This window comes from Saccopteryx bilineata, chromosome 3 (genome assembly GCF_036850765.1).
Source record: "Saccopteryx bilineata isolate mSacBil1 chromosome 3, mSacBil1_pri_phased_curated, whole genome shotgun sequence".
NCBI classification, from domain to species: Eukaryota; Metazoa; Chordata; class Mammalia; order Chiroptera; family Emballonuridae; genus Saccopteryx; species Saccopteryx bilineata.
The window spans coordinates 41,483,199-41,555,287 of NC_089492.1; the positions used below are offsets into that span (position 1 = coordinate 41,483,199).

General features: G+C 38.3%; 1 protein-coding gene and 1 non-coding gene across 3 annotated transcripts; both read left to right on the forward strand.

Annotated features, from left to right (window-relative positions):
- Positions 1–23,255: 23,255 nt before the first annotated feature.
- Positions 23,256–49,647, forward strand: CFAP418 (cilia and flagella associated protein 418). Of its 2 annotated transcripts, XM_066266013.1 has the most exons (6): positions 23,599–24,060; positions 28,190–28,277; positions 33,873–33,937; positions 34,487–34,552; positions 43,533–43,628; positions 47,921–49,647. In XM_066266013.1, exons 1-6 carry the CDS (start codon positions 23,906–23,908, stop codon positions 48,072–48,074), a joined length of 624 nt encoding a protein of 207 aa, XP_066122110.1. In that variant the 5' UTR covers positions 23,599–23,905; the 3' UTR covers positions 48,075–49,647. The 2 variants fall into 2 exon arrangements, with proteins under 2 accessions (XP_066122111.1, XP_066122110.1); XM_066266014.1 differs by lacking the exon at positions 43,533–43,628 and having other exon boundaries at positions 23,256–24,060.
- TRNAS-AGA (transfer RNA serine (anticodon AGA)) lies at positions 23,329–23,410 on the forward strand. The gene has a single exon. It is a non-coding gene; the product is annotated as a tRNA-Ser (tRNA).
- Positions 49,648–72,089: the final 22,442 nt, after the last annotated feature.

A 72,089-nucleotide genomic window follows, 5' to 3' on the forward strand; every position in this document is an offset into this window, starting at 1 on the left:
AGCTTCAGAAAAATGAAAAATAAATAAATAAATAAATAATAAAATAAAATAAAATAAATCAATAAATAGTTTTTTTTTTAATCTGGTCTTTCAGGCTAATAATAATACTTAACTTTTATTAAACACTTTTTTTCATCATGTACTTTTAAAACTTTTTAAAAATAATTTACATACAGAAAACTTTATAATTCACAAGTATACAGTTTGGTGATTTTATACAAACTGAATATATTTACAAAAAGAAACACACTTCCAGCACTTTGGAAGCACTTCTTGTGCTACGTTCTAGTCATTCTCCCCAACTAGGTAATTATTCAATTTTCTGGTTTTGCCTGCTTTTGAACTGTGTTTAGTGACGTCACGGAAATGGCGCCGTGAGCAGTGCGTCAGCAGCGCGTCCGACAGCTCTCCCCTAAATCACAACAAATTTATCAACTAGAAACAGAAAAATTTATCCTCGGAGCATTCCGGAGTTCCACACAAACTGATAGCGAAAGGACTATTATCACTTGAATCTGAGACGAGGGTGTGGAGGAATCGACCACAGGGACGTTCTTTCAAACCGCAAGGAAGTGCGCCTGTGGTGAGTCAGCCCATATACTTGGGAACTGCGAGCCACCGCCAGCGGCCGACGCGAGCCGCCGCGAGCCTCCGCGAGCTGCCCCCGCGAGCGGCCACCGCGAACCGCCCCCGCGAGCGGCCGCCACGAGCAGCCGCCAGGACCCGCGAGCAGCCGCGCGCGCGCCCGGTCCGGTTGAGCACCGCTGACGTTCCCAGCGGCCCGCACACTGCGAGTGGGGGTCCCGGCCACCGGTGCCCGGAGCGCCCCATTCGCGCGCGTGCCTTGGGCATTCCACGCACCCAGGGCGCCCTGCTGGCCCGCACACCCAGGGGGCTCCATTATCCTGCGCCTGGTGCGGTCCAGCCGCCAGCGGCGGGGCGAGCGGGAGAGGCTTGGGAGATTCTCTCCGTGGGCGGGGCACCTCACCCAGCCATTCAAGCTAACAATCAAGCGTTGGGGGAGGGGCGCGCGCAGGCAGCCTAAAATACCTTTGGAAACACAGCTGTGACCCAATCACTGAAATTAGCTTAACCCATGAAATCTGCGCACCCTCGGTTCTAATTGATAAGATCTCTCTCAGTTCAGCGATCCAAGACAAGAGGCGTGATATTTTTTAGTGCCTCTCCCTAAAGGGGCGGGGGCAACTTCTGATTGATAGAGCCTCCATATTCAGGGATAAACGCTAACAAGAAGGACTTGGCAGATAATAAGGTCTATACTACACTAGTCGTAAGCAGAGACTAGTGCCTCTTCTTCCCTGCAAAAACAGGCTACAAAGTGTGGAAAGCCTGGGTTGAGAGGTCCAACTAAATGATAGGTGCTGAACAGTCACCTTGACAACAATTGACTCCCACCCCCGCCTGATTACACTGGAGGCCCTGACTGTCAGAGCCTTTCCCAAAGCCTTGCACTGAGTGGGGATAGAGTGGGGATTTCCCAGCTCTTTGAGCCTCTTACTCCCCAGGCAGAACCAGTTGCAGCCTTATAGCTGGATCACCAGGCTGCTAATTCAGAAAGGGGGGACTAGGAGAGAGAATCCAGGAAAGCAAACTCTCTCATCGTTGGACCCTGCAAACGCCAACAAGCCTTTACTTCCAGCAAGACTAAAGCCAATTATATGACATTGCCATAGAATTCCATCAACTGCAAATCCCTACCTAAGAGTGACACAGGGGCAGAGCCTGGGGTACAGAGTCACCGACCAGGAAGAGAGAGAGAAAAGAAAAAGGAAGAAGTTAACCTCTCAAAATCAAGAAAAACCCACAGACTTTACAACTTGATCCACTAATTTTTTGTTGTTGTTGTTGTTGTTTGTTTCTTCTATCTTTTTGCCTTTATTTCCTCCACCTCGGTCCTTCTATTCTCTGCCCATCTTATGCTTCCCCTTTCTTGAACTACACTACCCATGAGTGTTGCATTTTATTTTTCTTCTTCATCCTCACCCTCCTTTAAGGTTATACTCCAAAACACTTAACTCTCACTCTCTCCTCTTTTGTTTTTTTTGTTTTTTTGTCTTGCTTTATTTTGTTTTTTTCTCTTCCTATTTTATTTCTTCCTTCGTTTTTCTCTTTTTCTTATTTTTTCCTTTCTATTCGTTTTTTCTTTTCTCATTTTACTTTCCTCCTATATAATCCTCAATCACGAACAAATTAGTTAATTTGGGACTCAAGGCTTTTTTTTGGCTTTATTTCTCTTTTTTGCTTTTGTTTTTATTTTTTTTTCTTGTTTGTTTATTTTTGTGGCATTTTGGGTCCTCCCAACCCAAGGTCTCCATTGTATTTAGTCTTCGCTCCACTTAATACAACAGATTTTTACTTATTATTTTTATTTTTTCTTCTTTATTATTCTTCTTTGGTCCTTTTTTCTGTTTCCCTCTTATCCCTCTCATTATATCTCTTAGTTGACCATCACTTACAAGCAAATCATCTTATGCTTGTCTAAGATTTTCTTCCTTTTTTTTTTTGCATTTAGTAGGTCCCTACTCCCTTTTTTGCCCCTTGAACTCTTCACCCCAAATCAGGCCCTCCATTATAGGCATGATATTTCCCTGAGGAGGGGAGAGGAGGGAAAGAGAAGAGAGAAAAAAAGGGGGAAATAATAAATTATTACTGGTTTTTTTTTGTGGGGTGTTTTACCTTTTTTTTTTTTTCTTTTTACTCTTTACTAATTCTAATTAGTGCTATCAATAAGACCACCCTCAGATGCCGATAAGAAAGAGGAAATCGAATATTATGGATACAAAAGAAAGAGAGGTAACACAAATAGATGTGGAAAAATCTATGGAGAAAAGACTTAACATATTGGAAGCCTTGGAGCTAAATGACAGAGAATTTAAAATAGAAATCTTAAAAATACTCAGAGATATACAAGAAAACACAGAAAGGCAATATAGGGAGATCAGAAAACAACTCAATGAACACAAAGAATATATTACCAAGGAAATTGAAACTATAAAAACAAATCAAACAGAAATGAAAAACTCAATTCACGAGCTGAAAAACAAGGTAACAAGCTTAGCTAACAGAACAGCCCAGATTGAAGATAGGATTAGTGAAATAGAAGACAAACAACTTGAGGCACAACAGAGAGAAGAAGAAAGAGACTCAAAAATAATAAAAAACCAGAAAGCCTTACAGGAATTGTCTGACTCCATCAGAAAGAATAACATAAGAATAATAGGTATATCAGAGGGAGAAGAGAAAGAAAATGGAATGGAGAATATACTCAAACAAATAATAGACAAGAACTTCCCAAGCCTGTGGAAGGAACTAAAGCCTCAAATTCAAGAAGCAAACAAAACACCAAGTTTTCTTAACCCCAACAAACCCACTCCAAGGCACATCATAATAAAGATGACACAAACCAATGACAAAGAAAAAATTCTCAAGGCAGCCAGGGAAAAGAAGAGTACAACATATAAAGGAAGGCCTATTAGATTATCATCAGATTTCTCAGCAGAAACTCTACAAGCTAGAAGACAGTGGACCCCAATATGTAAAGCCCTGAAAGAGAGGAACTTTCAGCCAAGAATACTATACCCATCAAAGCTATCCTTCAAGTATGAAGGAGATATAAAAACATTCACAAATACAGAAAAGATGAGAGAATTTATCAACAGAAAGCCCCCACTCCAGGAAATACTAAAGGGGGTTTTCCAACCAGATTCAAAGAACAAAAGAAAACAACACCACAAGTAACAGCTCCACCAAGAACACAATAAAACCAAACTTAAACTGTGACAACAAAGGAAGAAAAGGGGGGAGAGGATGGAGATTAACAGTAGCAAAGGATGATGAAGTGCAGAAATACTTATAAGATAGGGTACTACAATGAATATGGTAGGTACCCTTTTCATTACTTAATGGTAACCACCCTTAAAAAAACCACCACAAAAACACTTGACTTAAAAAAGGTAGCAACAGAGGAAAGAAGTATGGAACACAAACAAACAAAAACAAATGATAGAAAAACAAAAGAGAAGAATCAAACTAGATACAAAACTAACAGAAAGCAATTTATAAAATGGCAGTAGGGAACCCACAAGTGTCAATAATTACACTAAATGTAAATGGATTAAACTTACCAATAAAAAGACACAGAGTAGCAGAATGGATTAAAAAAGAAAATCCAACTATATGCTGCCTACAAGAAACACATCTAAGCAACAAGGATAAAAACAAATTCAAAGTGAAAGGCTGGAAAACAATACTCCAAGCAAACAACACCCAAAAAAAAGCAGGCGTAGCAATACTCATATCTAATAATGCTGACTACAAGACAGAAAAGGTACTCAGAGACAAAAATGGTCATTTCATAATGATTAAGGGGAAGTTGAATCAAGAAGACATAACAATCCTTAATATATATGCACCAAACCAAGGAGCACCAAAATATATAAGACAGCTACTTATTGACCTCAAAACAAAAACTAACAAAAATACAATCATATTTGGAGACCTCAATACACCGCTGACGGCTCTAGATCGGTCATCCAAACAGAGAATCAATAAAGATATAGTGGCCTTAAACGAAATACTAGAACACCTGGATATGATAGACATCTACAGGACACTTCATCCCAAAGCGACAAAGTATACATTTTTCTCTAGTGTACATGGAACATTCTCAAGAATTGACCATATGTTGGGCCACAAAGACAATATCAGCAAATTTAGAAAAATTGAAATTGTACCAAGCATATTTTCTGATCATAAAGCCTTGAAACTAGAATTCAACTGCAAAAAAGAGGGGGAAAAACCCACAAAAATGTGGAAACTAAACAACATACTTCTAAAAAATGAATGGGTCAAAGAAGAAATAAGCGCAGAAATCAAAAGATATATACAGACAAATGAAAATGAAAATACGACATATCAGAATCTCTGGGATGCAGCCAAAGCAGTAATAAGAGGAAAGTTCATATCACTTCAGGCCTATATGAACAAACAAGAGAGAGCCGAAGTAAACCACTTAACTTCACACCTTAAGGAACTAGAAAAAGAAGAACAAGACAACCCAAAACCAGCCGAAGAAAGGAGATAATAAAAATCAGAGCAGAAATAAATGAAATAGAGAACAGAAAAACTATAGAAAAAATCAATAAAACAAGGAGCTGGTTCTTTGAAAAGATCAACAAAATTGACAAACCCTTGGCAAGACTCACCAAGGAAAAAAGACACAGGACTCAAATAAATAAAATCCAAAATGAAAGAGGAGAGATCACCACAGACATCATAGATATACAAAGAATTATTGTAGAATACTATGAAAAATTATATGCCACCAAATACAACAATCTAGAAGAAATGGATAAATTCCTAGAACAATACAACCTTCCTAGACTGAGTCATGAAGAAGCAGAAAGCCTAAACAGACCAATCAGCAGGGAGGAAATAGAAAAAAACTATTAAAAATCTCCCCAAAAATAAAAGTCCAGGCCCAGACGGTTATACTAGTGAATTCTATCAAACATTCAAAGAAGACTTGGTTCCTATTCTACTCAAAGTCTTCCAAAAAATTGAAGAAGAAGCAATACTTCCAAACACATTTTATGAGGCCAACATAACCCTCATACCAAAACCTGGCAAGGATGGCACAAAGAAAGAAAACTACAGACCAATATCTCTAATGAATACAGATGCTAAAATACTAAACAAAATACTGGCAAACCGAATACAACAACATATTAAAAAATAATACATCATGATCAAGTGGGATTCATCCCAGAATCTCAAGGATGGTTCAACATACGCAAAACAGTTAACGTAATACACCATATCAACAAAACAAAGAACAAAAACCACATGATCTTATCAATAGATGCAGAAAAGGTTTTTGATAAAATACAACACAATTTTATGTTTAAGACTCTCAACAAAATGGGTATAGAAGGAAAATATCTCAACATGATAAAGGCCATATATGATAAACCATCGGCCAACATCCTATTAAACGGCATAAAACTGAGGACTTTCTACCTTAAATCAGGAACAAGACAGGGTTGTCCACTCTCTCCACTCTTATTCAACGTGGTGCTAGAAGTTCTGGCCAGAGCAATCAGACAAGACAAAGAAATAAAAGGCATCCATATCGGAAAAGAAGAAGTAAAGCTATCACTTTTTGCTGATGATATGATCCTATACATCGAAAACCCGAAGGACTCCACAAAAAGATTATTAGAAACAATAAACCAATACAGTAAGGTCGCAGGATACAAAATTAACATACAAAAGTCCATAGCCTTTCTATATGCCAACAATGAAATATTAGAAAACGAACTAAAAAAATAATCCCCTTCACGATTGCAACAAAAAAAATAAAATACCTAGGAATAAACATAACAAAGAACGTAAAGGACCTATATAATGAAAATTACAAAGCATTGTTAAGGGAAATCGAAAAAGATACAATGAGATGGAAAAATATTCCTTGTTCTTGGATAGGAAGAATAAATATAATCAAAATGGCCATATTACCCAAAGCAATATACAAATTTAATGCAATTCCCATCAAAATCCCTATGAGATTTTTTAAAGAAATGGAACAAAAAATCATCAGATTTATATGGAACTATAAAAACCCCGAATAGCCAAAACAATCCTAAGGAAAAAGAATGAAGCTGGGGGCATTACAATACCTGACTTTTAAACTATATTATAGGGCCACGATAATCAAAACAGCATGGTATTGGCAAAAAAATAGACACTCAGACCAATGGAACAGAATAGAAAGCCCAGAAATAAAACCACATATATATGGTCAAATAATCTTTGATAAAGGGGCCAACAACACACAATGGAGAAAAGAAAGCCTCTTCAACAAATGGTGTTGGGAAAACTGGAAAGCCACATGCAAAAGAATGAAACTCGACTACAGCCTGTCCCCGTGTACTAAAATTAATTCAAAATGGATCAAAGACCTAAATATAAGACCTGAAACAATAAAGTACATAGAAGAAGACATAGGTACTAAAATCATGGACCTGGGTTTTAAAGAACATTTTATGAACTTGACTCCAATGGCAAGAGAAGTGAAGGCAAAGATAAATGAATGGGACTACATCAGAATTAAAAGTTTTTTGCTCAGCAAGAGAAACTGATATCAAAATAAACAGACAGCCAACTATATGGGAACTGATATTTTCAAATGACAGCTCAGATAAGGGCCTAATATCCAAAATTTACAAAGAACTCATAAAACTCAACAACAAACAAACAAACAATCCAATAAAAAAATGGGAAGAGGACATGAACAGACACTTCTCCCAGGAAGAGATACAAATGGCCAACAGATATATGAAAAGATGCTCAGCTTCATTAGTTATTAGAGAAATGCAAATCAAAACTACAATGAGATACCACCTCACTCCTGTTAGATTAGCTATTATCAACAAGACGGGTAATAGCAAATGTTGGAGAGGCTGTGGAGAAAAAGGAACCCTCATTCACTGTTGGTGGGACTGTAAAGTAGTACAACCATTATGGAGGAAAGTATGGTGGTTCCTCAAAAAACTGCAAATAGAACTACCTTATGACCCAGCAATCCCTCTACTGGGTATATACCCCAAAACCTCAGAAACATTGATACGTGAAGACACATGTAGCCCCATGTTCATTGCAGCACTGTTCACAGTGGCCAAGACATGGAAACAACCAAAAAGCCCTTCAATAGAAGACTGGATAAAGAAGATGTGGCACATATACACTATGGAATACTACTCAGCCATAAGAAATGATGACATCAGATCATTTACAGCAAAATGGTGGGATCTTGATAACATTATAAGGAGTGAAATAAGTAAATCAGAAAAAAACAAGAACTACATGATTCCATACATTGGTGGAACATAAAAATGAGACTAAGAGACATGGACAAGAGTGTGGTGGTTACCAAGGGTGGGGGGGGAGGGAGGACATGGGAGGGAGGGAGGGAGAGAGTTAGGGGGAGGGGGAGGGGCACAGAGAACTAGATAGAGGGTGACGGAGGACAATCTGACTTTGGGCGAGGGGTTTGCAAAATAATTTGATGACAAAATAACCTAGACATGTTTTCTTTGAATATATGTACCCTGATTTATTAATGTTATCCCATTACCATTAATAAAAATTTATTAAAAAAAAAAAGAACTGTGTTTAATGAAATTATACAATATTTAATGAAATTATACAACTCTTTGTATCTGACTTCTTTCATTCAACATTATGTCTGTGAGATTCATCCATGTTGTTGTACATACATAGTTTATTCATTTTTATCACTGTATAATATTCTATTATGTATATACACTGCAATTTACTCATTTGTTGTCCTTAAACAAGTAGGCAGCCAGACATTTATTTCTCCTGCAAAATGGGCTTATTCCAGAACAATAAAGAATTGTAATTAAGGACATGCAGATTCTACTGCAAATAGTCTATTGGAGGAAACAGGAAATTCAAAGTGTAGTGGCTTTTTATTAGCTAAGTTGTAACAGTCTTTCATCAGCTAAGGGGTTGTCAGGCAAGAAAAAGAACCTCCTTCTCCCTGCTGGAGTAGTAAAGTAGATTAACATCTTCCTGTTAGAAATGGAAAGTACATTTTCCTCTTTGGGGCAGTTGGTGATGAGTGATAATGTGTGAGAGCTCTCCCTACTGGCCTTCCCAATTCCAATTTAAATGAGATTACTTTTTATTAATATGCATACATTCCACGCTTGATGGGCATTTGGGTCGCTTCTAGTTTGAAGCTATTATAAATTCTATTACCATAAACATTCTAGTACATGTGTCTTGGTAAATACATGTGCTCATATCTATTGGGTATATACATAGAAGTGGAACTGCTAAGACATAGGGTTTGCATTGTGCTCCATTGATAGATGCTTACCAGATACTATTTAAGTGTTATATGTATATTGACTTATTTAATCTTCATGACAGTCTTAAAAATGTAGATATTGTCATTAGCCTTTATTTTAACATGAGGAAATAGAGGAACAGAGATTTTTAGCACAACCATTAAATAATTAAATTTTTATTTAAATGAGTTTAAATTCACGAGGTTTAGATACAGAACCTATGCCCATACCCACCATTCTAAAGCTTGGATTCATTCTAGAACATATCATTTAGTTATTTTGCTAATTATTCCCCCCTACCATGCATTGAGGCAAGAATTATAGTGAGTGCACAAACACACATGCACACACATAAACACATACCAGATAGTTCCAGATAGTTTATTAACAGCACTTATATATAGAATCTGCATGTCCTTAATTACAATTCTTTATTGTTCTGGAATAAGCCCATTTTGCAGGAGAAATAAATGTCTGGCTGCCTACTTGTTTAAGGACAAGTTGATATAAAACCAACTATAAGCTGGTTACATACATGAGCAGTTTGTATATATTTAGCCAAGGATTATTTTTATTTTATTTCTGGTAAAATTAAAAATATATAATAAGCAAGGTATTCTCAATTAGGTGTACCATATCAGACATTCTATTTTCACTGGGAAACTTGGAGCCATACTTATCTCAGGTTCCTATAGCAAAGTGACAATTTCATACACTAAGTTATTCAACATATTATTTGCACTAAATATTTTGAGAAATGCACACTGGGTAGGTACATATGGAGTGAACACTTTTCCCATTCTTATGGACCTCACATTCTCCTAAGGGACATTAGAAATAACAATGACAGACAATAACCATAAGTGCCACATCATGGTAGGGCAGCAGCTACTCAGGGGAAGAGCGAACCATTTCTCAATTTTTGGTCAGAGAAGACTAAAGTGGTGGTGACATTTTGGTTCAGTTATAAAAGATATATAAGATTTCCCCCACAAAAGCAATAGGGTCAAGGAAGGAGTAATGAAATAAACAAAGGCACAGATACAGGAGGGCACCAAATTCTCTGGAAAAGAACCACTAGTGGAATATATTAGGACCAGCGCATGTACTGGGCAGAACCATCTCACCACTAATGTTTACTGAGTACTTACTGTGTGCACTCTCATTGGACCCTCAAAACAGACAATGAGGTGGGCGCGATTGTTCCCTTTTATAGGTGCGGGTACAAGGACATAAAAAGTTAAGTTAACTTGCTCAAGGGCACAGCACTGGTGAGTGCCATAGAGCAACCTTCAATTCTGGCCCATCTGACTCTAAAGTTCCCACTTCAGTTTACTACCTCCTGCCAGGAGGGGAGCTAGGAGTCTTCCAAGCTAAGAAATTTAAACTTCATGAGGAAGGTAATGTAAGGGCATCAGAGATTTGATAAGAAAATAAAGACATAATCAGAGAAACATTTGAAGAACAGAATGTTTCAAACTATGTGTCCCTCCACCCCTCCTCTTGCTCCTCTTCCTTTTCCTCCTTCTTCTACAATTTATTTTTTGTTTTTGACTAGTAATTTTTTCAAATAAAAGGATGGAATGGAATAAAGTAAAAAGTATCAGAATGCATCTCACATAGATTAAAATACAATTTCATAAAACTTTTATCTCAACCTGTGGTGACACAGAGGGTGCTTGCCAGGTGAATCCCAGTCGGAGCGCATGTGGGAGTCTGTCAGTCTGCCTCCCCACTTCTCACTTAAGAAAAAAAAAGTTGTAAGCAGACAAAACAATCATTATTTATCATTATTTCAAATGCTATAGAGATGTTTACCTGAAACCTATGTACTCTTATTGATCAATGTCACCCATTACACTTAATTTACTAAATAAAAAGTTATTTAAAAGCCACGCAGGACTTGTAAAAAAAAAGTTAAAAAAAACTTTTGTCTTACTTTAGATATATAACATACAGGTAAATAGGTAGGTATGTGGGCAGATGATAGATGATAGATTAGATAGATGATAGATAGATAGATAGATAGATAGATAGATAGATAGATAGATAGATAATAGATAGCAGAGAGACATATGTGTATACTGTTCCATCATCTATTTGTATTTCTTATTTCAACTCATAGTTGAAAAGCATGAAAAGCCACAGCTTTAAGAAGATTACCAGGAGTGAAATTATACAGGTCTGACTAGAGGGAAAGTGTCTGAGGGTAGGGAAACCAGTTAGAGGATATTTGCAGATTTCCATAAAGGTAGAGATTGTGAAACAGGGTGGTGGCAGGATTCAACAGAAAGGTTTTTGTGCAACAGGTACATGTTCTCTCTGACTTGATCTATACTGGAACACATACTCTGCCCTCAAGTGGGATCCCTCAGAGAGGACCCTTTTGACTTACCTGCCTACTACCTCACTATTAGGAGATTTAACTTCCATCTGGCACATCTCTCCAGGGCTCAAGCAAAGTAGTGTTTGATGTGTGGGTTTGCTTTAAAGTAATGAAACTAACTCCTCTTTGCTTGGTCCAGTAATCCCTCTGTCATAAAGCAGTATCCTGGCTTTGGAGAGAAAACATTAGGCAAGCCCAGAGAGGTGCAAGGCAGTGAGGATGGTCTTTACCTCCTGGGGTCACTATTAGAATCTAACCTGGGTCTCTCAGTAGCTTCACAAGTCTGTTGCCTCCAACTTGGATTCCCACTCAGCCCTCACAGCATTCCTGCCAGGTAAATACTGTATTACTAACCCCATGTATTATTTTTTTGAGAGAGAGAGAGGAAAGGAGCAAGACAAGAAGCATCAACTCGTAGCTGTGTCACTTTAGTTGTTCATAGATTGCTTCTCATACCTGCCTTGAACAGAGGGCTCAAGCTGAGCTAGTTACCCCTATATCAAGCCAGCCACTTTGGGCTCAGATTAGTGACCTTGGACTTCAAGCCAACAACCCTGCGCTCAAGCTGATGAGCCTGCATTCAAACCGAATGAGCACTCACTCAAACCGGTGACCTCAGGGTTTCGAACCTGGGACCTCAGTGTCCCAGGTTGATGCTCTATCCATTGTGCCACCACCAATCTGACCTATTTTTCAATAGATGAAGAAATGGATGGTCAGACAAGATAAACAATGCTTTCAAGTACCCGCCACCCACCCTCATCTAGTAAACAGGGAAAGTGAGATTGAAACCCAGGGCCATGTGATTTCTAAAGCCATGTTTTCACCACCATTAGTATACTGCCTTTTATTAAATTATGCTTCCTTTAAATTAATTTTTTTTTAGTTTGTTATAACATAGAAAGTATGGAAATCAGAAGCATTTACTAGTCATTTCCATTTACACATAAGGAGATTGGAAAACAAGACAAAGTCTCATCCAAGACCATAATATATACAATAACAAAGCTATAACTAAACCTAGGCTAGCAAGGTCGAGTGACAAATATCTGTTGGTTCTCAGAATTTTAGTCTAACTGTGGATATTGGTCTGGATTTCAGTGAGAGGCCAATATGTAAATTCATTGCCAAACTTCTTCCTTGGAATATGGACTTTCCTTATAAGCTTTTCCTGGCTGATTGAACTTGGTGTGTTTCTTCACACTTGCATCTCATCTCCTCTGTGAGTGCAGTATGGTTGCTGGAGAATGTTAAAAGAGTACAGACAAATTCTACACCCAGTAAGGAACTGCAATAACTATAAAACAATGTAAACTGGCAAGAGTAGCATAAATTTATGTATTCTCAAAGACCCTCATCTGGAAAGATCCCCTACAGACAAGAATTTAGAAATTAAAGTGTCTAGTTGAATAAATTTGTCTGCCAAGTCCCTTTAAGTAATTAGAAAATCAAATTAAAGAAAAATTTTACCCTCACCTCAGTTTTTATTTTTATTTTTAATGAAGAGGATAAGAGAAGATAACCTTAATATAAATAATAAAAACACGTAAAATATAGTATGGCACATAAAATGAACATAAGTTTTGCACTTAGACCCAATTTCAAAATCCATATTGTATGACCTTATGCAAGTAACTTTACCTCTCTGCCCCTATTTTTTCAGTTGTGACAATAAATAAGTTATATAAAGAGCCCAGAATATGGTAAGTGTTCAATAAATTATATTATAAACATGAGAACACTACACCCAATGACATGATCATTGCCATGAAGAATGCTGAGACCTCAATGCCAGGCAGACTAGAGGATGGACACTATTCCGTATGGCTCAGCCCAAGAGAACCGACCTGACCTTGGGCTTATTTGTGGGAAAGTTATCCATCAAGAAAAATTGCAGTATCTAAAGGCAAGCTTGGATCTGATCCAGCCTTATACTTATACCCAAGTGGCTGGAATTGAATGCTTGAAAAGGCAGTAAGAATGTGTGAGCTATGGGATATACTCATAGTCCAGTGGGTGACACATCTGATTCCAGGCAGATTTATTTATGTTGAGACATAGCCTTTAGCCAGAACCAAGAGAGACAAGAGGGCAATCTCCCAAGAGGGGTCAGCATGGCCCAGGTTTTTGTCAGGACCCTTGTGATAAGCTAAGAAATGATCCCCAAAACTGATATCCATGTCAATTGGAATGGATATCACTTAGGAAATCCTTGGAATGTAAGTCACTTAGGAAAAAGGCTTTTGCAATGTGATTAAGTTAAGGTCTTCAACACACTTATCCTGGATAATCTAGATGGGCCCTAGAATTAATCACATGTATCCTTATAAAATCAATACACAGAGCAGACCCACAAAAAAGAAGGTAAATGAAGGTGGAGGAAAAGATCAGAGTGTTGAGGCTATACGCCAAGGAATGCTAATAGTTACCAGAAGCTAGTAGAGGTAAGGAATAGATTGTCCCTTAGAACCCTTAGAACAAGAATGTGGTCTTGTCTCCACCTCCATTTCAGACTTGCCTCCAGAACTGAAAGAATAAATTTCTATTGTTCTAAGTCACAAAGTATGGTGATTTGTTTTTTGCATCCCTCAGACACTAGAACAGCCCTGGACAAGGGCTTGGGGTTTGGACACAGTTTCAGCCCAAGAATAAAAATGGAGATCATTCTAAAGGTAGAGTAGAAGTCCATTACAGGAGTCAATGGAGAAGACAGCAATGTAGCACTTTGCTCACTGGATACCAAATTTAGGCTGTCCAGACTAATTCAGATCTAAACATGGTGGAAGAGAGCAAGGAAACCTTATGTTGGCTCAGGGCCTGGTGGGTTTCCTGCAGCTTTCCATATCCTGCAGGTAGGCTCTGTCAAGCTACAGCCAACCAAGGTAAACAGGCACTGATGCAGCAATCAGTGACATTTTGCCAATAAATGATAATGTCTTGAAGAACCTGGCCACATATAGTCTGAGATAATGTCATTTTCAGAAGAAAAAAACAAGAGGCCAGAAATATGCTGTTCCTGCTGTATAAGGAATCTATCCCTTCATTCACCAGCCAAGCACATGCCATTACTGAGGGTGCAGAGATGAGCTCAGGCTTTCTCCTTCTGGAACTCATCGTCTTCTTTGACTTTTCTCACTAGCCCTCACAGCCTCTCCTTAGTCTGAGACCTCCCTTTATGCCCAGGGAGACTCATCATCTTTCAGTCAAAAGTTTTTGTGGCTAGAACAGACCAGTCTGTATGTACCCTGTTAGCTAAAACTTACCATTTCTACAAGCTTACAACTCACAGGTTGGAGAACAAGCCTCACTGTTAGACTACAATGGGGGTTTACATGCCCCACAAAAGCAGTATCATAATGGGATTTCAATTTAGATGTTCTCAAAAATGCACTTCCTCTTCTCTTTCTAGGTATTATAAGAGAAAAAATATGTCCTCACATGTAAGATGAGGTCTAGACATAGTCACTAAAGTATAGAGTACTGGGTACATAAGAATGACATAAAGAATCAGAAATTTTTTAAAAAGCAGAGGGAAAGAGCCATCTTTTTATTGATATGTCAGTCCAAACATGCAAAGATTCCAAAATGTGGCAATCTGATATTAAGTTATATCATCAACCTATGGCCAATAGAAATAGTTTTATCCCAAATAACCAGCATGATAATGAAATGAAACAATGGAATAAATGGTTGCAATGAAAACCTCCTAATAATCAAAGAATTTCTAATTTTTTTTCACTTCTCTGGCCATGATTGCTTTATCTGTAAAATGAAACAGATTTATACATAATCACAAAAGTCCTTTCCAGCACCCAAATATTTCTTGTGAAGTTCATTGTAAGAGTTCCCTTTTGACTTTATCCTGAGCTTTTCATTGTAGGTGAAGAATTTTTAGATTTCAGAAACATACAGGCCATAAAAATTGATTAGTATGTAAAAATGTGACTCAGGAAATAGAGCAAACTTGTATGCTTACAACCCTGGATTCCTCCCTAAGAGGCAATATGGCCAATTGGAGGAAATGTAAGACTGATAGGCAATAAACCTAAGCGCAGAGATATGAGACCTTCCCAATTACCCAACTGCCTCCGCCAATTTGGTCCTCACTTTGCTTTCATTATAACGCCTATTTGAAATTCCTACACCCTCCGCTGTAGTCCACAACTGATCTTTTTTCTTTTTCTGGAGTTAGATTTAACTTTCTAAAAGTTGAAAATCATAAAGCAAAAATATAATATGAAAAAAAAAAGGAGGGAAGAGGGAGCTGTACTCACAGAACTGTAGAATTGAAAGATTTTGTTGTTAAAGCCTCTAAAAAAGGCTAGATTACTACCTCCTCAGAGAGTTCACTAGTTTGAAAGATATACATTAGCACTTACTTCCTTAAGCTGAAGTTTGTTGGTTACTATATGGATGGTGTTAAAATATCCTTTTGGGTGGAGTCAAAATTTTATTACACCCTTATAGCACATCTGTGAATGCTGGCCTTTTGAACAAATGGCTAAAGTTCACTAGGTCTCTGCTGTCAGAGACTGCTTCCCAAATACCAACTTTGAACTTAGCCCTACCATATGGACACACGGGGTCAATGAAAAATCATGTCCAAGGGGTCTCAAAGCATGAGGAGGTCTGGCAAAAAGTGACAAGTTTTATCCAGGCTATCGAAGAGAAATGTACTGAGGATAGAAAGACTAAGGGGTTGCATGCCTTTGGAACATGTCTGTGGATCAAAATACACCCTAACAGATTCTTGATAGAGTCCCTGGTGGCTGTGTTAACCTTGGCATTGTTATCATTAAAACGTTGTGCTCATTTCTGGCACCTAACATTGGACACATTGACAGCAATGGGGTTGATGGAAGAGGAAAGAATCTGTTCTGCAGTTTAAAAAAAAAAACAGTTCTCAGATTTCTCAGCCCACTTGAAATCACGCCAGAGAAATACTTGATTCCAGCATTCTTAAGCTCTGCGATGCTGCTGCAAGTGGTGTCCCCCACGTGTGATGATGTGCTTCAGGGCCAGAGTTTTCTCAAGATGTTCCAAGCCTGCAGGCTCCTGATCCTTTTTCGAATTATGAAGATGATAGTATCCCAGTGAGAGTTGTGATTAGTCTAAACTCTCCACAGCTGTGAAAGATGAATGTACAAATTCCAATAAAGATTCTGCGTGTTCTGGACAGAATTTACCTACACGACATTGAGGCCTAACTCAGAGACCACTTAAAAGAACTGGAGCTGCCTCAACACTACTCAGTTTCTTTCGTAGCATCATCTGCTGGGAGGCAGGCAACTGTTCTGGGAGGATGCCTACCCTCACGCCAATAACATTGCTCAGCAGTGGGTATTTTATTTATAAGGTCTGCAATGTGTGGGGAGAGAAGTAGGGCTGGGAAAATTAAACTCAAGTACATGGGAATTCCAAGAGGCCTTGCAATTTATTATGTGAAGAGCCAGGAGGATTATAAAACACCTTCTAACTGAAGAGATTGGCCTGGAGCTGTGTGGGACAATAGAATCAGCTGTATCACCACATTGAACTAATTCCGGTGCTAGCAGGAAGGAAGGCTCAGACCATTCTTCAGTTACTTGCAAGAGCCAACAGGGCTTTGTTTTCTTATTTGGATACCTTTTCCCTAAAATGTCTCCTTGAAATACTAAGTAAATGTAATAATACATGTCATGCTCCTTTTACTCTATTGAATAATTGTATCATCTGAAGATACCTGGCTATATTCCTTTACGAAACATCTGAAGTTCAGCAGCCTTTCCAAGACTGGTAAAGAATTAGGGGGCAAGTTTTCACATCATTGTCTACACATATTAATATATAATTATAGAGGTAATAAATAAGATTCCTCATTTTGAGAAACAGAAGGAATACAAAAGCAATATAAACACACACACACACACACACACACACTACTTTCCCTTTATCTGTCATTTCACTTTCCACAGTTTCATTTTCTTGTAGTCAACTGTGATCCAAAAACTATTAAATGAAAAGTTTCAGAAATAAACAACTTACAAGGTTTAGATTGCACACTATTCTGAGTAGTGTGGCAAAATTTCATAGCAATCTGCTCCATTCCACCCCAGATGTAATCATCGCTCTGTCCTTAGTTGCTTAGTAGCTATTTCAGTTATCAGATGATTGTCCAGGTATTGCAGAGCTCGTGTTCAAATAACCCTTATTTTACTTAATAAGGCACGAGAGCAGTGATGCTGGAAATGCTGATATGCCAAAGAGAAGCTGTGAAGTGCTTCCCTTAAGTGAAAAGGTAAAAGTTCTTGACTCAATAAGGTATTTTATCATCTCACATCATCACAAAAAGAAGGGAGAGTATAATACAATAAGATATTTTCAGAAAGAGAGAAAACCACATTCACCTAACTTTTATTACTGTATATAGTTATAATTATTATATAACTATAATATATGTTATAATTATATAACATATATATATGGTCTGAGGCTTCCTTCCTGCTAGCACCGGAATTAGTTCAATGTGGTGATACAGCTGATTCTATTGTCCCACACAGCTCCAGGCCAATTAGATGATTCTAATTTATTATATTATTTTTGTTAAGCTCTATAAATTTTGTTAAGCTCATATAAATTAGGCACATATATTATTAAACTTTATATATGTATATATGTATGTATGCATAGGAAAAAACATAGTATATATAAGGCTCACTACTATCTGTCATTTCAAGCATCCACTGAAGGTCTTGAACACATTCCCATAGTTAAGAGGGAATACTATAATATGAGTTTTTTAAAATTATCTTCTAATATAATTTTCATTAATACAGAATCTTCTAAAGTCATGCATCCATATCATGTACATCCATTTCCATTGTTTAGAGTCCACTGAAGCGCACTGGATATAACTCCTGACATCTGGAGATTTTTAACAGCGAACTATTATTTTACAGATTATCACACAGTCATACACATATGTGATATATGGCATTTCTCCTTGTAAATGTAGACTTTTCTATCTCTGAGGCACAGCAGAAACACAACACAGCTGAAGTCAGGAGTCTCAGTGGAGAGTTGAATGGTCTATAAATAAAATTCTGGGCCCTAGTTGGTTGGTTCAGTGGTAGAGCATTGCCCCGGTGTATAGAAGCCCTGGGTTCAATTCCCGGTCAGGGCACACAGAAAAGGCACCCATCTGCTTCTCTGCCCCTCCCACTCTTGCTTCTCTCTCTCTCTCTCTCTCTCTCTCTCTCTCTCTTTCCCTGCCTGCAGACATTGCTCAATTGGAGCGAGTTGGCACGGGGTACTGAGGATGGTTCCATGGCCTTCAGCTCAGGTGCTACGGAAGAACTCTGTTGTTGAGCAACAGAGCAATGCCCCAGATGAGCAGAGCATCACCCCTGAGTGGGCTTGCTAATGGATCCTGGTCGGGAAGCATGTGGGAGTCTATCTTTCTGCCTCCCCTCCTGTCACTGAATAAAAAAATTCTGAAAACCCCAACTTCTAGATGACCTATTAAAATAAGGGGTACGAGTGGAAAAAAAAGAAAACAAGCAGCAATTGTTTTTTTAATAGTCATACAAACAAAACACACAACTAGAAACATTTCCTCTTTTATCTTTTCACAGTCCTTCATGCAAATTTTTTACATACCAACAGATTCTTTCAACTACTGTTGACCCTTGAACAACATAGGCTTGAACCAAACAGATCCATTTAAATGGGGAATTTTTTTTTCAATAAACACCTATACTGTTTTCCACCCAGGTTTGGGAGTCTGCAGATACAGAGGGCCAACTGTATGCGTTAACCTACCTTTCAATTTTATATTTGGAAACTTAAGCATCCACAGATTTTGGTATCTATGGGCCCTGGAACAAATTCCTGCAGATGCTGAAGGACAACTAAGTTTTTGAGGAGTCAAAAGTTACAAAGATCTTTTTTTTTCATAAGTTTTAATTTTCAATTGCAGTTGACATATAATATTGTAGTTTCAGATGTACAATCTAGCAATAAGACATTTATATATCTTACAAAGTGGTCACCCTGATAAATCTAGTACCCATCTGGCACTAAACATACATACATTATTGGTATATTCCTTATGTGATATTTTACATCCTTATGACTATTTTGTAACTACCAATTTGTATTTCTTAATCCCTTTATCTCTTTCACACAGCCTCCCAACACCTCTCCCATCTGGCAACCTTCAAAATGTTCTGTGTATTTATTTATGAATCAGTTTCTGGGTTTTTTTGTTCCTTTATTTTGTTCTTTAGATTCCACATATAAGGAAATTATGTCATTTGTCTTTCTCTTTCTGATTTATTTCATTCAGCATAATACCCTTTATGTCTATCCATATTGTCACAAATGGTTAAACTTCATTCTTTTCTATGGCCGAGTAACATTCCATTGTATATATGTACCATATCTTCTTTATTCATTTGTCTATTAATGGGCACTTAGGTTGCTTCCATATCTTAGCTATTATAAACAATGCTGCAATGAACATACAGACGCATGTATTTTCAAATTAGCATTTTAGATTTCTTTGCAAAAAGACCCAGAAGTGGAATTGTTGAGTCTGTCTTTGTGTCTTGTTAAAGCTTTTGTTTTAAAGATTTGTCTGGTATAAGTATTGCTATCACAGCTTTTTTGGTTCAATTTTCATGAAATACATTTTCAATCCCTTTACTTTCAGTCTTTACTTCTTTCCATCTGAAGTGAATCTCTTGTAGACAGTATACGTATGTCTTGTTTTCCTTTTTTTTAATCTTTATTGATTTGCGAGAGAGAAACATCGATCTGTGTTCCACTTATTCATGCATTCATTGGTTGATTCTTGTATGTGCCCTTTCTGGGAATCAAACCTGCAACTTTGGCATAGTGGGATAACACTCTGACCATCTGAGCTACCCAGCCAAGGCATAACTAATGTTTTAAACTCTGCATCTGGTAGCTTGCTTATCTCCATTTTGTTTAGTTATTTTTCTGGAGTTTCTTCTTGTTCTTTCATTTGGGACATGTTTTTTGTCTCATCATTTTGAGTGACTCTCTGTTTTTTTTTTCTATGTATTAAGTAGAGCTGCTACATCTTCCAGTCTTCATAGAGTGGCCTTATGTAGTGGATGTCTTCCAGGCTCAGTGGCACAGCTTCCTGGGTCACCTGAATGGGGTGCTCCAAGTACACCCCCTTGTGTGGACTGTGTGCAGCCTCCTGTTATAGTTGAGCCTTGATTGCCATTGGTATGTTAATGTGAGGTAGTGACCCTCAGGCTGATCGACAGCAAGGACTGGCCACAACTATAGCAGAGGAGCTTCGGTGCAGTGGCTGACATCATGGAGCAGAATTCGCTTCAGTGGGGCTCTGTTGCCCACCAAGGCTGCCCCTTGAGTGTGCCACTCATGGAGATAGTTGGGTGATGCTCCAGAGTGGTCTGAAGCTGTATACTGGGTGAGCTGGCTTAGGAGCCTCCTAGAGAGTGCAGGCCAACATCAGCCACTGTCTGTGCCCTGCCTGGGACCCCAGCATGGGATACAAAGTGATCTGCAGATGGTTGCCACTTATGATGGGATTAGGAGAGCCTGGGACAGGCCAAGCTGCAAACTGAGGCTGGCTGCCACTAGTGGCTGGCCTGGGGCCACTTAGCAAGAGGTACGGGCCATGCTGAGTTTGGGGTTTGTGAACCTTTGAGAGATTTTAGGAAAGTGCAAAGCATGAGCCAACACAGGCCATTTGTATAGAATAGCCACTGGAAACATCATGGGTGAGCCCAAAAGTTGTGTGGAGGGGTGCAGGAGTCTCAGGGAATCACCAGGGTGAGGTGAACAATGTTAGCCAGGTTGATGGAGACTCAGATATGGGCCCCAACTGTGCCTATAGGTGGAGGGCTCAGCAAAGGAACAATGGCTTCTACCGGCACTTCTGTCGTAGTTGAGCTTTGATTGCCATTGGCACATCAATGGGAGGGAGAAAGCTGCCCCTCCAGTCCTCGTTCTGGAGCCACACAAGTCTGGAGCCCTATATGTCCCTGTTCGTTTTCAAGCTGCTGCCCAGCCATGGGGCTCAGAAGGAGTGAGTTTGTCAGCAAGTAAGTCCATGCACGAGCCCTTTTAAAAGAATACTTGGGACTCCAGCTGCTCTCCATTTCACTCAGGCACAATCTCCATTGGTTTTCACTGTCAGAAGTTATAAGGACTCCTCTTTTTGGTACTGGAATTGTGGGCTCCTCATGTGATATTGGAACCTTGTTCCTCAGGTGCAGCCTCTACAGCTGAGATAATCCTCCCAATCTTTAACCACCACATATTGGTGTGGGACCTGCTCATTCTGGGTCTCCATCCCTTCTGTCAGTCTCACGGTGGCTTCTTCTGTATATCATTAATTATAGGACTTCCATTCAGCCAGATTTCAGGTGTTCTCAATGGTATTTGTTCTGTAATTGAGTTGTAATTCTGAAGTTGTCATGGGAGGATGTGAGTACCACATTTACCTTCTCTGCTATCTTAACCAGAGCCACCAAAAATTTTGGAGGATATTTGGCTGCATGGAGCAAATATCCCCTAGCCCCATGTTGTCCATCAGTCAACTATACTAGCATATACCACCTTCAGATTTCATCTTTCTAGAAAAAAAATCAAATCATTAACATAAGCCTGTTAAACTGGATGGCAACTATGTATTACTCCCATCAGAACCATGTTGCAAGGACAACTGGCTTATTCCTATCTTTCTGCTAGATAACAGTCCAAATACAATCACTCTGCAGGGCAACTTGGAAAAAAACTGAAAAATTAAGTGGGTAATCACACAATTTGCCAAGATTCTAGTGGCTAAAACAAAGCCACTGTGAGAATTGCCGGAGCAGCTCAGGAGGTAAGGAGAGTTTTGCCTTGCAAGGAATATTCAAGGAGTTCTAATGGTAACATTAGTGGTGTGCTGGTAAATGTTTTGCAGCCAGCTCTTAAGGGAAAAAGCCATATTTTGTAGCATTTGCAATTTCCCTGGTGTAAATACACCCACGAAGACTGATTTCATGTTACTCAGGTGACACCACTGAATGGAAAATTAAGAAGAGATTCACAATAGCAAGCCATTGTATAGTATTTCAGATACAATAAATACTATATAAATAACCTCAACAGCATAAATTATAGTAAATGTAGTGAAATAACTAGATCACAGTAATTTTTTACTATTATTTGTTTTTAACATAGTTAATTATAATTTTATATAATTTAATTTTTAATAATGGTTCCATTTAACAACTGACACCCAATATAGCAAAAATTTAAAGGTGAGCTCTAATAAACAGAGCAGGTACCCTTAGCTCCAGCACAACACTGCAGGTTGCTCTTCAGAGACATTAATTTTGAAAAAACAACAAACCAAATAAATTAAGCTACTAAATCCTCTGGATCAAACTATCCCGCTTCCAAAGGTGCCAATCTTTTTGCTACCCCACTTTAGAACTAGTCAAAGTTCAGGTTACAACGTGCATAGTGTTTATAGGAGTACTACTATATGACAGTAGCTTACACAATATTTGTCTCACACATTACACTTTTCAAAATAGTGCTTTATCAGGACACTGTGACCCTACATAATGAATTTAAATCGGTAGGATAGCATTTTACAACTTAGTGGATAAAGAAAGGGTTCTGGGAGCTGTCTGTCTAAGAGCAAAGTTGGGGAAATGGAGCTGGGAGCAAGACAAGGAAGCCCAAAGGCTGGTCAGCCGCCCCAAGGTTCCCAGTTCTCTTCTAGAAATGGCTCCATCACTCTGCAAGCAGGTATGCAGTAGTACTGGGCTCTCCTTCCTGTCTCTTGTTTTCTGACTCTAACTTTAGAGACTGACTAGTATTCAGCTTTTCTGATGGGGGGGGGGATATTTGAAAAGTCCTTCCAAAAAGCTAAAATTATGTAACACTCAAATAACTCTTATCAGACAGAGTAGCTTTGCATTAGTTTTCTCCCAATCTATGCAAAAAAAAGGTGGCGAACACCTATATATACATTCCATATACATCTTACTGGTAAAGCTAGCACCAACAGTAGTCGTGGCCGAGTGGTTAAGGCGATGGACTAGAAATCCATTGGGGTCTCCCCGCGCAGGTTCGAATCCTGCCGACTACGGGAAGCCAACCTTTTGCTAGGAATACTTTTCGTTTTGGAGAGTTCTTCATTTTTCCACAGACAATTAAAGGCCTTTACGAATGGCTGAAATAAAACAGGGACTCAATATTCCCAGAAGAGGAGCGGATGAAGGAGCTTGCGAGTAGTGTGACTGTAGTGACAACCTGGGTCCAGGAGAGGGAGATGAAACCCAAAAGCGCCCAACAGCCTGGACCGAGTTACAGAAAATCAATCACTACAAGGTCGCGCCGAACGCACGGCTCGTTACTCTCCCTCAGCAGGAAGCCCTGGGCGGTCAAACCTCGCCCACCCAACATCTACTTCTGCGCCAGCGCGTCAAGCGCCCACCCCTCCCGACGCCTGGGGCCCCTCCGAGCGACGCGCGCATGCGTAGGTGTGGGAGCGGTTGAGGGTGCGCGCTGCGGCTCGTCGCGTTGCCCCTGGAAACCACCGGGCGCTGCCGCGACGCAAGCGGGGAAGACGTAGCCGTTCAAGATGGCGAAGGAGTTGGATGAGCTTTTGGATGAGGTTGAGTCCAAATTTTGCAGACTAGACCCAGAGAGTCTGGGCTTGGCTGAGCGGCCCAAAGGCTGCGGCAGCGGCATCCTCAGCAACGACCAGAACGGAGCCAAGAAGAAAGAGAATCTCAGGTTAATGGGTGGGAAGGGTGGGCTCTTCTGATAAAACCTGCTCCAAGCCCTAAAGCCGCCTCTCCAGCTCTTCTTTCTGTTCGTCTCAGTGCCCCATCCCTGGGGCCGCACACACTCCCTGGCACCTCTCACCAAGGCCCGACTCCGCCCCTGGGCCCGCCTCCGGGAGCCCGCGGCCTCACCCTGGCAGAGCCCAGGGGTCCTGCTGGGGGTGGAGAAAGAGGCGTGCCCTCTCCTGAGCCCAGGAGTGGTTCTCATTCCCCGGGGAGGTTCCGGCACACGGAGCCTGAGCCTCTGACTATTCCCCAAGCAGACTAATCCTAGGACCAGTTGTTGGGAGGAAAAAATCATACCGTTCTGTTGTCATTAGCTGCTTTTTGTTTTACTTTAGCTCGGAGAATTTGGGAAAATTTCTTCTCTTTTGGGTTTCGATCCGAAAAGCTGCCTTTCGAATTTATTAGTGGTTTTATAGAATAAGAAGACTTCCTTCTCCTTCTCATTTCCCCCCTCCCAAAAATAAATTTTTGCGTCAAAAAGAGAATTGTCCTTCAAAATAATGCCTTGGGAAGCCTCTGCACTAACTTGCTGGAATCGCTTGGAAACGCTTGCGAAATTACAGAGCCTTGGACCAATCCAAGAAAAGCATTCTTGTTAATTTATGGCTGCATCTGTCGTATTGTTTTGGTGTGCATGTGTGTGATTTCCCAAAAGCATTATTACTCAACTTGTTACCGAATTTACCAGACTTACCTCTAATGACACTTAATTGTTTACGGAAATTTACCCTTAGCAGTTAAATATATTGAAAAGATTCTAAAGTTAAGATACAAATTCTAAAAATTAGGTAACATGGCAGCATTCTAAAAAATAAATGTAGAGCCAACTAAAGTGACTGCTTTGATAGGCTAACGCTCATTTGATTGGATGTTTATACAAATATCACTCATCAATTTGTACATTATTATCTTGAATGCTGGACGTTCTTATGTACTCATTCCCAGCACATTTACTGTTCCTATCCCACAGCAATGTTACCTTGTGATTTCTTTTATTTTTTTCTTTCCTTTAGGGAATGGAGAGAATTTATTAAAGAGCCTTCCGGACCCTGTTTGTCTGAACTAATGTGCATATAAGGGTAGAATGTCTTGCATCAGGCTTCTTAAAATGGAAAGGGTTGCTAAGGTGGATGCCCTCTCAAACGCAGGTCCTATTATGCCTCTCACTCTAGTCTGTTATTGTACTACTAAAATCCATCCATAATGCTTCTAGCACCGCATCCCACCTTACTACATCAGATTTTTCAGTAATACATTTATAAAAGCTGTAGCAGACCATTACTGTTGTCATGTGTTAAAAGTTTTTATTTGGCAATCTAGTTGTAAAGGTAAATTATGCAACAGCAGCAAAGGCCCTAAACCTAGTCAAATACAATCCCTACCTGGCATTTAATGTGAAACATTAAAATTTTGTCCTGGGCCAAAATTCGTCTTTAAAAATTAGGAACCGATTTATATTATGAATTGATTTACAGGAGACTACCTATCAGTTGTATAGTGATGTAGACTGTATCTTTTTCTTATATGACTTAAAGTACTGAAATTGTCTCTTAAAATGATAGCTTTGAAAATAATAAAATAAATAATCATGCTACATCTGGATACCAGGAACAAGTGGTCAAAACATACAATTTTTTAAGTGTTCAAAAAGATAAAAAGAATGTAAAAAGACTGAGGGAGGCAGGTTAAACTGCAATAGTAATAAAGTGGTTCAGGGTAATACAGATGGGAATATGTACAGATAATATCCTAACCTCCATAGCTGTAATAATAGCCAATATTTATTGAGTCCTTTCTATATGCTGAGTGCTTTATAGATGTTATTTCATTTAGCCTCCACAAACATATGAGGTGAATACTCTCATTCCCATTTCATTGAACAAACCAAGTCAGAAAAAGAGTTATTTGATCAAGCTCATATTTTCAGTTTTACCAGGACATTGTAGATCAAGATTTAAGCTTTTATATATACCTTTCACATTTAATTCTGGGTTTCAAGTGTTTATATTTCTTTTATTTAGAATATACCTTTTATTTTTGACAGAAACTATCTTAAATGAAGATTAGATTATAAGAAGCAAAGTTAGGGGAAGAACTAATAAATATATATACATATTAACCTTTGATTAAGATTATTGCAGCATCAAAAGACCAAAAAAATGAAAATATATTACACTGTCCTTGAACATTTGTATGATTTCTCAATGAAACATTTCTTTTTTCATTTCTGTAGCACAGCATAGGCAAACATAGGCATCATGAAATTGTGTGATCTAATAACAGACCAGAATTTTACATAAGCTCACAGTTTGGATCCCTAACAGCACTGGTTAGGTTGGTAGGATGTGAATGCATCTGATTCTTGAAATTGTGAAATTGAGTGAGAGAGCAGAACCCAGGGAGCATATCATAAAAACCAAAGGAAGAGAGAATTTCAAGAGGAAATTTTAGGAACCTGCTGTCATAAAGGACATTCAAGGAATTGGTACCCAATAATGTTAGATGCTTCTGAAAGATTAAAAAGAATTGGAACTGAGAAAGGCCATTAAGTATAGTGAATAGAAATTACACGTGAAAGAAGTTTTAAATAGTTGTCTAGATCTCCTTTTTACAGATAAAATGTTTGAGGTTCAGAGAGGTTAAATCTTTTAAGCTAGATTAGTAATCCTCAACCAGTAATGATTTTACCAATCAAGAGGCATTTTGTAGTTTCTTGACATTTTTGATTGTCACAACTGGGGAAGGGTGTGCTATTGGCATCTAATGTGTAGAAGTCAGGGACACTGTAAAACATCCTATAATGAACGATAGCCCAGCACTCTCTGTCTCCCACACACACAGCAAAGAACTGTATGGCCCTCAATGTCAGTTCTAAGATTGAGAAACCCTCATCCAGATCACTAGCTGATGCTGAATCCAATATACTTCTAAGGAAGTAGAAATAATGGATATAGACTTCTCCTCAGTAGTAGGTTAGAGAGAGTGGCACCTTCAAGAGGGTTTTATTGGGGTTTTTTGGAGTGTTTCTTTGAAGAGCAAAGTCTTAAGCCTATTTATAAATCAAGAGAAGAAGCCAGTACAGAGCAGCAAACATTAAGGATAAAAGTTAGGGAACAACTGCAGAGGCAAAGCTTGGAAATAAATAGAAAAAAGGAATCAGGCATTCACTGTTGGGCAGCAGTCTGCATTTCCTTACATCAGATTAATTATCTTACCACAAACAATAACAAAGAAGGCCTATAGTCCTAATGCTTAGAATTTTTTAGAGTAAATATGTTTCTAAAATTGGAGTTTGACTAAAAAACCTGTCTTCTAAAATAATCTAATTGCCCAATGAAGTTATGAGGTTGATGTACACCATCTGTAACATACAAACTCTAAAGAGTTTGTTTTGCTTAGTGTTAGGTATACAGATTGTCCTAGATTTAATTCCAAGCCTCTCCACTATTTGTATGACCTTGAATGAGTGTCTGAATCTCTCAGTCCCTGTTTCTTCATTATATACTAAATATTCAGTAAATGTTAGCTATTAAGTTCCATGCAGTAACAGTTTATATCAATCCTGTTATTGCTTAACCTAGAGAGAGTAGAAAGGTAGTTGAAACATTCTAAACATTCTGCCAAATAAATATTGCTTTTTTTTTTTTAATCATTTGATAATATAACCTTTGACTCCTCTACTGAAAAGATCTGTTTCACTTGCAGTGAAACCCTTAGGGAAAAAATTAGAATGACTAATTAAAATTTCTTTGTGTGTAATTTTCAGGTTCTCATTACAATTGTATATATTTTATATTCTTTAAGTGGTTGACATTTTCAAAGTACATGCCCCACTTTCTCTTGAAGATGATGTATACATAGCTTTAAATGTATTTTATAAAGTATGTAAGTTTGTAACTGACAGCCTATATTTTTGTCTCAACAAACTTGGGCTATGTCCATAGCAGGAAAAAACTTACTGATTTTACATTTGTTCTTCTGATATCAACTCTAAAAATAGATTTTATTTAAATAAAACTTTTGTTACTGGCTGACTTTCTATTCTCTTAAGCTTTAGCTGTTTTGTTTTTCAGATCAACAGAAAGATTTAAAAAAGAAGATGATCTTGACGGTCTTATTAGTGAAATATTTGAAGAGCCCAGCTTTGATAAAAAGTCCTTTGTAAGTCAAGTGTTATAAATATGCAGTAATTTTTTTCATTATTTAAGGCATGTTTAGAATAGTCTGAAAACCCATAAAATGCATAAGTATTTATACTCCTTTGCATTCTGATAAATACTGTCATCTAAATAAATTCTGCTTAGAGTTATAGAAGAAATAAATTATTAGAAATTCTCAGTATATGTTTGCTATTCATTTCTGAGCAAGAATATGAAATTAGATAAGCTGTTAGAACAACAGTCAACTCATAGTTGAAGCTGGTTACCTAGAGAATGCTTTTCTGAAAGACTGAAACAAACAGCTTTCATATAGGACTGTGCTTAGCATCTCAGATGCAATGCCATGACTGTTATCACATGATCCATGAGTAAATTATTAATATGTTAAATGCTTATGTATCTATATCAATGTTTTGAAAAGCTCATAAAATAATATAAAAGCCACATATATACCATTCTTACTGAACATATATTAATGTTTTGCCATTATTTGCTTTTCTGGATTTTTTTTTAAATAAAAATTATAGCTATAGTAATAATACTCTCCAAATCCTACTCTATTGTCTTTCTTCCCAGAAGTAACCACTATCCTTCTTATTTATACTTTTATTCTTTTATTACATATCTGTGTAACTATAGACAATTTTTGTTGATGTGTAATAGCTTGTTATATATAATTCCACCACAATTTATTTATCCACTTCCCTGGTGATGGGCATTTAAATTATGCCCAGTTGTTGCTCTTAGAAACAATGCCTCATCAGCTGTCTTTGCATTCTTCTTACCATGTACAGAAGTTTCTCTAGGATGTAAAAACCTCGAAGAGGAATTGCTAGGTTATAAGGTGTGCTCATTGTCAGTTTATTTACCTATTGCCAAAGTGCTATATCATTTATATTCTTCTTACCATCAGTGTATGAGAATTTATATACTTTAATTATTACCATTTTGGTAGTTGCCAAATATATTTGTTAGATTTTAAAGAAAGAGACCAATGAATGTTTAAATTACAAGTACCACAAAGAAAAAAAATTGAAAAACTAAAAAAATACCAAGAGATTTTTTTATTTTTCAGTTACAGTTGACATATAATATTATATTCATTTCAGGTGTACAACCCAGTGATTAGACATTATATAACTTACTAAGTCATCATCCTGATATGTCTCATACCCATCTAACATCATATATAGTTATTAAAATATTTTTTTTTCTTTTTTTCTTTTTTTTTTTGTATTTTTCTGAAGCTGGAAAGGGGGAGAGACAGTCAGACAGACTCCCACATGCGCCCGACCGGGATCCACCCGGCACGCCCACCAGGGGCGATGCTCTGCCCCTCCCGGGCTTCGCTCTGCCACGACCAGAGCCACTCTAGCGCCTGGGGCAGAGGCCAAGGAGCCATCCCCAGCGCCCGGGCCATCTTTGCTCCAATGGAGCCTTGGTTGCGGGAGGGGAAGAGAGAGACAGAGGGGGGTGGGGGGCGTGGAGAAGCAAATGGGCACTTCTCCTATGTGCCCTGGCCGAGAATCAAACCCAAGTCCCCCGCACGCCAGGCCGACGCTCTACTGCTGAGCCAACCGGCTAGGGCCTAGTTATTAAAATATTATTGATTGTTTTCCCGACGCTGTACTTTACATCCCCATGACCCAGTTTGTGTTTCTTAATCCCTTCACCCTTTTTACGCATTCCTCCCAAGTCCCTCCCATCTGGCAACCATCAAAATGTTCTCAGTTTGTATCAGTTCTGCTTGTTCATTTATTTTGTTTTTTAGATTTAATTGTTGATAAATATATATTTATTGCCTTTTTAATGTTCATATTTTTTAGAGTTTTTTTTTTTTCTTTTTAAAGAAGGCCCTCAGCCCTGGCCAGCTGGCTCAGTGGTAGAATGTTGGCCCAGCATGCACACGTCCTGGTTCTGACCCTCAGTCAGGGCACATATGAGAAGCAACCATCTGCTTATCATCTCTTTTTCCCTCTCCCCCTTCTTTCTCTCTTCCCCTCTCCCAGCCAGTGGCTCACTTGGTTCAAGCGTGGTTGGGCATAGACAGGATAGCTCACTTGGTCCAAGTGTCAGCTTCAGGCACTGAGGATAGCTCGGTTGATTTGAGCATTGGCCTTAGACAGGGGTTGCTGGGTGGATCCCAGTCCGGGTACATGCAGGAGTCTGTCTCACCATCTCCTCTCCTCTCAAAAAAAAAAGAAGAAGACCCTTTAACATTTCATACAGTGGTCCCTTGTCTATCGTGGAGGTTAGGTTCCAGAACCCCCACAATAGGCGAAAATCTGCAAAATAGCTACCTTATATTTATTTTATTATTTATATATTTTTAAGGCTTTATAAACCCCACACTCCTATAAACCTTTCCCACACTGTTATTAACCTTTCTCACACTTTTTAAATACTTCCTATGCGCTCTTAAACACTTTTTACACTCTTAAACCTATGTAATTTTAACAACACATAAAATTCTGTATGGGTACTCACCAGTGAATATACTACAACTTGAATGGTGAAGATGATGAGGAATTAGCTATGCAGTACTGATGACGATCGATGAAGGTGATGACGATGAGATGAATGTACTGCTTAGCCAAGGAGAGCATTACAGTATTTTATTTTGAATTAATATTCTTTTAATATATTTTAATTAATATTTTTTATATTTTTAAATTTTTAGGCTAGAAAATGCTTATTTTACTGTAAAAATGATTAAAATAATACATAAAAATATCTATATACTGAAAAATCTTGCAATATAGCAAAAAATCCATGATCCAAAATTAGATATATAAAATTTAAAAATCTGTGATACAGTGAGACTGCAAAAAGTGGACCATGATATGGTGAGGGACAACTGTAATACTGGTTTGATGATGATGAACTCCTTTAGCTTTTTCTTGTCTGGAAAGCTCTTTATCTGTTCTTCAATTCTAAATGATAGCTTTGTTGGGTAGAGTAATCTTGATTATAGGTCCTTTTATTTCATCACATTAAATATTTGTCACTCTCTTCTGGTCTGCAGTGTTTCTGTTGAGAAATCAGCTGACAGTCTTATGGGAGTTCCGTTGTAGGTAACAAACTGCTTTTCTCCTGCTGCTGTTAAGATACTCTTTGTCTTTAACCTTCTGCATTTTAATTATGATGTGTATTGGTGTGGACCTCTTTGGGTTCATCATGTTTGAGACTCTGTTTTCCTGGACATGTATATCCATTTCCTTTATCAGGGTAGGTAAGTTTCCTGTCATTTTTTTAAATGGGTTTTAAATTTCTTGCTTTCTCTTTCTGTGCCTTTTGGCACCCTCGTGATGCAAATGTTGTTGAATTTCTCACTAAGGTCCTTGAACATCCTTACAACCAGTGTTTTGAACTTTTTGTCAGGTAGATTGCTTACCTCCTTTTTTAGTTCTTTTTTTGGAGATTTCTCCTTTTATTTAGGACATGTTTCTTTGTCTCTGCATTCCTGTGTTTGTGTCTATGTATTAGGTAGAGCTGCTTTTGTCTCCCAGACTTTGTAGAGTGTCCATTGTGTAGTAGGTGTCTTGTAGGCCCAGTGGCACAGCTTCTCCGGTCACTGAAGCTAGGCACTCCAGATGAGCCCCTGTGTGGGCTCTGTGCATTGTCCTCTTATAGTTGAGCTTGGCATCACTGGGAGGAATTGATCCTCCACCCACCCCACCCCCCGCTCCGCCAGGCCAGTCAGCTTTGAGGACTGGCTGCAACTGCAGCAGAGGAGCTGCTGTCCAGAAGTAACTTCTGCAGGGCAGGACTTGCTTTCATGGGGCTTTGGTGCTCACCAGTTACACCCCTTGAGTATATTGCTTGTGGAGTTGGTAGGGTTGTAATCTGGATTGGTCTAATTCTGTCTACCAGGTGCACTGGCTCTGGGACCTCCCAGGAGGTTCAAGGTCAGCCACTGCCTATGCCCTGCTTGGGGCCACCCAGCGCAAATTACAAAGTGGATATGGATATGGGTATGGGCCACTTACATTTGTGTCAACCAGACGAAAAATAAAATGACTAGTATAGATTTTAAGATTTTTATTTCTCTAAATTTAACATTTTTAATTCATCTGAGGTAAATTAATAAGTTGATGGCCTGTGATTAACATGTTAACCCAATAGGAATGGTGTTGAATGCTGTGCGAACAACAGTGTATTATAAAATGCCAAATAGCAAGGTTGGTTTAATTAATAGTAGAGGAGGGAACTACATGATTTTCTTGTGATTCATTGATTATCTCAACAATTTATTATTCATTTTTACAGGATGTGCATCTGGATGTGAGGCAATATTTCTTCAGTATAGGGCAGTTCAGAAGCAGAAGGAAATATTTCCCTGGCTTCGCTTTAAGATATACAAATCTGAAATAAAAGTAACTTTTACAATCATGAAAAAGTAAACTTTTATGTACTTCTCTATGCTCCTTTTTTTTTAGTTATCCAATTTTTCACTCTGCAAGGGAGAAAGCAACTCAAATAAACTTCTGAAAGAGAGCAGATTAATGCAAAACATTGATTGAATGAGAAAAAGAGGTGTCTGAATAACTGGTTCATACTCATCTTATCCGCAGAGACCAGATCATGCTCTTGAGAGTAGAGCCCGACTGCTCAACCATTTTGTGTTTCTGAACTGCTCTTAGATGCACACGAAAAAAGCCCAGAGACAACAGTAAACATCCCAGTATGCCAGCTTTGAGTTATAAGCATGAATCTGGATGGTACATGAAACATATTCTGTAAATCAGAGAGACTCATGCACATTATTAGTTTTGAAATGTGCACCCCAAATTTTTCCATTTCTGTTTAACATCAGATAAAAAAAAGTTAAGAGAAATAGTAAATTGAAATATTTTTGCCTCCATTAAATTTCCTCACCTACTAGATAAAATGCAGGCATGTCTCTGCATAGTTTAAATTGCATTTTCTCCATCTCACTTCCTCTCCTTGGCGGTGGTCCTAGTATGTAGGTTGGTTTATGTTGTTTGGTACCATATACCAGTTAACACTTAATAAATGCCTGCTAATGATGATGTTATATAACCATATAGGAACTACTGTATGGTTTTGACTGGGTAGTACTTCATTTTCCTCAATTGCCTATTGGTTTATACCTTTCCATTTAATCAAAATTAATATTCCTGAAGTTATCCAGGAGTTCGGTTAGTTTATTTTTAGTTCAGGTGAGTACCATTTATGGACTTTAAAAAGGGGTCTGAGGGTTTTTTTCCTCCTCAATTGAATTTTTTCAGGATGAAGTTTTAAATAGAAGGTCCTTCGTATTAAATCATTTTACTCTAGTATTAATTGAAGAATTATAAAGTGACTCTAAATCTTAGCATGCTAATAATGACAGTATATCAATTTCCTAGACTAAAAGTTAGCAAAGTAATTTGTAAATTCCTCAGGGAGGTCTACTTCCCTTTGCCTTTAAGGAAAAGGTTTTGATCAGTTTTATTTCAGAAACTTTAAAAGGATACACATTTTTTTATTTAAGTCATTTAAAAACATTCCTGTTATAAAAAAAGAATATTAGTTTTCATGTTACAATTATCTAAGTTACTCTTGGCCTTTTATTGTTTTGTTTTTTTAACAGAAATTAAAATCTAAATCTTCAGGTAACACATCTGTCAGAGCTTCCATTCAAGTCCTTGGTAAAAGGTAAGTTGAGATTGCTTTGGTAAATTATACACACTAGTGAGCAAACACTATGAGCATAGTCTAGTAGATTTTATTACCATTTAAACAATAGTGACATTGAACAACAAAGCACTGGTTGGCTTTCCGGAGAAAGACCAATAGCAGTGTCTTCCATGTTCTTATGGTCTGTGACCCCTTAGTGTAAAGAAACTTGAATGGGGGCTTATTGCTATTGTAAATAATTTTCTGCCATGTGAAAAAAAAAAGTGTGAACAGTTTCTCAAAATTAATGTTCTGTTATATTCTTCAGTATTTACTTTGTCCCTTACATTATTTGGCAAACACTTTTTTCTGTGACTCATTTTAACTCCTTGAGTGTTCCTGAATATACAGGTTATATCCAATAAAGCAGTGATCTCGAAATAAAGACTTCCTCTTTAAAGCAGTTGGCTTGTTCAGAAAAGTACACAATTTGATTATAAGACCATAGAGTCAACAAGGTTAAATTAACTTCTCATATTTCTTTTTTGTTGGAATTTTCGTCTTCTCCCATCTGTTGAACATGTCTAGCTGCAGCCCTGTGTACCTCGGGGGAAGCACTGCTCCATGTGGTATTGGAACAACCACTTCACGGAGGTAGGATATCAGAAATGTACTGTACTTTCTTATTACGTTTTCTAGATTGATAACCTGCTATTAAAACATAGTTCATATCTTGTCATTAGTCTGTTTCATAATGAGAAGTATATTTTATTAGCCAATCCTAGAGCACTTTACTGAAATCTTTGTTATTCTTGAGTGATAGCTGTTAAATGCTGTGATGTTGGGTTTGTGTTGTTAATTGTGTTGATATCTTTTTCTGAGCCCCACTTTAAGTGGCTGGACCACTCCAGTCCCCGTGTGGTTTCCACTGGACACCAGGAGAGTGAGTTCTGCTTTGCCATTTTCTCCTCTTGGCAGTGGAAGCCAGTTGGTAAGAGAGGCGAAGCAATGCAGCCAGGCAGCTATGTGACACGTTGCCCACATTGTCAGCATGAGAAGCTGTGGGTCTCAAGTACCCAGAAAGTTCTCATAGTCACTTAATTTTACATATTTAGAAGGTAGACGTCCTCCTTTCTTTATTTCTTCCCCTTTGCTTCCTTTACTCATTGTCTCACTTAAGGCAGTCGTATGATCATGATGCCACCTAACCCAAGCCTCATATTCCTAGCATATTCCATTATCATTGTCAAATATTGGGAAGACAGAATGGTTTTAAGCAAATCTTTCTACTGTCCTATTACTTTGGTTCTATCTTTGCAGAGGCCTAATTACTTCGATTATTATATTTTTGTCATTTATAAAACTTAATTTTTGTTAAGAAAGAGAAGACTAAGATATATTATTGTATGTTGACCACATTTCAGGAGAAATAACTATAATATTAAATATATAGTAGATGTAGATTCTGAAAATATATTGTTGGAGCGTTGTGGTCTTGTTGACTAAGCCTAGGAACCCTGGGGAAAGAGACTGTAGGACCCGAGGGAAGTTGGGAGTCTGGGGAAGCCTGCATCAGTAACACCAGGCAGTAGACAGGCTAATAGCAGTCCACTGGGGTGCTGCCTACTTATACAGGTTGTAAATAATAATTGAGAGTACTTACATAATCATTTGGTGATGAGTGTCTACACAAAAAGTTAAAGGTACAGACTGCCGTTAGAGAAAAATATAGCCTGGTTTTTATCGATTCTGACTTACCTGTGTCAACTCAGTGAAACTCATCTAAATTATTTCCGTTTCCAAGGAAATTATTATATTTCAGCAGCAGGAATCCTATATTCTGCTTTTACCTTTCCATTTTATCTCAGGAAATATGTAGCAATGTTTGCTGACCAGTGTCTTCTGATTTTAAAAATGGTCTTTATGACAATAAATTTTGTTTTCTTCTAAAAAGTAAACATTTCATTATGATTTTCTTTTTTGTCCTTTTTTTTAAAAATTTTATTTAAAAAATTACATTTAAAAGATGACATTGACCAATAAGAGGACATAGGTTTCAGGTAAACATTTCTATAGCATTTGAACTGTTCATTATGTTGTATATCCATCAGCCAAAGTCAAATTATTCTCCGTCACCATATATTTTGTCCCTCATTACACCCTGCCCTCAGCCTCATATTCCCCTCCCCCTGGTGACCACTTTACTTTTGTCATACATAAGCCTCAGTTTTATATCCCACCTATGTGTGAAATCATATAGATCTTAGTTTCTTCTGATTTACTTATTTCACTCAGTAAAATGTTCTCAAGCTCCATCCATGTTGTCATAAATGGCACTATGTTATCAATTCTTATGGCTGAGTAATATTCCATTGTACAGATGTACCACATCTTCTTTATCCAATCCTTTATCAAGGGATACTTTGATTGTTTCCATGTCCTTTGGTTTGGTTCTAATGTAGAACCTATTCTGGATAGAATTTCAGTAGGCAAAAGAACAGTTTGCTTTTTATATATGTATATATCTTGTGGGTCCTGCGCATAATATTGATCCAAAATGGCAAACCCATCAAACCTCATTCCTACCTTCTACACAGGAGCAGAAAACAGACTATTTGCATTTTTATGCACAAGTAAATATATATTTATATTTACAGATCTTTTCTTCCTTACCCATTACAAAGATGCTAGTTGTCAGTCACCGTTTTTGTGCCACAGATCAGCACCCACGGAAAGAGAAGCACATACCTGTTCATGTATGTGCATGTAAAACATCTTATGTGTAAAGGACTTTATACTATCCAGAGCACTTTTTATATATGCATAGTGGTTTACCCACTCCACAGGGAAAAAAAAAGTTGCAATTAGAGCAAGAATTTTTAATCCCATTTTATAAATGAAGAAATTGAGGCACTGGTGTTAAACTCATCAAACACATGTTAATTAACTACCTGCTTTTCAGGTCTTAGGTTTTGAGTGAATACATCATGGTGTACAAGTAAATGGACAGTTCCTTGCATTCAATGAGCTTTCAGTCTAGATGAGCAGAGAGACTTTAAACAGATAATTCTACCAATAAGTGTTTAATTTTCACATAATATGTAATGTGAGGGAAAGTACAGAATACTATAAGCTTAGATAATTGGCACCCCAATTATCTAAGGTGAAGGTTAAAAAATGCTTCCCTCAGCAAGTAACATTAAATCAGACTACAGTATGAAAAATTAGTAGGAGTTAAGAGGGGACTATTGGAGCCAGAGAGTACACCAGGTTAAATTTATCTGTAAGCTGGGAAGGAGTGTTGAAGGAGCAGAGGACAACCCAGTGAGCTAGACCATAGAGCAAGGGTCCCCAAACTACAGCCCGCATGCAGCCCCCTCAGGCCATTTATCCGGCCCCTGCCACACTTCCGGAAGGGGCACCTCTGTCATTGGTGGTCAGTGAGAGGAGCATAGTTCCCATTGAAATACTGGTCAGTTTGTTGATTTAAATTTACTTGTTCTTTATTTTAAATATTGTACTTGTTCCCGTTTTGTTTTTTTACTTTAAAATAAGATATGTGCAGTGTGCATAGGGATTTGTTCATAGTTTTTTTTTTATAGTCCAGCCCTCCAACGGTCTGTAGGACAGTGAACTGGCCCCCTATATTAAAAGTTTGGGGACCCCTGCCATAGAGAATGGGGGAAGGAATGGCTCCTGATGGGGCTGGAGAGGTAGTTGAGGGACATTTGGTTTGTGGTCCCATAGTCCTCTAGAAGATTTTAGAGAAAGTTTGTCATATATGTAGTGAAAGCCATTGGTGGGTGGGTGGGTGGTTGGTTGGTGTTTTGGTTGGTTTTTAGCAGAGGGTGTCACCTAATCTTATTTCTGTTTCTAAAGAAAGTTATTTTGGCGCTCAATAGAAAATGGATTGGAAAGTGGAGGGGCAAAACAGGAGAGGACCCAGGGAGACCAGCCAGCAGGCAGTAGTTACAGTGGTCCAGGAAAGAGATGTAATGGTAGCTGTGATCCGAGTGGTGGCAGTGGCTGTAGAGAAAAGGTGTCACATTGGAGCTATTTAGAATCTAGAATTGACAAAATTCAATGAATTAAATGACTATGGGAGAACCTTAACAATGATCCCCAAGCAATGTTCCTTGTGTAAGGTCATATTAAGTATTATCTATAAGTAAGAACTCAAATGTGTAACTTGATTTCTGCTTCATTTTGCTTTCTAGTAAACCAGTTTGTAGAAGGCCATGTATACTTTTGTAAGAAGGGAAGATCTTCACTGTTTTTGCTACTACAGCTGCTATTATTTTCCAGCTGTCCAAACATCAAAACTCCCTAATCTACTGTGTAGATCTGACAGAGTTTAATTGAGAACCACAGGGTCTGGACATAAGGCTACTACTACTTTGAGCAGTTTTGGGGTATTAATATCTTCAACAAAGATTTTCATATTGCCTGACTAAGCTGTGGCACAGTGGATAAAATGTCAGCCTGGGAGGCTTAAAACCCATGTTCAAAACCCCGAGGTCACCAGCTTGACCGCAGGCTCACTGGCTTAAGCATAGGGTTACCAACTTGAGCCTGGGATCATAGTCATGACCCCATGGTCGCTGGCTTGAAACCCAAGGTTGCTAGCTTGAGCAAGGGGTCATTGGATCAGCTGGAGCCCCCCCAGTCAATAAATGAACAACTAAGATGCTGCAATGAAGAATTGATGCTTCTCATCTCTCTCCCTTTCTGTCTGTCTGTCTCTCTCTTTCAAAAAAATAAATAAATAATAGACTTTATTTATTGGCTGGACAAAGGGACAAAGCTGTTGGTAACACCTTCATATTCTAGTTCCTCCATATTTTAGAGAAAGAACCCTGATAGTTTATTTTTCATTGGGATCATGACTTATTTTAGATATGCTATAGTTGTACATTGTTATGAAAGAGAAATATTTTTAAGCTCTGAAAATAAATACTGATTTACATGCTCAAGGCATAATGAAACTGAGTCTATTCTGCCTATTTTCCATGTGTTTTATTTGTTTGATTTCTGGGTAGACTTCTGGTTCGGGAGTAATACTCAATGATTTAGAGTGTTAAGATTTGAGTCTTTTACCCGGTTGGTGGAAAGGATAAAGAGTAGTAGCAGGAAGTGTGGTCGCATTAATAAGGTACAGATAAAACCAAAGCGTTATTTTCAAGCCAAATAGAATTTTACTCCTAATTATTTTTTAAACTACTTGCAAGACTGGATTATTCCATAGACTGGTACTAATTATGATCTAACAGACTGAATCGTAGCAGCAGAATGATTTCTTAGCTGCAAGTTAGTTTTATTTTTCTCAAAGGACAGTGTTTGTAGGAAAATGTGGTGGTGTGAATAGATTTGAATAAACTACTAAATTTTAAATTAAATTAAAAAGCTGTATTTAACATTATGGTTGAGATTTTACACATACAAAACGTCAGGAAATTCAAAATTATGGTTCCCACAACAGCAATAATTCAGCCCAATTGCACTTATGTATTAAGGCATTAAAGTTAACACTCTGTACAGTCATGTAATAAACTACATATGCATAAGAAAGCAAGTTATGGCAGCTTTGGGAACATCATTTTCTATTTCCTGACTTGTACATTCAAAATTTAAATCAAATGTGTATGAATATAATTGTGTTGCATTTCATATGTACAAATACAACTTCATAAATTACTAACAGTTTTTAAGAAAATATAGCCCTGGCCAGTTAGCTCAATCAGTCAGGGCACACACTGAAAGCAACCAATGAAGCATGACTGAGTGGAACAACAAATGAATGCTTCCCTTACCCATCCCCTCTCTCTTCCTTCCCCTCCCCCTTCTCCCTCCCTTCTCACTCCCTTCCTCTCTCTGTCTCTAAAAGAAACAAATTAGGCCTGACCTGTGGTGGCGCAGTGGATAAAGCATCAACCTGGAAACGCTGAGGTTGCCGGTTCAAAACCCTGGGCTTGCCTGGTCAAGGCACATATGGGAGTTGATGCTTCTTGCTCCTCCCCCTTCTCTCTCTCTCTCCCCTCTCTATAATGAATAAATAAAATCTTTAAAAAAAAAGAAACAAATTAGGCCTTGGCCAGATAACTCAGTTGGTTGGAGTGTTGTCCAGGAACACGGAGGTTGCCGGTTCCATTCCCAGGTCAGGGCGCACACAGAAGCAGCTCGATGTTCCTCTCTCTCTCTTCCTGCCTCTCTCAAAAAAAAAAAAAGAAAAGAAGAAGAAATAGAATTGTTTATGCAACTTGTTTGGTTATTGTTATGATTAATAATAACATTAAGAATAGAAAGCATTTATTCTCAAAGGAAACTGTAGGCCAAAAAAGATTTGCAGTTCTGAAGTTACCGTATTTGAATTTTAAGAGAAATAAGTGAAAAATATCTAAGTATGGGTTTTATTTTATCTTTAATTGCAGAAATATTGTATTATTATTGAAAATAATAAAAACAGACTTGAAAGGTGTATAAAGAAAAAGATGATAATGTCCTTCCTTCCCCTCTGTTCCCACCATTCTTGAGACAAGCAGTGTGGGCTACCTAGTATATTACCCTCCATGTTCTTACCTTATCTAGGACAGTAGATAAATGCTCATTCATCTGCTGCCTATTATTCCATAGTATAAATATCTTGCATGTTATTCAGTCTTTTCCCTTTTTGGTAGGTATCTAAGTGATATCTTGTTTTTTTGCCACTTCAACAATATTGCAGTGGAAATTCTTAAGATACATGTTTATATTGGTGCTCTTATTTATATACCATAGCTTTTCCAAACTGGGATTGCTAGTACCATAGCTAGGGATAATTTTAACTTTAAAATAATCGCAAAGGTTAAAGCAGTTCACATAGTCACCAGAAATGTCTGAGAGGCTATTTTTTACTAACTTAAATTGGTTAAAATTTTATTTTGTTGTTCCTTTGAATTTTAATTATTTGTTATATTTTACCTTTTCACAAACACTATGTGCCAGGTACTCTTATAAGCACTTTACCAACATTAACTCGTACTAATTCTAAGAGATATTTAAAATTTTTAGTATCCCCATTTTACCTACAGGGAAACTGTATCCCAGAGAAGCTGAGTTACTTGACTACAGTTACACAGCTAGTAAATAGAATAATTAGTTGAACCTCCTAGACAATCTGTTCAGAATCTAAAATGTTAACTACTATTCTATAATACTTGTGTTAGTGAAATTGAATAATTTTTAAGCTTTTTCTTTATTTGTTGTCATTTGTAAATACTCTTTTGTATAATATACGTATTAGACCATGTGCTGAAAATGTTTCCTTCCACTCTATTTGTTTTTGGTATCTTAAAAACTCTTATTTCCTTTTAATTTTTAGATGACCAAATATATATATATTCTTTAAAGTAAATCACATTATTACACAAATCAAATTGTTTGCAGCAGCAATTCACAAAAGTTGTCATATATTATCATTTTACTCCTAAAGTCACTATGTAGTATACAGGTTTTGAGAATTGCTTGGCATTTGAATTCTTCTGGTATTCACTAATTACCCATTATGTGCTAAGCACAATTCTAGAAGTTCTGCCCTCTTTCCTGCATCATCAATGTTTTGCTCTTCACTGCGTTATTGCCATCAGCATAAAGACATGCACTTTTCCCTCCCTTCTTAAACTTTCTCCTAAGCCCACTTCTTTTACCAGCTACCACTTCCGTTTAAGCTGCTCAAATACATGTTCTCAGAGAGGCCTTTGCAGACCACTCTCTCCTTATACTTTCAATTGTATTCTCCCTACTCGACGTATTTCATTTGAATCATTATTTTACCTTCTAATATTGTGATGAGTATTGTTTATTTCTTTTCTCATTACGATATAGTCTCTATAAGGACAAAAATCTCAGTAGCACATAGGAGGCTTTCAATAAATACAGGATAGGGCAAAAGTAGGTTTACAGTTATTCATATGGAAAATAATACAATAATTAATAATTATACAAAAAACTCTGTTTCACATACCCATAACTGTGTTTCCTTAACCTGTATTTTTTAAATAAGTGAATGACTGCGTTAATGCCAACTGCTAGGGCAGGGGTCGGGAACCTTTTTGGCTGAGAGAGCTATGAACACCACATATTTTAAAATGTAATTCTATGAAAGCCATATAACGACCCGTGTACATTACGCATTATCCAATAAAAGTTTGGCGTTGTCCCAGAAGACAGCTGTGATTGGCTCCAGCCACCTGCAACCATGAACATGAGCGGTAGGAAATGAATGGATTGTAATACATGAGAATGTTTTATATTTTTAACATTATTATTTTTTTTATTAAAGATTTGTCTGCGAGCCAGATGCAGCCATCAAAAGAGCCACATCTGGGCCCTGGCCGGTTGGCTCAGTGGTAGAGTGTCAGCCTGGCGTTCAGGAGTCCTGGGTTCGATTCCCGGCCAGGGCACACAAGAGAAGTGCCCACCTGCTTCTTCATCCCTTCTCCTCTCCTTCCTCTCTGTCTCTCTCTTCCCCTCCTGCAGCCAAGGCTCCATTGGAGCAAAGTTGGCCCCTGCGCTGAGGATGGCTCCATGGCCTCTGCCTCAGGTGCTAGAATGACTCTGATTGCGACAGAGCAGCACCCCAGATGGGCAGAGCATCGCCCCCTGGTGGGCATGCCGGGTGGATCCCGGTCGGGTGCATGTGGGAGTCTGTCTGACTGCCTCCCCATTTCCAGCTTCATAAAAATACAAAAAAAAAAGAGCCACATCTGGCTTGCGAGCCATAGGTTCCTGACCCCTGTGCTAGGGAAACAGAACCAAATAAGATACTGTCCCAGGATTTAAGTAGCTTAAGGGGGAGACGGATTTATTTCAAAATTATGTGGCAAAATCTGTGATAAAGGCAAAGGCATCCTTGAAAATTTCAAAAGGAAAGGAAGCACTTAAAAAAGCTGGCTTAAGTGAAGATCTTTCTCAGGCACAATTTGAAAACCATGGAACTAAAAGATCTACATATCCATTGTTTTTTTTTAATTATTATTATTAAGTGCAAATGCTTTATTAGTAATGTTATTTTCTATGTAAAATTATATTTATGTCCTTATCATATTATAATTAAAGCAACAGAGAATTATACTCACTTTTATTTTAAAAACCAAGAACAGATTTTTTTTAAATTATGAAATGCTATATTTACTATGCTTGTTAAAATGAAATCAACTGCCTTTGAATTTTTGGAATATAATTTTATTAATATCTCTAAACAAAATAGCAGGCTTAAGAGTCCTCATACAATAGTGTTTCATAGTAATTAAATTGAAATTATATAAATAAAAGGTATTGAGGGAATTTATAGATTAAATTTAGATCTCAAATATGAAGATGTTCCATTTTGTTTCTTTGTTATCTGTACAGTGTACATGTATGCATATATGTATCAGTGTGTAAGATCTTAGTGAAATAGGTCTGTGTAGAAATTTAACCTGAAAGTTTAGGTATATAATCCATCCATTAGTATAAAAGTTTATCATCAGTTTAATATTTACTTTTTTTGTTGTTTACTCAGTAATTTGTAATACATAGTATATCCTATGAATAAATCATATTTCTATATTTAAAAATACCAATTATCTTTAATATACACTTCTTTTTCTCTGAACAGAGTGTGTGACCATCTGCGTTGTATAGCATGTGATTTCTGGGTAGTAAGTTACGATGACTATATGTGGGACAAATCATGCGATTATCTGTTTTTCAGGTATGCTTCTAAAGAATTTCACTGTAAAAATATAGCAAGTATAACTTTATATTTCTTATTTCACTATAATGTCTCTTGGTGGACTTGGTCAGATTGTGTGGCCTCTACCTCTTCAATATTTCTCTCATCCATCTCCTTCTTTTTCATCTGTCTACTATCAGCCTGAGTAAGGACATGGTACTTCTAGACAAGAGTATAGATAGATACAGCCTTTTCACTGACTTTTCTGCCTGCAATTTCTCCTTTTAGACCATCTCTTCCTTACTGAGAATTAAAGAATAACTGAGAGTATGCCATTCTTCTACCCAAAACCCTTCTGCTTACAGAATCATGCCCAAATTTCTTAGTATTGCATCCAAGCCCCTCCATGATCCAGCTGTTTCTGCCATTCAGTTTTGTCTTTCCACAATGTACTTTTCACCTTCACAAGATTTTACTCAGTACTACCATTCCCCATGACTTTGTGCAAGCTCTCCACCTTCTGGGACACCTTCTCAGTATATCTGCCTCAACCCTCCCTGCCCCTCGGGGTACAATTCATTATGTATCTTCCATGAACCCCTTACCATTCTCAACTTGGAAGTAAATTCATCCTTTCTTGTGTGTCCACAGCACTTTGTGTCTGTTGTGTAAGATAAGATTGAAAGTCTTAGGTTGATATATGTCTGCCTCCCTCCTTGTGGTCAGGATAGTCTTACTCGTTCTTTTGCATTTTATACATTTTTATACACTACTGATACCTAATATTTTTATGATGTCATAAGTTATAAAAATGTACTTAAACTGTATATTTACATTTTTAAATAAAAATTTAGTTAAAAATTGCATTTTTTGGCCCCTAACCTGTGCCTAGACAAAGATAATATTTTCAGATGCAAGTAATCAGAATATATTGTAGCACTCTCTACTAGCATAAAGAAAAGTGTGAGTCTTCCACACCTCTTCCCACAGTCATTCTCATGTAAATCCCTAGGAGTTTCTTCTAATTTAATAGTTTTTAAACTTTTTCACATCAGAAATTGCTTTGAAAATCTTTTGGAAATTTTGAATCCTCTTTACACACACACACATATACACACTCATACACAATTGAAATGTACAAATACATGGGAAAATTATAATTTAAGAGGTTTCACAGTCTTCAATCCAAATAAAGCCTAGTGTAGTTCCAAAATCCCAGGTCAGGTTAGCCTATTTTTAATCCTATAGTTGAAAAGTTAACTTTTAATTTTATATCTGTTTTATATTTTTCTGGCTTGTCTAAAGCCTCTGCAAGATACTATCTTCTAGTTAATCTAATTATTTATTAGTAATCCCCATATGTCAGCAAGATGAACCATCAATTTTTATAAAACTAGTATAGGATAATAGAATGCATGTAACATTAAAACTGGAGTGAACATAGGCATCAAGTAAGCTTTTTGGTGGTTTAGTTGGTATTTGAGGAACTTACAGTGTCTTAGAGTTCTCAGGAATGTCAGTTGGTTTACTGTAGATCTGTGGCAGCCTGGTTTTGTTTGATTTATTCATGAGGAAGAGAAGCTTTATTTTTTCACAGAGTCAGGCACAGGCACTGCCAATCATTGTAGAGTTTATTAGTGTTTCCTTATCAAACAGACATTATATAGCACCTAGTCTGTGGCATTTTTAGATACTGGGCTCACAAAATGAGTAGAACCCAATTTCTATGCTCAAGTAATGCAGTTTGAAGGGAGTGACACCATGTGATAACTATGATAGTGGAGATAGGTTAAAAGAAAATATCAAAGGACAGGTGGATACACTTCACCCTGAGGTATCAGGAAAAGCCTCAGAGTCTTAAAGAATAATTTGGAGTTTGCCTAGCAAACAAGATAGACACTGGTATTATTTAGGGGGTATTTTTTTTTAATTAAGTGAGGCAGGGAGGAAGCAGGAACAGACTTCCTCATGCACCCAACCGGGACCCACCTAGCAAGGACCTACCAGGCGATGCTTTGCCTGACTGGGCCATAGCTTCATTGCTCAGCAACCAAGCTATTTTTAGTGCCTGAGGCCAAGGCCATGGAGCCATCCTCAGTGCCTAGGGCTAACTTCGCTCAAACTATTCTAGCCATGGCTGTGGGAAGGGAAGAGAGAGAGAGAAACAGAGGGGGGAGGAGGTGGATAAGCAGATGGGCACTACTCCTGTGTGCCCTGACTGGGAATCGAACCCAGGACTTCCACATGCTGGGCCAACACTCTACCACAAAACTAACTGGCCAGGGCTTAGGGGGTATTTTTAAAGACACAGGTATAGCCACATGTGGATACAAGGACAGGAGATGGAAAGAGTAAATGATAGTAGGAAAGAGAGATCAAAAAGAGCAGAGCCAGGAAAGCAATAGAGCAGTCTGGATTAATTTTTTTAGACAGTGGATAATCACTAAAGCTTTTAATCAGGGGAGAGATATGAATAGAGTTTGAATGTATGGGAACCAGGCCAGTTTAGAATCATGGGGATTATTGAAAGATGTTATAATACTCCAGTGGGAAAGAAATAAGGATCTCTTTGGGTGGAAGGAGGTAAGATATTCGTTGCATTCATGGGGAAAGCTAGGAGATGGAAGTTTTTTCACATCTGATGGTCTGGCTTTGTGAGTGAGGATGCGATCTGCTAAAAGTAAAGGAACGGAGGGTAGATGAAACACTTGAGGAGGACAGGCAATAGTCACTAAGGGAATTCAGGAGAAAGTGGTAACCAAAAGCAAGTTAAAAGGTTTGCAGAGTGCCATGGAATGCCCAGCAGAACATGGAGAGCCATTTATTTTTAGTAGAATCATTCTGAACATTGGTTATACAAAGAAACAGTGTACAGTTGTTTATTTGGTCCTTTTTTTATAAGTGAGTGAAACTCCAGAACTTTCTAAAAAGCATAATCTATAATTTATCATTGTGCCATAATGGCTGAATAAAGTGTTTTTATTTTTCTATTAAATCATTTTCTGTATGGGAAATAAGGAAATTATTTTTTTCTGAGCTTTTAAAATATGTTCTTCTTAAAAAGCATTTGAAGTGTCTTAGTTTTCTGGCTTTCATTATTCCTACTCCTGAAATCTCTAATTAAGGATTCAATCAGGTATCAGATGTTAAATTTGTCAATATATATTGCATATTGCATAAAGAACATTTTTTTCTTTATCATTTAGTTTTTCATTGAACACATTTAGTTTTGTGGATTTTTTTCTCTGATAAAACTTAGGTGATTCATTTCTTCTCCTGACTCCCTACAAACTTTAGCTAAATCACTTAGCTCATCAAAGTCTCAGTTTTCTGAAATCAAACAACTGATCTGGAAAATCTCTCTGGTTTTGTTAGGTTCTAAACTTCTAAATTATGCCTGGATTTTGTACAATACAGTACTGAGTGTAGTGTCCATCGGCCACCAGAGGGCACTTTGCAGCCTGCCTTCTATCGCAGTGACATAAAAATCAAAGACAGGACTATATCTCATTTTTAAATGTTTATACTGTATTTCATCGTTTTACTTTGCATTTTTTATCATTTCATTTTGAATTTTTTCATTTTTCTTCTTCTGTGGAATAGTTACATAAATCTAGGACATGAATTATCATGAAAATCATAATTGCCTTTTAAGTAGTTAAACTTAATTAACTGCTCTAGTCATTTTTTATAATTGCATCAAGTCAGATGGTTATCACTTTTCATGATGGTCCTTCCCACTGATTTATTTTAACATTATTGTCATTTAATGTAGGATAGGCATTTATTTTGTTGCTGATACTATAAAAGTAAATAACATCATTAAAAAATGAAAGATATGTAAGTTCAAGACATAGAAATAACAGGCACTTTTTCTATATACATGAAAAATTTCTATCGTTAACCCATCAGAAGCCTATTATTTTTATGCCTGTTATATCCCCTCCATTTGCCACATTGTAGGCTTTAGAATATGATGTAATGAGTATCTGGGGTAGGACATGAACTACCATCCTTTTCACTCTATTCTCATATCATATACCATCTCTGATAAGACAAATCAATAATTCTTCAGCTTTTTAGGTCATTGAGTTCTAAACAGCCTTAACAAATAGACCTAGAGACTTACTATTAAAAAGTACTCATTACGAAAGCAATATCATCAGAAAGAACACAAAGCATATCTTCTGTTTTTTTGTATGAGGGAAACTAAGATTTGTTTGATGTTCTGGGTGTCGTAAAGATAGGAAATTAATGCAATTAGAACTTAATTTTAAGTCATTAAGCACTGACAAAGCCACTATTCTAAAACATTCATGTTTTAATAATAGGAACAACATGCCAGAATTCCACAAATTAAAAACAAAGTTGGTAAAGAAGAAAGGAGCACGAGCATATGCCTGCCAGTGTAGCTGGAGAACTATTGAAGAACTGACTGACCTTCAGAGCGATCATCAGCTGCGTTGGGTTTGTGGTAAACATTAAGAATGCAGACTTTTGGCTGGCTGGATGGCTTAGTGGATAGAGCATCGCTCAGCATATGGACATCCTTGGTTCAGTTCCCGGTCAGGGCACAGAGAAGCGACCATCTGCTTCTCTCCCCCTTCTCTCCCTCTTTCACTACCACAGCCAGTGGTGGATTGGTTTGAGCGTCAGCCCCAAGCACTGAGGATAATTCTTTGGATCATCAGCCTCAGGCACTAAAAATAGCTCAGATGATTGAGTATCACACAGGTTGCGGGGTGGATCCTAGTTGGGGTACAGGTGAGAGTTTGTCTCACTATCTCCCCTCTCACTTAAAAAAAAAAGAATGCAGATTTTTCACAAACAAATGCATCCATGACAGCAGTCTCCATTTAATCATCATATTATTTAGGTAAAGGTATATATAGCAGTATCATGCCCTTTGGAAAAAGTCCAGTTTTTTTTAATGACTATATTAGTTTTCAAAGACTAAATGGACTTAAGAAGATAATGTGCTTTATCTAACATTTTGGAATTATTTCTTTTTCATAGTGGACATTTTACCTTGTAGTAAGTAAGGTAACAAGTTATCCCAATTCTTCTTTGCCAGCCTAACTCCTGTGTAACAGAAATTTAATTAAGGAGTTTTATACCAAATTATAGCTGTCCATTAGCAACTACAGTATTACTGACTGCTAATATACTTAGCATATACATTTCTCATTTATAGCATTTAAAGGAGATCAATCAGCCAGTACAGAGAGGTCACTGAGGGGTATATACATCACCTCGTCCAGTCAGAGCTGTTACTGTGAAAGATCATAATTTAGGTGTGGCAGAAACCATGTAAGTAGTGACTAAGCAGTTTTCATGAGTACAAGTATATTGTAAATAAATACACTGCATATATCTAATCTTACCTCACCAATCTAAAGTGATATGTGCAATAATGATAAGTATGTATTATGGGATTTAGCTTATTTCTCCTCCCCTTGTTCAGTTAGATATCAAAAGTTATTTCACTTGTAATTTTAGCAAATATCCATTTATATATATACACACACATATATATACACACATACACACACACATATACACATACACAAATACATATACACTTAAGCAAATCCTTTTCTTAGCCATGACACATTTGCACATGTGTAACACTTAACTCTAGTAAGTCTAGCATTATAACAGAACAAATCTGCTGGTGGCAGATACTTACATTTTTGTTAAGAATATGTTTATAGATCTTACCTTTCAATAAAAATGTTTTACTCCACCTTACCAGGCGATGACGCAGTGGATAGAGCATTGGCCTGGGATGCTGAGGACCCAAGTTCAAAGCCCAGAGGTTGCCAGCTTGAGCATAGGGTCACTGGCTTGAGCGTGGGATCATATACATAGCCCCATGCTCACTGGCTTGAGCCCAAGGTCGCTGGCTTGAACAAGGGATCACTGGTTCGGCTGTAGCCCCCTGGTCAAGGCATATAGGAGAAAGCAATCAATGAAAAACTAAGATACCACAATAAAGAATTGATGCTTCTTCTCTCTATCCCTTCCTTTCTGTCTGTCCCTCTCTCTTCCATCTTTATCTCTCTTGCAAAAAAAAAAGTTATACTGCCTAAAATTTTAGCTCCTAGTAATATATCCAGAAACGGGGATTTTGGATCGGTCACCTGTTTCAAAAAATAGCACAGCAGCAAGATTCACACATTCAGCGAAACTCATGGAATTTGGCAGTTAGTCATAATGGTGATGTTTGCTTTTTATTCAAATGAACAAATTTACTAAATTATTAACTTTAAAATATACTTTTTTTATTATTTCATTGTAACTATTCTATAACTTGGATCCATTGCCCATGTTTGACATTGTATAGCATAGAATTGTAATAATTCCCCAATGTCAGAAATGTATATATAACTTCATGTTTTTGTCAATTTACTTTATAAGCTTTTTAATGTTGTATAATTTTTAGTCTAAGATATAGAAAGGATATTATGTGTATATACAAAGGGATAATTTATTAACAGTTGTAATTTAAGCCAAAATGCATTTACTTTTGTATCAGTACAGAAGAAAAGCATATTTTCTGATGAACTATAATTTTAAAATACACAATCTATAAGACTTACAAGACGTTTTGCTCATTTGTTTTCAATGTTTATAATAATTTTCTACCCTTAACAAGAATCTGTTTTTTGTCAGGCTAGATAGCAACTCTATTTGAACTATATTATACTCTCTGACCCTATCCTACTAAGAAGTGAATAAATAACAAATAGCTTTATTCTACATATATTTAGTTATATTTTATTGTATAGTAAAATATTTATATTGTGATTAATTTGAGATAATTTTGATAATTTCTATTAAAAGGTCAACAAAAAAGTTTCCAACCGTCCAGTTTAACAGGGAATTTATTTATTTACGTTGAGGAGGGAGCTGTTTCTGTGTGTGTGTGTGTGTGTGTGTGTGTGTGTGTGCGCGCGCGCGCGCGCGCATGTGCAACAGAATATGGGTATTTAAAGGGGCAGGTCCAAGTGCCACAAGAACAAGCCATGTTGATATGGTATATAGCAGCCTTCTTTTCTTGGGCGAAAGAAGTTGGCATCATACTATAATTTTGAATTTCTTTACCTCTTTTTCTTATTGATCTGATATTTAAAAATATGAACTAGATAAATCTTTGTGTCCAATAAGTACTCTGATGAAGTTTAGCAGTGATTTTCAAATAATCATTTTCCTCAGTTATGTTTTAACAAAATCTCTGTCAGCCCATATATATATATATCTCCTGGTAATCAGCTTTGCCTGTTATTTAAAATAGTTCTTGAAGGAAAGAAAAATTCAAAATATAGTCTCTTTAGAGATTTGACATTTTATATGTATGGGGGATTATGACACCATTTTGTGCCCTATTTTAGTGGATTGCATGGGATATAGATATACATGTAGTTGATAAATTTATTTCAGACTTTCCCCAAATGCTTTGAGATAATGGGTGAAATATGAAATTAGAGTTGAAGTCACATCCCTTGGGAAGTTACTTAACTTTTTGGGTTACATTTGCCCAAATGAAATGGTGACATCTATAAGAATGGTGACATTGCTTTTGTAAGTTTGTTTAATTATTAAATTATATAACATAGGAAGAATGACTGGCATAGCATTCAGTTCAGAATATGTCCTTATATGTGTCCTTACTCTTTTTCCTTCTGAAAATAATGCTGTAAATTAAAGTAAAAGTGCAGCATGTTTCTTACAGCAAAGCATTCGGCCATGTTTATTTCATTCCCTAAACATTCCTTATGAGAAAAGCAGCTCTGCTATTGTTTTTATTTTATAGCTAGTAAACGTAAACATGTCCAGCTTTATCTTTATGTAAGTTGAAACTACAGTTTTCAAAAACAAAACACTGCTCACCGTAGTCTCTTCCTGTCTGGTTTAAACCTAATTGATCAGCCCTGGCCTGGTAGCTCAGTTGTTAGAGCATCGTACTGATAGACCAAGGTTGTGGATTCAATCCCTGATCAAGGCACATACAAGAATCAAACAATGAGAGCGTCAGCCTGGCGTGCAGGAGTCCCGGGTTCGATTCCCAGCCAGGGCACACAGGAGAAGCGCCCATCTGCTTCTCCACCCCTCCCCCTCTCCTTTCGCTTCCCCTTCCGCAGCCAAGGCTCTAAATTGGGGCAAAGTTGGCCTAGGCCAGGGGTCTCAAACTCGCGGCCCGCGAGTCACTATCCTGACTACCCTCGTTACCTACAACCTATCCCAGCCTATGAGTATAATTTTCCTCCTTTCATCTGCTTTTGAATTTTTTATGTCTTATTAATACTTTGTATTATAATTATTTGTGTGCTTATTTTATTCTTGGAAATTATATGTCGGACTCTTTAAAGTTTTGAATGGTCTCAGTAGTGGAGAGGGAACTATCTGGGACTGTTGAACCACTGACTTCCTGGGACATTCTGGGAAAGCCACTATGTCTTTGGGCTTAAAAGGGGAGTTGGATTTAATGACATAAGTTTTCTTCCAGCTTGCAATGATATGAATACTATTCCTTTTAAAATACTTTATAGACCCAATATTACACTAGCGATACACTGGGAGATGGGATACGTGCTGTAGGGAAAGCTCAGATCTAGGGTCAGTGAAATGTGGGTTTCTAAAAGATATGGTCTGTGTCATCTTGATTGGAAGAAACAAGCAAACCACTTACTGCTGAGACTGAGTGCTGTCAAAGAGAAGTAAATGGGGTTCTTACAGAGGATAGGCATTTAAATGAGGTGGCGGAGGAGAATGCTCTTCCTCCTTGTTGGAAATTATTCTGAAGTCTTGATATGTTTGAAGAACTACAAGTATGTTGATTTGGCTTGATTTTTTTTTCAATGAATATGGGAAATGGAGTGATAAGGTTTGAGGCTGCGTTAGAGTGGTAGGTAGGATGGAATTAAGAAACTTGTACCACATAGTCTTGTGGGATAGAAATTGAACTAATTGGAAGAAGCAGTTGAGAGGGAAAATTTTTCCAAGTGACATGTACTGTGTATGTGGTACTGTTGTCCACAGTTACTGCTGCCCTCTTTCCAGGATGACCGCACACCCTCACCTATTAACCTCCAGGAGATAAGGATGACATCCCACATTCTGAGAATGAAAGGACCTCAGAGAGGCATTCCCAAGAAGGGCGTGTAAAGGTAGACTGCGGGCATGTGGAGTTTACCTCCATGTGGATGTTCCAGAAAGCGTGGTGAATGGTGAAAGGACTGGGCCAGAAGGCAACAGAAGGGACGTGGGCAACTGGGAATGGTGAGAGATGGGGGAGAAGAACAGAACAACCAGCACCTCGTTCAGATGGGAGCCTGGAAGGTGTTTAGATTTCAACCAAGAAACAATAGTGATCTGAGCTCTGGGCAAAGGATGGGTCTCAAGGATCTAACTGAAACTCTGGTTCCAACTAGAAACAAGGTGGTTTTGGCACCTGGCATAGGCTCACGGCCCTGGATGGTGAACGATGCTGCTGTAGTGCTGTTTTTTGCCTCCAGGTCAGTAGTCTACATACTTTGCTCTCAGTTTTGAATAGAATTGATTCTAATAAAATCCAAATTGTTAGGAGACTACAAAACTCATCTCTGGCTAGAAGAGTACAAAGTACCGAAGAAAAAAATGTATTGAAATGTAATCACTGTCTTCAGAAGGCCTTTTACAGGCACTCTAAATACTAATGAGCAAGGCTTAAGGACTAACTCCTCATCAAGAATTTGTTTATTGCCCTGGCCAGTTGGCTCAGTAGTAGAGCGTCGGCCTGGCGTGCAGGAGTCCCAGGTTCTATTCCTGGCCAGGGCACACAGGAGAAGCGCCCATCTGCTTCTCCACCCCTCCCCCTCTCCTTCCTCTCTGTCTCTCTCTTCCCCTCCCATAGCCAAGGCTCCATTGGAGCAAAGTTGGCCCAGGCATTGAGGATGGCTCTGTGGCCTCTGCCTCAGGCACTAGAATGGCTTTGGTTGCAACAGAGTGATGCCCCAGATGGACAGAGCATCACCCCCTGGTGGGCGTGCCGGGTGGATCCCGGTTGTGCGCATGCAGGAGTCTGTCTGACTGCCTCTCCATTTCCAACTTCAGAAAAATAAAAAATAAAAAAAAGAATTTGTTTATCAAAATAAGTTTATTACCAGGGGACTGAGAGGATTGGGATTCAGACAGGTAAGGAAGACTAGACTAGACTGAGGGCCTGGCTGCAGTTTTGCTAGAGATCAATACCAGAGGAGCGACGAGAAGGACAGACAGACCCGTGAAACAGTTTCATTATTCTTGTTTATAGATGAGAAACTGAGGCACAAAGAACCTGCCCAAAGTCACATGAGTTGTAAATAGCAGAGTAGAATTCAAACCTAGATCATCCCGACTGCATCTGTGTATAATGGGAAAGTAGTAGAAGCTCAGTGAAGCAACCAAGGGCTTTTACCCTGGTATCCCCCAGGAGAGCACTGATGGACTAAGATAATACACTGAACTAAGAATAGACACCCCCAGTTTTATGAAAAAATTACTTTCAGCTATTTTCTGTGACTAAAGGAAGCAGAGACAGTGCCCAGGTATAGCTAGGTTTGGGAGACCAGGCTGGGTGCAGCAGGAAAGAGTGCTGTAACTCATTAGCTAAGTCTTCCCTGGGCTCAAGGATGAGCAGTGAGAGACTACCGTGGATTTGATAACTGGAATACGGTTAGCACCTGGGTTCTTGTGTGCTCAGTGGTTCTCAATTCTAGCTTCAGATTGAGGCACCTGGGAAACTTTATAAAGTGCCAGTGACCAGGCCCAGAGGCCCAGAAATCCTGATTCATTTGCCTGCATAAGGCCCAAGCATCAGTATTTTTTTTAAAAAAAACTCCCCTGGTTGTTCCAGCGTGTGAAGCCAGGGTTGATATCCACTTGTAGCAATATGACTGATATGACTTCGGGCATGTCACATTGTTCTTCGGGCTTAAGTATCCTCACCTAGAAAAAAATAAAATAATATTTGCTAAGGGCATATAAAAATATGAGATTTAATACTAAGTGATTTTTTAATGTCCCTTTTAGGATTAAATTTTTATGAATCTTTTCATGATATAATCACTAAAATAATTATTTTATTTAGGGTTCAGAGTGTATTGGCATCAGTGTTTCTCCTTGTTCCTAGAAAGAGCATGGCATCAATACCAAGTTCAGGGTTTGAGTTTCACCATAACCCATTCACTTTACACAGAGAATAACAGCAACCTTCAAATGAGGATCGTGGAAATGCTCCCCCTCTAGGAGAAGCATTTCAGAGCATGTGGCCTTCATAAAAGGAATCACTGGACTATCTTCCACTGCAGAGAGCAGCACTTACTAATAATATCAAGTAGAGAGCAGGACTCTAGAAAGTATGTTAATATAAGTTCTTACATTCAAGATTTTTTTAAATATTTAGATGATGGGTAAGGAAAATTATAAAAGACTTGCTTTCAACTAATATGCTTTCTTTCTACATTTTTCTTGATGGATAAGGGATTTAATAAGGTTTTTCCCAGTGGATTGAGGCGTATCTTAGAAAGTACTGTGTTTCCCCATGTATAAGATGCACCTTTTTTCCCTGAAAAATTTGGAGTCTAAAAACTGGCTGTGTCTTATACAGAGGTTATAGAATTTTTTACTTGCATTTACTGCCTTTTTGCGCTTGTTTTTGCGCTCATTGTTGAAAACAGTGATTCATCATCAGACACATGAGGACAAGCTAATGGATGGAAGTTTTGACAGTGAGGAGTTGTATAAGTTTTATGATGAATAAAACTTGAGTTCAATAACTTTATGTAATTTTTTTTCTTCAAATTTTGGGCCCCAAAATTGAGGTATGTCTTATACATGGGAGCGTCTTCTCCATGAAGAAATACAGTACCTCCCCAGTCCCTTCCCTCTGGCCTTGCTTTCCCTTCACAGCTGACTATGTGCTAAAAACCTCTTGGGCTTCTTTCTACTCAGCTTTTATGGAAGACCTTTAGGTATTTAATACCGGCATAAATTTATTCTGAACTATCCAAGGTCCATAATAAGCCCAGGGAATGAGAAGGAAAGGACTTGTCTGGCCCCGCCTGTGAAGGCGTAGAATATGATGTGTGCACTCCTGAAGCTCAGCAGAAGGGCTTCACACCCCTTCGTGCCTTAGCTTCGTTTAATCCGCAATCACGCCCTGACTGTGCTGCTGTAGTGGGTGAGAGTAGGAGCAGAGGCCTGGATGGAGTCAGGTTGCCTGGATTTTAACGCTGGGTCCACAATTTACAGGGGACATGATGTTCTACATGTCACACCCTTCCAGAGCCTCTTCTCCCCCACCCGTTGGACTGAGATTATAAGAATGCTAATTCACAGAATTATTGGAACTGAACTAGATAATCAATGTAAAGGATTTAGTGTGGTGCCTGGCACATAGTATGTGTGAATTCTTTGCTAAGATCTCTGTCAATATAAAACTGCGTGCCTTAAAGACAAGTTTCTATCATGATTCTAGAGAAGTTTCTCCCTTCAGTTTCCTTCCTATTTTGCTTTAAACATGTTTTAATACCACCAAGCTTCATCTTACAGACAACCCAAAGTAATATATTTAAAGGGAGCTTCAAAGCACAGGTGCATTTCACTTAAAATGCCCACCTGCACTGCTGGGGTTTTGGCAATAGGGCACAAAGGCACTAGTCATCAGACAGGAGCATTCACCATTTCCTACGGAATTGTAATTATTCATCTTTTATGTTAAGTGTCTTTGATTTTGGTCTATACCAATCATCAAAACAGACATCCACAGACAGAGCTGGTACATTTAGGCTATTTCACAACCTAGTGAAATTCAACTCTGGACATCTATCATTTGCTTATCACTGATTATAATATGACCAAAATGGAAACTGCTAGCCTGTGTGTCAATAATTGTGCTAGAAACATACATTTCTTCCAGAGGGGAAAAAGGAAAGCTTGAACTCCCCTTTTTATAGTGTAAAATTCCTACTGCAACTTGGGTCAGCAGTTGTCATCAAGCCACACATTCTGAGCCCAGCGTTGGCCATCACTGAGGCCTGACGGACCCAGCAGAGGAAGCATGTCCTGAAGAAGCCTGCACAGGGCCACAGCTACTTACAGTGATGGAAAAGAGGACAAATTTGTCTTCAGGGTACAGGTTTGGTGAAAAATATAGCCCATAGGGGGCAGGTGTGTCTGAGGACTTGATCTCATTTCCCCAGAACACTTTTTTTTATTTTAATTTTATTTATTTATTTATTTATTTATTTATTTATTTTTAGAAAGAGAGAGAAAAGGAAGGAGGGATGGAGGAGTGGACAGCATCAACTCATAGTAATTGCTTCTCATATGTGCTTTGACCAGGCAAGCCCAGGGTTTAGTAACCTCCGCATTCGAGGTGGATACTTTATGGGTCACTACAGGTCAGGCGCAGAACACTTTTCTAAATCATCGTCTGTTTTTGTTTTTTTTCATCAATATCTGCCTGCTATTGTTAACAGTATCCTTCAGTGGTGGAATTAAATGTTTTTATCAGGCTTCAAATAGAAATCTTCCCTAGTCTAAACCATCTGTCTTTGTTTTTAGGAGAAAAGGATAGAACCCAAAACACAGATTAGTCTTACCCAGGAAGTTTATGCAGAAGCATTTGACATCTTTACCTTGTGGACCCACCTTGGGAAGAAATGGAAACATTTTAACTGATTTACTTCAAAAAGCAATTCCTTATGCACTTCAGGGATCTAAAAGTTAAAAGGAGCAATGAAATAATTCCTCACCTACAACAAAAGATGAGAAATCAAGATAACAGGCTTGAGGAAATTGCAAGGGTGAGTGAGTTTGTGCTGACAAGCCTTCTGAGACCAGGAAACCACATCTTCATGACCTTTGAGCATGACTGTTCAGCACAAATATTCCCAGAAAACAGTGATTTGATTTGATTTTTAAGATTTTTTTTTTTGTTTATTCAAATGTACAGAAAAGCAAAAAAATAAAATTCTTTTAAGCTCTCACTTTTTGTGCATTAAAATACAACATATAAAAAGGCAAAAATTCTTTGCTATTCTGCAGTGTTTATTTGGTGCCCAACATTCTGGACTTTTGGATGGGTGGATGAATGATAGAGATATTTATTGAAATTTTTTTCTTAACAAAAATGGAGTCCTGATACATATATTATCCTGTCATTTGCTTTTTTTACTAAATTATGTATCATAGACATCTTTCCAGTCCAGGATGTCCCATGATTTTTTTTTTTTCCTGAAGCTGGAAACGGGGAGAGACAGACAGACTCCCTCATGCACCCTACCGGGATCCACCCGGCACGCCCACCAGGGGGCGACGCTCTGCCCACTAGAGGGCGATGCTCTGCCCCTCCGGGGCGTCGCTCTGTTGCGACCAGAGCCACTCTAGCGCCTGGGGCAGAGGCCAAGGAGCCATCCCCAGTGCCCAGGCCATCTTTGCTCCAATGGAGCCTTGGCTGCGGGAGGGAAAGAGAGAGACAGAGAGGAAGGAGAGGGGGAGGGGTGGAGAAGCAGATGGGCGCCTCTCCTGTGTGCCCTGGCCGGGAATCGAATCCGGGACTTCTGCACACCAGGCCGATGCTCTACCACTGAGCCAACAGGCCAGGGCCTCATGATTTATTGAACCATTCTTTTTAGGGAGATTTCTGTTTCATATTTATCTGTTATAAATAATGCTTAGTGAATATATATTTGTGTGTGTGTGTGTGTGTGTTCCTATTGGCAGCCTTACTAAAAATGGGATTTCTGGCTATATTCCATCATGTAACAATTCCAACTAATCTGAGATTGATCCACATACTGAAGAGGCCACACATAGGCACTCTGATTTATGGTGCTAGTAGAACCAGCCTTTCCAATTCAGCAAAGCCATCTTGGACCCTCCATCTCAGCCCGTCCACCATCCAAATGAGGTCAGAATGACTCCAGGCAAGCCCTGTCTGAATTCATGATCCATAAAATTGTGAGATGTAATAAAATAGTAGCTGTTTTAAGACAAAAAAAAAAAAAATAGGATTGCTTAACCTTAGAATATGTACATTTTTAACTTAGATGATACTGCTAAATTATCCTTTCACAATATTGTATCAGTTTATATTAGTACCAACTGTGGGTGAGAGTGACTAGTCTTTTATTCTAAAGGAATGGAATGAGTATATTTGTTGAGCATTACTAGCCTTCTAAACTATATTATGAAGCATTCTAAACATATAAGAAAGTTCAGAGAATAAGATGAAATACTGATCATACAGACTTTTATTGTTTCTTGAATCAAATTTAGTAGTTGTTTTTCTCCAGAAAATTGTCCCTTTCAGCTAAGTTGTTAAACTGAGATTTCAATCTAAATTTGTTTAACTTCAAAGCCCAAACTCGTTTCACTTACCAACTTCCCTTTTCATATGGAGTAACTCAAATTGTAGATAAATGGTAGTAGAAGTCTAAGTCTTTGGATTCTATTGTCTAAATAGCTTCTGGAGATCACAGAACTAAAAAGGAAAAGAAAAATATTTTTTGGCTGGTCCTCTGCCTCTCTTCATATCCCTGCCATCACTTAAGGTGTCTCAGTCCCAATGCCTTTGCCTGGACACTACCAGAGGCCTCTGATAAACCATAACCTCACAATCAGCAAAGACTTCGGCCAAATGCTTAGTAGACAAAAAGACGAACTGGACATGGGGAAGGGAGAGAAAACAAGACTTTGTTGTAAAGTTCCTGTTGACAGGGATTGAGAATGGGAGATCTGGAGAAATAGGTAAATGAATAATCTTTGAGAAATGCAAAGTAAGAGGAACCAATCAGTCATACTCTAGAAAGAGATAGGTGTGTAAGTTACAACCTTGGGCAGAGTTCAGGCGGTCCTTTCCCAGCCACCTGGTGATAGGGCCGTGAGCCCCCCGTGCAGAAGCCCCGGCAGGGATGGTACCTGACATACAGCAGTACTTTCCTCACCTGGGGCAGGTGATAGAGGTAGAGAAAGCCAAAGCCCTGTGCTCAGGATGCCAGAAGACACTGAGGAAGCTCTTCAGCGACGACTTCAGCTCCTCACTGACTGCAGAGGAGACCCTCTAGGGGCCATCTCCCTGGAGCCTCTGGGGAAGAGCCTGGTCTGCCTGCACATACTCCCAGTTAGAAAATAAAGGCTTAAAACACAGTCACAAAAATTCTGGTATCTGATATTGTTTAAATTTACAATGCTGTGTAAGTGATACATATTTAGTAAAAAATACTATGCCTAGAATTTTGAATTTGATCTTTTTTCAGGCTAGCAATATGTGTGGTAGGATCCTTTCTCCTGATGCTGGGAATGGCAGCAAGCCACAGCTCCCAGTCAGGCACACAACCATGAGAGTCAACGACCACACTCGACAGTGTAGTCATTGTGTTGGATGGTTTTACCCAACTGTAGGTGCATATAACTGTTCTGAGCACATTTCCAGTAGGTTATGCTAAGCTATCATGTTCAATAGGTTAAGTGTGTTAAATGCATTTTTTATTTAATGATATTTTCATCCTATGATGGGATTATCATACAAAACTCCATTGTACATCAAGAAGGCCTGTATTACACTGAGCAAATGACTATGTTAACACAAAAGTACGATCCATATAATCTGATGATAAGTACAGGATTTCATTCCATATATCATATATATTACTACATGTAAATATATAAACTGCATATATATTTTTTCTTGTATAGTGTACTACACAATGGGTTCTACAAAGCTTGAACAGTATTCTTACCCCCCGCTCTGTTTTCCCACCTATGAGCAGCTGCTGCTGCTGCTCTTGCCCGACTGTGAGAGTTGGATGCCAGGAGCTACACTTTTCAATCCTGTCACTGTATCTCTGTGCCTGTATTTACTGTCTCATTTATCGAAATCTAAGCCTGAGCCCTTGGTGAATGTTCCCACAGGGACCTTCTGTCTTCCTCTCCCTTGACAGACCCGTACCTGGGGTCCACACCCATCCTCCAGCCCCACAGTCCAGCCTAGGTGGCTTCACCATCATCTTGCAACAGGTCTCTGTTCCTGTAGTCATCCCCAAATGCTGACTGTCCCCCTTTTATTACCCCTTGACTGTTGACTGGCAACATCAACAACTGCCATCCCCTCCTTCTGAAGATGAGAGCCTTCCCTTTTCTCAGAGGTGTTCTCTCGGAGATGAGACACAGCAGCAGTCTTCCTAAAGTCATGGCAATTGGCACTGCAGGTTTTCACCTCTGCAGAAGTTCACTGGCCAGTGAGGGAACACACTGCATCAGGAAGTAGTTAGAAGCAGTGGTGATTTTCAGCTAGTTCACACCAATTCGGCAGACCAATATCTAATTTTTTGTTGAATTCAGCAAACTGGTTGTTAAAATGACACTTATAATCAGTGTTCTCTCTCAGGTGGGCACCTGGGCAGCTACCCAACGTAGAAATCATAAATATACATTCCTTACTCTATTTTAACATTCATCTGCACAACAGCATATTCTAAGCATTGGTAATAATGTTCATTCCATCCATAGGTGAAAAAAAATTGATGGAACTATGCTTTTAATATTTATTTATTCATTTTATTTTTTATTTATTTATGATTTTAATTTATTGTGTTTACATAAATTCAAGTGTCCCACCGAATATATCACCCCCCACACCTGTGTTCTCCTCGGCACACCCCTTTGCCCCTCACCCCTATGCCTTCCCCCCTTCCCTCCAGGATTGCTGTCCTGCTCTCTATAATGCTGTGTTATGTATATATAATTTCACTAATCTCTTTCCCTTCTCTGATCCCATCTTCTCTTCCATTTGCCCTCTGACCTCTTTCTCTCTGGTCCCTTTGATCCCACCTCTGCCTCTGTTCCATTGTTCAGTTCACATTGTTCATTAGATTCCTCAAATGAGTGAGGTCATATGATATTTTTCTTTCTCTGCCTGGCTTATTTCACTTAGCATGATAGTTTCCAGGTCCATTCATGTTGTCACAAAAGGTAAGATTTGCTTCTTCCTCATGGCTGTGTAGTATTCCATTGTATATATGTACCACTGCTTTTTAATCCACTCATCCAGTGAAGGACACTTGGGCTGTTTCCAGATCTTGGCTACTGTAAATTAAACAATGCTGCAATAAACATGGGGGTGCATTTCTTATTTGAATCAGTGATTTGGTATTCATAGGATATATTTTTAAAAGTGGGATTGCTGGGTCAAAGGGCAGTTTGATTTTTAAATTTTTGAGGAATCTCCATACCGTTTTTCACAGTGGCTGCACCAGTCTGCATTCCCACCAGCAGTGTAGGAGGGTTCCTTTTTCTCCACATCCTCGCCAGCACTTATTATGTGTTGTTTTATTAATGAGTGCCATTCTGACTGGTGTGAGGTGGTATCTCATTGTGGTTTTAATTTGCATTTCTCTAATGATTAGTGATGTTGAACATTTTTCATATGCTTATTGATCATCTATATGTCCTCTATGGAGAAGTGTCTATTCATTTCTTTTGACCATTTTTTGATTGGATTTTTTATCTTCCTGGTGTTGAATTTTAGAAGTTCTTTATAAATTTTGGTTATTAACCCCTTATCAGACAGCAAATATATTCTCCCATTGTGTGGGTTGTCTTTTTATTGTGTTAATGGTGTCTTTTGCTGTGCAAAAGCTTTTTAGTTTGATATAGTCCCATTTGTTCATCCTGTTCTTTATTTCACTTGCCTGTGGAGATAAATCAGGAAATATATTGCTACGAGAGATATCTGAGAGTTTACTGCCTATGTTTTCTTCCAAGATGTTTATGGTTTCATGACTTACATTTAAGTCTTTTATCCATTTTGAGTTGATTTTTTTATTTATTTATTCACTTTTAGAGAGGAGAGAGAGAGACAGAGAGGAAGAGAGAGGAGAGAGAGAGAGAGAGAGAAGGGGGAGGAGCTGGAAGCATAAACTCCCATATGTGCCTTGACCAGGCAAGCTCAGGGTTTCGAACCGGCGACCTCAGCATTTCCAGATCGACACTTTATCCACTGCACCACCACAGGTCAGGCTTTTTTTTTTTTAATTCATTTTAGAGAGGAGAGAGAGAGAAAGGGGGGAGGAGCAGGAAGCATCAACTCCCATATATGCCTTGACCAGACAAATGCAGGGTTTTGAACCGACGACCTCAATGTTCCCAGGTCGACGTTTTATCCACTGCGCCACCAGAGATGAGGCGAGTTGATTTTTGTGAATGGTGTAAGTTGGTGATCCAGTTTCATTTTTTTTGCAAGTACCTGTCCAATTTTCCCAACACCATTTGTTAAAGAGACTGTCTTTACTCAATTGTATGCTCTTACCCCCTTTGTCAAATATCAATTGTCCATATAGGTGTGGGTTTATTTCTGGGTTCTCTGTTCTGTTCCATTGATCTGTATGCCTGTTCTTATGCCAGTACCAGGCTGTTTTGAGTACAATGGCCTTGCAGTATAACTTGACATCTGGAAGTGTGGATAACACCCACTTTATTCTTCCTTTTCAAGATTGCTGAAGCTATTTGTGTTCTTTTTTGGTTCCATATGAATTTTTGTAATATTTGTTCTATATCTTTGAAGGATGTCATTGGTATTTTAATAGGAATTGCATTAAATGTATAGACTGCATTGGGTAATACAGACATTTTAATGATGTTTATTCTTCCTATCCATGAACACGGTATATGCTTCCATTTGTTTGTATCTTCCGTGATTTCCTTTATCAATGTTTTATAATTTTCAAAGTACAAGTCTTTAACCTCTTTAGTTAAATTTACTCCTAGGTATTTTATTTTTTGTTGTTGTTGCAATAGTGAAGGGGATTGTTTTCTTAATTTCTCTTTCAGACAGATCATTGTTGGTGTGTAAAAATGCCACTGATTTCTGAATATTGATTTTATATCCTGCCACCTTGCTTAATTCATTTATCAGGCCCAGTAGTTTTTTGAATGACACTTTAGGGTTTTCTATATACAATATCATATCATCTGCAAATAGTGATAGTTTTGCTTTTTCTTTTCCAATTTGGATGCCTTTTATCTCTTCTTCTTGATTGCTGTGTCTAGGACTTCCAGAACTATGTTGAATAAGAGTGATGAGAGGGGGCACCCCTGTCTTGTTCCTGATCTTAAGGGGATTTCTTTTAATTTTTGCCCATTGATTCTGATGTTGGCTGTGGGTTTGTCATAGATGGCCTTTATTATGTGGAGGTATGATCCCTGTATTCCCACTTTGCTGAGAGTTTTTATCATAAATGTGTGCTGGATTTTATCAAATGCTTTTTCTGCATCTGTTGATATTATCATGTGGTTTTATCCTTTCTTTTGTTTATGTGTTGAATCACATTGATTGAATTGCGAATATTGTACCAACCTTGTATCCCCAGAATAAATCCCACCTGATCATGATGTATGATTTTTTTCATGTATTGCTGAATCCAATTTGCTAATATTTTGTTGAGAATTTTAGCATCTAAGTTCATCAGGGATATAGGTCTATAGTTTTTTTTTCTTTGTAGTGTCTTTGCCTGGTTTTGGAATCAGTGTTATGCTCGCCTCATAAAAGGAGTTTGGAAGTCTTCACTCCTCTTGAATTTTTTGAAATAGCTTGAGAAGGTTAGGAGTTAGTTCTTCTTTGAATATTTGGTAAAATTTGCCTGTCAAGCCATCTGGCCCAGGACTTATGTTTATTGGGAGTTTTCTGAAAACTGTTTTAATTTCATTTGATGAAATTGCTCTGTTTAGGTTTTCTGATTTTTCTATATTGACTTTTGAAAGATTATATGTTTTGAGGAATTTGTCTATTTCGCCTAGGTTGTCTAATTTTATGGCATACAGTTCTTCATAGTATTTTCTTACCATCCTTTGTATTTCTGCTGTGTCAATTGTTACTTCTCACTCTTATTTCTAATTTTATTTATTTGAGTCCTCTCTCTTTTTTTCTTGGTGAGTCTGGTTAAAAGTTCATCAATCTTAAGGGCCTAATTTCCAAAATATACAAAGAACTCATAAAACTCAACAACAAACAAACAAACAATCCAATAAAAAAATGGGAAGAGGATATGAATAGACACTTCTCCCAGGAAGAAATACAAATGGCCAACAGATATATGAAAAGATGCTCATCTTCTTTAGCTATTAGAGAAATGCAAATCAAAACGGCAATGAGATACCACCTCACACCTGTTCAATTAGCTGTTATTAGCAAGTCAGGTAATAGCAAATGTTGGAGAGGCTGTGGAGAAAAAGGAACCCTCATACACTGTTGGTGGGAATGTAAAGTAGTACAACCATTATGGAAGAAAGTATGGTGGTTCCTCAAAAAACTGCAAATAGAACTACCTTATGACCCAGCAATCCCTCTACTGGGTATATATCCCCAAAACTCAGAAACATTGATACGTAAAGACACATGCAGCCCCATGTTTATTGCAGCATTGTTCACAGTGGCCAGGACATGGAAACAACCAAAAAGCCCGTCAATAGATGACTGGATAAAGAAGATGTGGCACATATACACTATGGAATACTACTCAGCCATAAGAAATGATGACATCGGAACATTTACAGCAAAATGGTGGGATCTTGATAACATGATACGAAGCGAAATAAGTAAATCAGAAAAAAACAGGAACTGTATTATTCCATACGTAGGTGGGACATAATAGTGAAACTAAGAGACATTGATAAGAGTGTGGTGGTTACAGGGGGGAAGGGGGAATGGGAGAGGGATAGGGGGTGGGGAGGGGCACAAAGAAAACAAGATAGAAGGTGACAGAGGACAATCTGACTTTGGGTGGTGGGTATGCAACATAATTGAACGACAAGATAACCTGGACTTGTTATCTTTGAATATATGTATCCTGATTTATTGATGTCACCCCATTAAAAAAATAAAATTATTAATAAAAAAAAAAAAAGTTCATCAATCTTGTTTACCTTTTCAAAGAACCAGCTCTTGGTTTCATTGATCCTCTGTATTTTTTTTTAGCCTCTATGCCATTTATTTCTGCTCTGATCTTTATTATTTCCTTCCCTCTATTTCCTCTGAGCTTTATGTGCTGTTCTTTTTCTAGTTCTTTTAGATGCATGGTTAAATTATTTGAGCTTTTTCTAGCTTTCTAAGATATGCCTGTAATGCTATACGCTTTCCTCTCAGGATTGCTTTTGCTGTGTCCCATAAATTTTAGTTGCTTTATGTTCATTTTCATTTCTTTCAAGGAAATTTTTTATTTCTTCCTTGATCTCATTGTTAATCCATTAGTTATTTAATAACATGCTATTTAGTTTCCAAGAGTTTGAGTGTTTTTCAATTTTTCTATGGTAGTTGATTTCTAGTTTTATGCTATTGTGATTCAAGAAGATGCTTGATATGATTTTGATCTTCTTAAATTTGTTGAGACTCGTTTTCTGTCCTAGCATGTGGTATATCCTAGAGAATGTACCATGAGCACTTGAAAAGAATGTATATTCTGCTGCTTTAGGGTAAAAGGTTCTGAAGATATCTATTAAATCCAATTGATCTAGTGTGTCCTTTAAGTCTGCTGTTTCTTTGTTAATTTTCTTTCTTGAGGATCTATCTAGTGACTTTAGTGGGGTATTGAAATCCCCCACTATTATAGTGTTGCTGTTGATCTCAACCTTTATGTCCATCAAAATGTGCTTTATATATTTAGGTGCTCCTATATTAGGTGCGTAGATAAATATAATGGTTATCTCTTCCTATTGGATTGTTCCCTTTATCATTATGTAGTGACTTTTTTTATCCCTTACTGTAGCCTTTGTTTTAAAGTATTTTGTCAGATATAAGTATTGCTACCCCAGTTTTTTTTTCATTTCCATTTGCATGAAATATTTTTTTTTATATTTTTACTTTCAGTCTATGTGTATCTTTTGTTTTGAGGTGGGTCTCTTGTAGACAGCATATGTATGCATCCTGTTTTCTTATCCACACAGCTACCCTACATCTTTTTATTGAAGCATTTAATTCATTTACATTTAAGGTTATTATTGATATGTAGTTGTTTATTGCCATTTTATTCTTTAATTCTACATTCCTCTTTTACTAGATTTTTCCCCCTTATTCTGTTTACAGCAGGCCCCTTAACATTTCTTGTAGCATTGGTTTGGTTTTAATGAATTCCTTGAAGGGTTTTTTTTTGTCTGGGAGGCTTTTTATTTCTCTTTCAATTTTAAATGATAGCCTTGCTAGATAAAGAAGTCTTGGTTGTAGACTCTTGTTCTGCATTACTTTAAATATTTCTTGCCATTCCCTTCTGGCCTCTAATGTTTCTGTTGAGAGGTCAGATGTCATCCTTATGAGGGCTCCTCTGTAGGTAATTGCTTTTGTCTTGCAGCTTTTAGTATTCTTTCTTTATCTCTTAATTTTTGTATTTTAATGATGATGCTTCTTAGTGTAGGCCTCTTTGGATTCATCCTTAATGGGACTCTCTGTGCTTCTTGAATTTGTGTGACTTTTTCCTTCATCAATTTAGGGAAGTTTTCATCTATGATTTCTTCAATCAGGTTCTCTATCCTTTGTTCTTTCTCCTCTCCTTCAGGAACCCCTATTATGCAAATATTGTTTCTTTTCAGAGCTCTCTTAGAGTTTTCTCAGACTTTTTGAGCCTCTTTTTTTTTTCTTTTTGCTGCTCTGCTTCTGTGTTTTGTTTATCTTGTCCTCTAAATTGCTGCTTTGGTCCTCAGCTTCATCCATCCTGCTTTTAATTCCTTCTAGTGTGGTCTTCATTTCTGATATTGTATTTGTCATTTCTGACTGGGTTTTTTTTATGATTTCAATGTCCTTTTTGATGCTTGCTGTCTCTTTAATTAGGTGCTCATTATGTTCATCCATTGTTGCTCTAAGACCTTTGAGCATCCTAACAATCATTATTTTAAACTCTGCATCTGATAATTTGGTTATTTCCATCTCATTCAGATATTTTTCTGGGGATTTCTCTTGTTGATTCATTTGGGTTGCATTTCTCTGCCTTCCCATTTTGTCTGTGTATAGACTCCTCCTTTGAATGAGTTGTTTATGTAGCTTGCTGAGTCTAGGGTTGGTATTGTCAGCCTCCAGTTTCCAGTTGTGTTGTTTCTAGAACTTCTTTGATTGTCATCAGCTGCTGTTTGTAAACTGCTGTGGGCTATTTGTCTTGTCACTGTTCTTTTTGCCATTTGTATTGGTGTCTTCTATATCTTAACTGGGTCAGGTGTGAGGAGCCTTTCCTTAATATATCACTCTAACAAGGGTTGTTAGGTCCTGAACTGATGCTCTACATATCTGGCCTCTGGATGTGCCCTCCCTGGACCTTCTTGACTGGAGCTTGGCACAAACCAGTGGGGGTCGCTGCCTATGACTGGCCCTTATCTACCTTTTTGGAGCAACAGGTGATCCCAATCCTGTGGCTGCCTCTGCTGAGCCCAGATGCTGCTGTTAATATCAACTGCACTCTTAGGCTGGCTTTTATCTACTTTTGGCCTAGAGGATGTTCATTTAAATGTTTAGGTTCCCTTGAGATCCGCTTTCTGCTGCCTCTTATTGATGGCTACTTGTTGGGCTCAGTACTATAAATCAGGGGTTAAGTAAGGTATTGGATGTGATTTGCCCCTTAGCCTTATGTATCATTCTATCCAGCCTTCTTTTTTCTTTTCTTTTATTTTATATTTTTCTTCTTTTTAGCCCTCAGAAGGGTGTGGCCACAGGAGTCCAAATGGTGTGGCCTCTGTGTTCCCAAGTTGTGGTTTGTCCACAGGCCTGCCACCACTGCTGTTGCTGCCTCAGGCATTGGGGCACGGGCATTGTTGGCACCAGACTGCCACTGCAGTAACTGCAACTTCTGCCTCGCCTCCACAGGTAGGACTGCGGGCATGTGCCCTGGCTGCAAGCCTTGGCTGGTTCCCCAGCTTCCACCTCACCCCCACAGGTGGGACTGCAGGTGGGACCACTTTTGTGCACCTGGCCTATGGCTACTTTCATGTGCCCTGTCCACAACCATAGCTGGCCACCAGTTTCTGCCTCCATGGATGGGACCGTGCTCCCACATCCCACCACTGCCCACCCTCTGGAGAGCACTCAGTAGTGTGGGGGTGGCAATGTAGCTCAGATCTCAGCACTTAACCCTGTATCCCTGATGGTTCCCTGCTTCTAAGCAACTTTTTGCTCTGACTGCAGCAGGAGAGCTTCGTTTGGCTGGTGACCTGCTTCCCTTTGCTGGTATTGCTGGTTCCAGGAAAACCCTAACCCTGTGGGGACTCCTCTGTGTCCCAGTCCTTTGCTCTATCTACTGCGCCACCACCTGGTCAGGCTATGTTGTCATTTTCATTGTCATTTGTCCAAGGGTTAGGGTGGCTGTCCCTCAAAGTGTTTCTCCCTGTGCCTGCTATATTACACTCTCTTCCCACTACTCTGGTCCTCTCAGCTCTCCCCATCCCCCAGAGCCCCAGGTGAGTGGTTGTGAAAGAGGTTTTCTGTGCGGTCCCTTTAAGACAAATCCTGGGTCTGAGAAATCTGTTTCTTTCTTGTTAACAGTATCCTGGCTTGTTTCACAGCTAAATAATGTCTGTATACCTCTTCTAGGCTCCGGGGATGCAGGCTGGGGCTTTGGTCCTGGGGCCCAGGACCCTCTCCTCTCCGAGAAACCCCCCACTCACCACACAAGTCCATCTAGGCTGCTGCTCACTCCAGGAGCTGGGCAGCCCTCTCTGCGTTTCCACTTTTCCTACCAGTTTCAGTGTGGCTTCTTTGGTGATCTTTGGTGATCTTTGATTCCTCTTGGTTTAGCCCAAAGTTGGTTTTCCCATATGATTGTTCTTAAAATTAAGTTGTAATCCACTTTGGTTCTGGGAGGTGGAAGGTGGAACGTCTGCTTACTCCATCACCATCTTGCCTGCTGCTCCCAGCTGTTTCTTTTATCTATTTATTCATTTTATAAAACTTATTATACCTTTGATGAAATACTACATTTTATTTTCTTCATGTTTGTTACTTCAGTAAACAACTGTATAACATAAAGAGGAAAAGTGCCAAACAACCAGGGGGTGACAAGCTGTCATTTGTTTCAGTTTTGTGTTAACACCCAAAATTTCCCTGAGATATTATGAGTGCACTGGTATTCTCTGAATGGTGAAATCAATAGGAAGCTAAGACACAATGAACCAATAGAAATATAGATTTTAAGGGTTATCTTATTGCCCATTTTGGAAGCCATGGAAGAAGGTTCACAACTTTCCCATGACAAACAGGTTTGTGATACAGATTACTCAATTGTATTTAATCTGCATAGGCTATGCACACTTTTAGAAAACATCATAACAAATTTGAAAAAAGACTAATGAATTGTGAACATTTAAAAGCAAGTTGTAGCCAATTTTAAGATAGCAATAATTATTATAAATGCTCAATATTTTGGAGCCAGATTACTGGAATATTGAAGAAGTAGTTCCATGGAAAGGAGTTGAAGAACAATTGCTCATATTTAGTGACATTTTTAATTACTAAATTGATATTAATGATTATCAAGATTTTGTGGGAAATGTTTTAAAAAATTCCCAGAACTATGCAATTCCTGAAAGTGTTCAAAGAGATAAAAATATTGTCAGAAGAATTTCTATAAGTTCAGCAAAAGTGGAAAGGGATTTTTCAAAGATGAACATAATATGTTCAGAGAAGAGAAGTTGCCTGTTTCTAATTTATCAAACACAATGACTATCAGTCTAATCAGCCTACCTCTAATGGAATTGGATCCTACTCCTACAGTGAAAAATTGGTTAAAGATAAATCACACAGCTGATGATTCTTGGATAAAAGCAAAGAAAATTGCAAGGGAGAACACCATCAAGAAGCAATATGATCTATACAATGGAATACTATGGGGCCATGAAAAAGAAAGAAATCTTACCTTTTGCGACAACAGGGATGGACCTGGAAACTATTATGTTATGTGAAATAAGCCAGGAAGAAAAAGAAAAATATCATATGACCTCACTCGTTTGAGGAATCCAATGAACAATGTGAACTGAGGAACAAAATTGAGACAGAGGAGGGATCAAAGGGACCAGAGGAAAAGAGGACAGAGGGAAAGGGGATGATAGGATGGGATAAACCTGAAGGGAAGGGGGGAGGGTGCTATGGGGAGGGAGACAAGGGAGATGTTGAGGGGAATACAGGGGAGGGGGGATGCATTTGGGGCAACACTAGAATCTATGTAAACACAATAAATTAAAATCAATTAAAAAAGAAGCAATATGGAAATATCTTAAATAACAGTTTTATTGTTTTTTGGTCAGGTATTATTTAATATTTTTAATTAATATTTCAAAACTCATAATCTAGTTTTGTATATCTCTTTTATCATTCTAATTTAAGTATTGCTACCTTTTGGCATATCATTTTCTTGTGTGTGTTTTTTTATATACTTAAAATGGTTATTAGGGAAGAAAACCGGTTGTTAGATTATTTTAATCCGACCACTGGTTAGAAGGCCTGCTAAGGGAGCCCCAGAGTGTGCAGGATGTGTGGGGCAGGTCCGCCAATTCATCAACTGCTCATCCACTTAATCTCAATGAGAGATTGAGGGCTGGAGCTTTCCACTGGGGGAAGTATGGTCTAAAGCAGGGGTCTCAAACTCGTGCCCGCCCACCAATTTTGTGTGGCCTGCATACTAATCAAACTTCGTGGATTAATCTGCGGGCCGCACAAAATTGGTGGGCGGGCCGCATGCGGCCCACGGGCCGAGTTTGAGACCCCTGGTCTAAAGAATAGAGGCTTGGTTCCTAGCAGAACCACCTACCAGTTCAAGTTGACTTGCTCTGTAAAGAAAAGCCAATTAGATTGGGAGCTCAAACACACAAAAAAGAAGGGTTTAAACTGAGAGGTATTTACCAACAGCCCTCAGAAATGGCAAGAAATACAGTAAATTGAAAATGGAGTTTATGGGAGTCACACTCGGTATTTCTCATTGTCCCTGAATGCTGTCAGAACTTTGCTTCAGCCACAACACTGTCATGAAATCCATTAAAGAGCAAAATTCAACCATGCAAATTTGAAGATCTAATTGGCTTTATTATGTGATTTATGAGTTGGGCAGCATCCCACCTAACAACTGGAAGGACTCTAAGGAATTGTATAAAAGATCTTTATGAGAAGAAAGGTAGAACAAGGGAGCTATTAGAAAAGAAAAGAAAGCATTATTTTTAGGTCATAACAGCTTCTATTTGGGGAGAATTGAATGCAAGGATTTTATCATGCAGATTGCCTCTCTTCCTGTTATTATAGGTAGCTAGATATCAATAAAAGAAGGGAACAAGGAAATCAGGCATTATTAAGCATAATACACCAGGGAGCTGAATCAGACAATAAGCCTGCTTGCTTCCCTAGAAAATTACAGCTTACACACTCCCCAGGGCATCCTCTGCCCTCAGGACCTAATTCCCAAAGCAGTCAGGGAAGGAATAAAAACAGCAGGAGAAATTCCTCTGCAGGAGGCATGCCCA

Coding starts and splice junctions, on each gene's coding strand:
- CFAP418 (XM_066266013.1), top strand. CDS start 23,906: ATGGCGAAGGAGTTGGATGAGCTTTTGGATGAGGTTGAGTCCAAATTT. Junction 33,938..34,486: donor ATTCAAGTCCTTGGTAAAAG/GTAAGTTGAGAT, acceptor GAACATGTCTAG/CTGCAGCCCTGTGTACCTCG. Junction 34,553..43,532: donor GGAACAACCACTTCACGGAG/GTAGGATATCAG, acceptor TTCTCTGAACAG/AGTGTGTGACCATCTGCGTT.